Raw genomic sequence first — 72,089 nt, 5'->3', positions numbered from 1 at the left:
CCCAAGACCACTCCAATGACCAGACAAACGAGTATACTACGATTAAAAGTATAACTTTATTTAAATAGTTAAAAAGAAGAAAGGGAAAGGGGAAAAGGGCAATTAAAACTAATAGGAATCTTCTTGTCTCCAGGGGCAGGCTGGACCAGGGGATAGGGACAGAGGCTCCTTCCTGGCTTAATCCTACTATCCGTGGCGCCCTCCGCTTCCTCCTGGAGGCAAACAAGTAAAACACTGTAAGTGGGCTAGATATTTCGCACGGGACTTCACTTGCCGGCTTTTTCACCCGTCTCTCCTATGCCCTTAGGTTCTTCCAGTCGAGGCCCCTTGCTCTCCTCGGGACGACGTATGAGGGTAAAGGTAAGTATTACACTCTTTCTCCACAGGTTGTTTCTTCCTCCCAGGTATTGCTGTAAACACAGACAATTAGACACGTCACACAGACAGACTACTCACGGGGCTGGACTATCCCGTTCGCTCGAGGCGGTGCACTAGGACACAGGTAAGTGTTTCTCTCTTTCTTCACGGTTCGGTTTCCAGCTGGGGCATTGCTTTAAGCACAGACAAAACTGTTGTACCACACAGGTAAGTTACTCACGGGGCTGGACTAGTCCATTTGCTTCGAGGCGGTGCACTAGGGCAAAGGTAAGTGTTCCTCTCTCTCTCTCTTCACTGTTCGGTTTCCAGCTGGAGCGTTGCTGTAAGTACAGGTAGGTTAATGGATCACACAAATAGGTTACTCAACAGGTACGAACGTCTCGTATACTGCAGACAGTGGGCCCTTGTGGTAGTGTTCGTGTACCGTATACCTCCACCCGTCTGCTTATGCCTTCGGGGTGTCGTAGGGACTAAATAGGTCAAATGTGGCGGAGCCGAACGCTTCCCTGGCTCTCCCTCCTTGCTTGGACACTTGGGGCCACAATTTGGGGCGAACTCTCGTTGAGGCTCCGCACACACCAAAGGTTTCTGTGGAATAGATCCCAAAAAGAATGCCGTGACCTGAACTCCGTACGATACACTTAATTTGCTACTCACTTGCACGTAGCGCTGGACTTCACCACTGTCTGCTCCAAAAATAGACTGGTTAATACTAACACACTGGGGGGCTGATAGATCTAAGCTCTTCTTCACACGGGGCGCGAGCCACAACGTGTTGTTCCTTCCTCACGAGCCGTCCGAGGCGGGGGCGGTTCCTGTCACTACAGACACTGCACACACACAGCAAGCTTTGTGTAAACACCAAAAGATAAGTTCACTCACCCCACAGCACTCGGCACACTCTCACGTGAATTATAGGCGGGCCACCTAGCCTCGACCGGTCAGTGAGGCCCGTTGAGCTTTGCTTCCACCGCAGGAGAAACAGTATGGTAATGAATGATAGAAATCAGTCCAACCCCTGTGTGTTATTGGCTACCCGTTTGGCTCACCCACACTTCTTCTATCCGCAGGGCCAGGTGACCTACAGCAACAGCAGCTCCTACGTCGTCTTCCTGTTCGCACTTCCGATTGTTTCCCGGCTCTCCCACACTTCCTTTTCCCAGTGGGGCCAGGTACCTTTAACACACTCAGAATGCACAATGACAACCTTAAATCAATGCAACATACATGTACACAGGGGCGCCGTAAGGGGGGGAAAAGTTAGGACGATTCTAAGGGCCCATGAACTTTTGAGGGCCCCAGCCAAGGACTGTGCCGTAAACGCAACCCCCTTAAGCTGAGCCCTCTTAGCTCCGCCCCGTCTTTACTCTGCGTTTTAGCGCCGTCTTCAATCCACGGTCTCACAGTGCGCGTGAACTTCAGAAGAGAGCAAGGTGTGTGTATTTACTGCTATTTCCTATGATATCTGCATATGTGCACTTCCTTACTATAAATGCAGTTTACACAATGTGACGCTGAAGCAATACAATGCAGTTTTCTTTCCACTGTAAAGTCTTCGCTCTGTTCACCTCAGTTTAAAAAAACACAAGGTGATTTACGTTCCCTGTTTTATGTTATGATTCTAACGCGAAGTCAGCCCTTATAAGCTGTTTTAATTAACGTAGCCCGTATAAGCTAATTAACATAAACTAGAAATGCGATCGGTTACACGCTGTTTTGTTTTGTAACGCAATATGCCAAGGAAGTATTTTTATGCAGTCGTGAATCGAGTTGATTGTGATAAAACTGAAATGCAACTAAGGCTAAACTAGTCCAGTTATGTATATTAAAGCTTCTCACCTTGCAACAGGTTTAAGAAATCAATGGAAATCTGTCGTAATCTGTTATAGTTCTCATTCATTTTATTTTAGAGCCCCGTTGATTAATAAACAGTCTGAAGAATCATTTAATAACAGTATAGCTGTTTTCTCAAGTTCACAGTTTCAATGATCTGTCGTTATTTTTGCTTTACTGAAGCTGCTGGTGTGTGAAACTTGTTCTTTACCTTATAAATAATGCTTATAATTATAATACAAGCTTTTGTCAAGCATTGTTGACCCAGTCTTATTTGAGGCATAATGTAAATGTATAGAAAAGATGCATTGTTGTTGTTCGCCATTTTTAAATGTTACAATGTTATTGGTGTGTGTAACAGCTCAAGTATACAGTATGTCACTGAGACTGCTTGTGAAAATCAGACTAAAGTCTCAAATCTTATTGTGAGATAAAAAGCATCACAGTTGAATTTCAAGCATTAATTTCACTATGATTTCAATCACTGACATGACATTACTCATGTCAATATTAAAGATATCAAGTTTATATTTTCACAAAATGTTCTTTACATTATGTAGGATGAATTTATGTGGGAAACAGTAAATCACAAAGAAATACTTCAGCTGGGTTTTCACAGGCATGGTCACATTTATCTTTAAAGGGACGCTTCACCCATTTGCATTAAGCTTTGTATAGTTAGAACCCCAGTCATGTTTTTGAATGGTCACGCATCATTCCCTCTATTTCCCCTGAGACAGGAGAAATACAGATTTCAGTGTTGCACTTCCTTCTTTCAATGATGTAAAAATCATCATTTTGCATCATTGAAAGAAGGAAGTCCTATATCTTTGTAGAGGGGTTGAGACTACAAACACCCCTTTTTTCAGTCAAATAGGCACCAAATTCGAAATTAATGTTACATTTCGACTACAAATATGACACACTTTTAATAAAGGTTGGATTGTATGTTTGGTGCGAAATGGGTATAGTGGGGGCCTGACCCCCTGTTCTTTCATAGGGCCCAAAATTGCTAGCGGCGCCCCTGCATGTACACCAGCAGTCACTCACTCGTTGTCGAATCCCACAACCTGGTTGTATTTCCGGTGGTCACGTAGCTCACCCACGCTTCCTTTCACAGTGGGGCCTCGTACCTTTAACACACTCAGAGTACACAATGGTAGGCTTAGATCAATACAGCATACATATACATCAGCGGTTACTCACTCGTTGCTGAATCTCACAACCTGGTTGTACTTCCGGTTGTCACGTGGCTCACCCACGCTTCCTTTCACAGTGGGGCCTAGTACCTTTAACACACTCAGAGTACACAATGGCAGCCTTAGATCAATGCAGCATACACATACACCAGCGGTTACTCACTCGTTGTTTGTACTCCAACTCTGGGGTTCCACTGCACTCATTAGTTTCTGAATCATCGCATTACAAATACATCCGTGTCCAAACCTCTTCACCTAGTCACCTTTTGCCTCTTTTTCTCCCCCAAGGGTTCGGCGCAGATCCGTACGGCAGCTCACACAGCAACAAACGCAGCGTGTACAAAGTACACCAACAAGCACTTCCGGTGCAGTGCTCCTTTAATTCTCACCGCTCCGTCCTCTTCGCCTTGCTTGGCTGCCGCACTCTTTCCATGCGCTATAAGCGCCTCCGTGGATCAACGGCGCCCTCCGGCTCCTCCAAGGACGGAGCGTGTATTCAGATCCGCCCTAGGCAGTAAAGCAGCTCGTGCCCGAAAATGAACCCCCTCTGTGCGTTGCTACAGCCCTATTTATTTGGCCCGTCCTCATGTCCTCTTCCAATCATGGATCGCTCCCTTAATCCTGCGCACCTGTTTCCAATAAAACCCCGATTGTGTTGCTAGGGAGATCAGGAAGTACAAATGATTAAAAATCGGGTCCGGGCGGAAACCATGTCCAAGCGGAACTCTTCTCTGCCACTTTTGGTTCCCGCCCTACCATAGTCACCTGGTGACACATATCTAAAAGAGCAAGGGATCTGCTTCAGGTGCTGCTCATCATCATCACACTTCGCTCGTGATTGCAAAGTCATTCTAAAGTGTGATGAATGCAACAGTGACAGTCACAACTCAGCTCTGCATCCTGGTCCACCCTCATGGACACAAAATCCCAAAGTCATTCATTACAGCATGGCGGGGAGGATGCAGGAGAAATTCCAACAACACAAGAAGTGAGCTCCCTTTGCACTGAAGTTTGTAACGGCCCTCCCACAAAATGTTGTTCCAAAATCTGTCTCGTCAATGTGTTTCCTGAAGGTCATCCTGAGAACGCGGTAAAGATGTATGCTATGCTCGACAATCAGAGCAACAGATCTCTGGCCAGATCAAGATTTTTCGACATATTCAACATCAATAGCATAGCATCGCCTTACAGCTTAAAGACATGTGCAGGGTTGATTGAGTGTTCAGGAAGAAAAGCAAATGGCTATCGGATTGAAGCAGCAAACGGTGGAATTAGTTTTGCTCTTCCAACACTAATTGAATGTGATGAAATACCCAACAACTGCGACGAAATTCCGACACCCTAAGCCGCTCTCCATCAACCTCACCTCAAGCATATTGCATCTGAAATCCCAGCTCTGGATCCTGAAGCCCACATCCTCCTACTGCTCGGACGAGACATGCTCAGAGTTCACAAAGTGAGGAAACAAATTAATGGCCAAACAACACACCATTTGGTCAAAAACTGGACCTAGGATGGGTTTTGGTTGGGGAAGTATGCTTAGGAGATGTGCACAAGCCCAGTGTTTCCAGTTTCAAGACAAACATCCTAGAAAATGGAAGACCCTCACTGTTTATTCCTTGTACAAGTCACGTACACATTAAAGAAAAGATCACCAGCAACTTAACAGCTCTGCATACAGCTCATGACTTTGAAACCCACTGGAACATGAACAAAGACAATCTTGGCCAGACTCTATTTATAAGATCAGAGAATGACAATAAGTCTGCACTCTCCATCGAGGATGAAGTCTTTCTAAAGATTATGGAGAAAGAAGCTTTCCAGGATAATTCCAACAGTTGGGTGGCACCTCTCCCCTTTAGGTCTCCACGGCCAGTTCTTTCAAACAACAGAGAACAAGCTTTCAGCCGCCTCTCTTCCTTGCGACGTACACTAGAGAGGAAGCCAGATATGAAAGAACAGTTTGCAACCTTCATGCAAAAACTATTCGACAATGACCATGCAGAACTTGCAGCTCCACTACCAAATGGAAAAGAATGCTGGTACTTACCACTATTCGGAGTCTATCATCCCAAAAAACCTGATCAGATCAGGGTAGTATTTGACTCCAGCGCACAGCATGAAGGCATCTCTCTCAATAATGTACTCCTCACCGGACCAGACCTTAATAACAGCCTCATTGGTGTCTTGATGCGCTTCAGGAAAGAGTGTGTAGCAGTGATGGCAGACATACAACAAATGTTTCACTGTTTTGTTGTGAGAGAAGATCATAGAGACTACCTACGCTTCCTATGGTACCGTGATAATGACCTTAACAAGGACATTGTTGAATACAGGATGAAAGTCCACGTGTTTGGCAACAGCCCTTCCCCGGCAGTAGCAATTTATTGCCTAAGACGAGCAGCAGAGAAGGGTGCGCCGCAACACGGTCCTGACACCAGACACTTTGTGGAACATGGATTCTATGTGGATGATGCATTAATTTCCTTGCCAACTGAACAGGAAGCGATAGACCTACTGAAGAGGACACAAGCATCCCTCTCTGAATCAAACCTGCGGCTGCACAAAATTGTATCCAACAGTCTTCATGTACTCAAAGCATTCCCAACTGAAGATCATGCAAAAGAAATCAAAGACCTCAATCTCAGTGGAACAACTATGCCTTCACAACGCAGCCTTGGTCTGAATTGGGAAACTGCGACTGACACATTTACTTTTAAAGTATCAGTCAACGACAAACCATTCACACGCCGTGGTGTCCTATCCATAATCAACAGTCTCTTCGATCCTCTCGGTCTTGTGGCTCCTGTCACTATACAGGGGAGGTTTTTACTCAGAGAGCTATCCATTGAAGAAATAGACTGGGATGAACCACTGCCACAAGAGAAACGCGGTGAGTGGGAAACATGGAGACATTCATTGAAAGACTTGCAAAACCTTCACATTCCTCGTCCTTACACACCCAACTCTCATTCAGAAGCAAATTCAACCCAGTCTCACCCCATGGCGTCAATATTTGACGACACTTGACCATGCGTCAATATGTTGACGCGGAGGGTATACCTTTCGCGTCATTTTTTACGAACTGGGGACTTCAATACTATATAGTTCGTTGCATTCTCTTTCCTATTTTCTTACCATTTTCGCGTCGGTTTAGGGTTAGATTTACATAATGACATCCCTACCCAAACCTAACTCTAACCCCAACGCCAGGTGACAACCGTTTAATTTCGCGTACCTAACTCTAACCCCAACGCCAGGTGACAACTGTTTAATTTCGCGTACACTGTTTAATTTTGCGTAATCTAACCCTAAACCGACGCGAAAATGGTAAGAAAATAGGAAAGAGAATGCAACGGACGTAATAGTATTGAAGTCCCCAGTTCGTCAAAAAATGACGCGAAAGGTATACCCTCTGCGTCAACATATTGACACATGGTCAAGTGTCGTCAAATATTGACGCAATGGGGTGAGACTGTGTTAGCAAATCACAAAGAAATCTGTGTTTTCTCTGATGCGTCGACGAAAGCCATCGGAGCCGTAGCCTATCTCAGGGCAGTAGATGGAGATGGACAGATCAGCATTGGCTTCGTCTTAGGGAAAGCAAAATTGACGCCAAAAAACCAGTCTACCATACCCTGATTAGAGCTTTGTGCAGCAGTCTTAGCAGTGGAGGTAGCAGAACTCATTGTTCAAGAGATTGACTTCAAACCGGATGCTATTACCTTCTACTGTGTACTCGGCTATATCTATAACGAAACTAAACGTTTCTACGTGTATGTCCACAACAGAGTACAGAGAATCAGACAATTTTCAGAACCAAAGCAGTGGCGATACATACCCACAGAGCACAATCCTGCTGACATTGCTTCCAGGTCCATCCATGCATCTCAACTCGTGAAATCTAACTGATTTACAGGTCCGGCATTCTTGCATAAGCCACATGAAGATGACTTCATTATGACAGACAATTTTGCGCTTGTGGACCCAGATTCAGATACAGAAATCAGGCCTATTGTGACAGCTTGTATCACAGGAATGAAGGATAAACAACTCACCTCGGACAGATTTCAGAGATTCTCCTCTTGGAAATCATTACAAAGAGCCATTGCATCGCTCATCCATGTAGCTTGCTCTTTTAGATCTTCCAATGAATCCAACACATGCAGCGGTTGGCACCTTTGTTCACAAGCACACACTGTAAGTGAGCTGTTAAAAGCCAAGAATGTGATTATCCACTCTGTGCAAAAGGAGTCGTTCAGCAAGGACATAGAAACACTCTCTAAGGGAGGAAACATAAGCAGCAAAGTTCCACTCTCAAAGCTGAATCCTTCCTTAGATGAAGATGGCCTACTCCGAGTCGGAGGCAGATTAAAACTTGCAGATGTAAGCTACCCTGAAAAAAACCCAGTCATCTTACCTGGCAAGCATCACGTTTCTGAGTTACTCATAAAGCACTACCATGAACGTGTGGAGCACCAAGGCCGCATATTCACAGAGGGGGCTATTCGTGCCGCTGGTTTATGGCTTATTGGAGGCAAGAGATGCATAAGCAGTATTCTTCATGCATGTGTAACCTGCCGTAAACTTTGTGGTAAACTAGAAATGCAGAAAATGTCAGACTTGCCACCAGAACGACTTAGTGTGTCACCACCCTTTACTTACACTGGCTTAGATGTCTTTGGCCCTTGGACAGTGGTAGCTCGCCGCACAAGAGGAGGTCAAGCTCTCAGTAAACGCTGGGCAGTACTTTTTACCTGCATGAGCACCCGTGCGGTTCACATTGAAGTCATTATGTCTATGGACTCTTTAAGTTGTATTAATGCACTTCGCAGGTTTTTCGCGATCCGTGGCCCTGCAAAACAACTGCAATCTGACTGTGGAACCAACTTCATTGGTGCTTGCAACGAGCTTGAATTCCACAAAGTAGTTCAAGAAACAAAAGTGCAAAGATACATCAATAACGAAGGATGCACATGGGCTTTCAACCCACCACACTCCTCTCATATGGGAGGCGCATGGGAGAGAATGATTGGTCTGGCTCATAGAATTCTTGACTCAATGCTGATGCGGGAAGGACACTCTAACCTCTCTGATGAAGTGCTTTGTACACTTATGGCGGAAGTGGCAGCCATTATCAACAGTAGACCTCTAGTACCTGTTTGTATGGATGCAGACTCACCCTTGATACTTACCCCAGCGATGCTCTTAACACAAAAAGCAGGTTCTCCGCCTCCGGCAGGAAACTTCTCCGAAAAGGACATCTACAAACGCCAATGGTGGCAAGTACAGAGCCTAGCCAACCAATTCTGGTGTCGCTGGAAACAGGAATATCTGCAAACACTGCAAGTTCGTCACAAATGGCAGGATCCATACCCAAACATCCAGGAAGGTGACATAGTACTACTAAAGGACAATCAAGTAGCTCGAAATGAATGGCCTATGGCACTTGTCACAAGTGTTTTCCCTGGTCAAGATGGAAAGGTTCGAAAGGTTGAACTTAAAGTGACTAAAGAAGGGTCCAGCAAAACTTTCTTGAGGCCTATATCTGAAGTCATTCTCCTGCTCAGAAAATAAGAAAACAGTTGGTTATAGATGACATCTTTATAGATGTCAGGCGGGGAGTGTTATGTTCATTGGAACAAGTGTTTTCGGTTTCTTAATTGGGACTTTAATTTTGAAAATTACCTGACTAAGCAAGGGAGCAGCCATTTTAGTTTCAGTTTGCTCAACTCTCTCAGACAGTAAGCTCCATGTGACTGCTGCTTCAGTTTTCTTTAATGTTTATGCCTTCGAAAGCATTGTCAGTAAGTAATTTTTGTAAAATGTGTAAATTGAGGATATTTTCTTTATTTTCTATGCTATATTGGTAATAATTAAGTGTTGTTTTATACACCAATTGCTTAACTGGTAACTCTGCTCTGTTAGCCTGTATATTGTGTATATATTTTACATTCTGTTTACTAAAAGCACTTTATTTGTGTATTGTTTTTGATAGTTTCACTCTCCTTTGAAGCATATTGGAGTAAACATCAGGAGTTTTTTGAAAACTACACCCTGACTCCAGTCTTTATTTGAAGGGAGTTTGGCTTGCTGCTAAATTGTGTTCACGTATATGGAAACACACAAGGAGAGCAGTACAAAGCTCAAAGCGCGCGCACAGTCAGACGCGCGCGGCATCTCGTTTAAGACGGGCACACGTACCCCTCTAATGAGCCTCAAAAAGCTGAATATCGTGGCATTCTGTTCATAAGTCCACTTCAGTTTGACTAAGCAAAGGTCCCGCCCCGAGCTGACGGCCGGGAAGCTTGCTTAAGTTACACACGGCTGCATGAAGTGCTGTCATTACGAGCTAGCCCAGCATCTGCTGTGGGTTGAACACACTTTACGACGACAATCAGCCTTCAACGCGTGGAACGCCGTTTGTCTCATATCAATCACCTTGTACTGCGAATACGGTACATTAAGGGGATGATTTAGCACTGCAGCACTCTCGACCGTGTTATTGTGATAATGCGGTCGGGCAAACTACGGTGGTTTCATTATTTACCAAACCAGACTGAGATCTCGCCCCCTGAACAAGCTGACGAGTCATCTCCTTTATAAACTCATTGCATCGCTTTATAAGCTATGTTCAATCAGAGTGATACGCATCTCATGCTTAAACTATCAAGATTCAAAATATTAACCCATTACGATGGGCGTGCGGAGATGGCATCCGTGGGACACGACCTACATTACGTGCCTTATGACACATTGACACAAGCTGCTAGGACCCCTTTCACGAGGCGTCCTTATGCAAAGTCTGATCATTTCTGTCTAGTGACATTGAAAGTCTAAACCCCCCGTGAATCGTGGGTGGAACACTTTTCTCCATACTACAGAGGCACGGCGGCTCTCTCCCCTACCTATATCTATGTAGCCGTGATAACAGCGAACCACGCTTTTACGACCGACCATTCATTTAATTCACAAGCCTGTAATCTCTCAGATGCGGACGGCGGTGGTAACAGCGAACCATGCTGTTACGGCTGGCCATTCACTTTATTCATAAGCCTGTCATTTCTCAGATGCGGACGGTGCCCGAGGCACAGCGCTCTGGAACTGTCCAAGGTCCTGTATGACAGATACGTCTGACGTACATCAGACGATCAGCTGTTCATCTGCGTCACAGATCACTCACTAGAGCACCTGTCAATACAGGTTATTTATAGATCGTTGACGTTATCACCTCCCGTTACAATTATGCTCACTTGTCTTAGAGCATGGGCATGGTCTTAGAGGTTTCTCATTTGACAATTGTGACACGGCCGGCTGGTCAGTCCCCGCCGTCCACGTTGTCAGTTTACAGCTTCGACATCCCTGCTTCGCGCACTACTGAGGTTTGTTGCATTAAAGGTGCGCCCATTAGCTCACCTGTATGCACGATATGGTTTTTAATTATATGCGTTCACCGTGCACTTAGAGAAGCTCACATGTACACGCTATACAATATATACAATAAGATGGTATACAATAAGATGCGCTTGGAAAAGCTCACCTGTATACACAGCTGTGTTATGCTTTGTGACACATACATTGTTGTTCATCTGTGTACGTTCACGGTGCGTTGGGTGCCCACCGTTACATTCATCAATCATATCTGTACACATTCACGGCGCGTTCTGTGCACTGATTTATCTATACGCATACACGGTGCACTGAAGAGTTCACCCGTGTGCGCACAATTTATTATCAGAACACATGACGGCGCGCCCGAGAATCTTGCCGGCCTGTGCATTATAACACTCTGATTCATCTATATGCATTCACGATGTATTCAAGTGTTCACCTGTGCCCGTGCAATTTATAGTCAATACACATTTACGGCACGCTTGGAAAGCTCACCGATCTGTGCACTATAATACTACCTATATGCATCCCGATGCGCTCGAAGGTGCACCTGGGTTCACACTATTGTGGTATCTGTATAATCCCACGCTACGAACCGTGCTGCCGAATATTATAGTCAGATTGGCCGTTCGTGAGCTTCGCAGATCACTCACTACACGTATGTCTGTTGCTAACAGTGGTTATTTAGATGGATCGTTGAAACCATCGCACTGGCTCACGCCCCTCTATGAGCTATGTCCTATATAGAGCCCACTCTGTGCGAGTTTGGCTTCTTCATGAACTTGGTCTACAGGGGTATCTATATTTGATATCTGCTACGCGGCCGGCTGGTCTTCGCCGTCTACGTTGTCAGATTGTACAGCTTAGACGTCCCTGCCCTACGAGCGCAGGTTCTCTCGGCTCAATCATGCACGCTCATGCGTTTTATGTGTACACCACGGTGCGCTCAGCGAGCTCACCAACGTGACTCTGAATTTACTTATCTCGCACAGCCGCGGCGCGCTCGGTACCTCGCCGTCTTGTGCTATGTTATGTGCCCCCGGGGCGTTTAAAACCCCACCGTGTGCGCGTCAATTTATATGGTGCTTACACATTTGCTTTAAAGCTGTGAATATGCCGGGTATAGGGCCACACGCAGTGTCTCTCCGGTAAGGCACTTCAGTACGTTGTGTATGCATGGCGTGATGGGATTATGTTCCCCCATAGCGGCAGCTAACTGACGCAATGCGAAGTGAACCCTATTGAAAGGGAACGCTTAGGTTACTCACGTAACCCCGGTTCCCTGAAATAACGGGAACGAAGCATTGGGTCTCTTGCCGTGCTTCAAACGTCTACGCAGCGAGTGTTATTCGGCTGCTGTTGGACTTTAAGGCATCCATTGCATGTTCATAATTTAGAGGAAAGGCACAAGATACAAATATCTAAGTTAAAATATTTATTGATCAGATATGAAAAAGTTTTACAGCGCGCTGGGTCGTCTCAAGTGGCAAACAACCAGCTCAGGAAGTAACATGCATATTTATAAAATATGTGACGTCGATCTTCTTCTTAGAATCTCCACCCACAAAGGCTGCTTTTCCTCGTGAATCTGACTCCCTCACCACACCCAGTTTCAGCCTGTAGGCGAAGATGGACACACACAGACAAAGAAAAAACAAACTGTTCTCCGCTCATCCCTGAGGGCCATGCAGTCCGTCACTTTCTCCCCAGTACTCCTCCACTTCACATATGATTGACTTCACATAGCATATTATAATGCTTTCTTAAAAACAAATCATTAATAAAACATTCATTTATTCATAAAAAACATAAGCTGTAAGATGAAAGTGATTATTATGTAAAACATATTTCAATATCATAACATCATTTCATTATTCGTAAAATTGGTTATATGAATAAGGCACACATTAACTTCTTTAGATAGATAAACACATATTAAATCTTTTACTGCAATACTACTTCTAAGCAAACACTTTAAAGGAACACGCCCACATTTTGGGAATTTAGCTTATTCACCGTATCCCCCAGAGTTAGATAAGTCCATACATACCTTTCTCATCTCCGTGCGTGCTGTAACTCTGTCTGACGCAGCCCCCGCTAGCTTAGCTTAGCACAAAGACTGGAAGTGAATGGCTCCAGCTAGCATACTGCTCCCAATTGTCACGGTTAGTCCGTGTCATGTTTTGTGTCTGTTCTGATTCTTATCACCTGGACACTTACTCATTGATTGCCTGTCTTGTTTCACCTGTTGTCTATTAGTGTGTGTGTGTATATATACCCTTGTCTCTGCCATACTCTCTGCCGGTTCATTGTCTCTGATTCCTTGTGTGTACCTGTTCTCAGTTTTAGTGTTCCTGTGTTTACTTACCTGACATGTTTATTTCTCGTGTTTTGTTTCTTGTCTACTTTTATTAAATGTTATTTATTCAACCAGAACTTTGCACTTGCGTCCTCACTCCTGATTCCAGTTTCCCGGTCCTGACAGAATGAACCGGCCATTCAAGGACGCAGCAAGTTCACGGAGTGCTTCCCCTAATATTTTTTTGAGGGGGAGTAGTGGACATCGGGTCCTGCAAGCTGCCAAACCCCGATGCCCCTTGGAGCTGACTGTGAGGGAACGCTCGGAACTCCAGGACGGGCTCAAGCTAGCGGTCGCCACGCCCGATTCATTCCCCGGGGTGGTCGCCGCGACACACAAGCGTGTTCCTGTGAGTTCCGAATCGATTCATGTGGTTCCCCTGCTGGTCGCGTCGTCTGGTCTGGTTCCTGGGAGGTCCTCTGCCGTGCTCGATTCGGGGCTCGGAACGGACGCCACGCCCGATTATTTCCCCGGGGTGGTCGCCACCTTGTGTAAGCCCGTTTCCCCGAGATGGTGTGAGTCGACTTCCAGGGGGATCGGATCTCCGTCGTTTCCCAGGAGGGTCGAGTCGTCTGCCTCGGTTCCCGAGATGGCCGCTCCAGTCTTTCCGGCTCCCTGCCCTGCCGGCTTCACTCCGGCTCCCTGCCCTGCCGGCTTCACTCCGGCTCCCTGCCCTGCCGGCTTCACTCCGGCTCCCTGCCCTGCCGGCTTCACTCCGGCTCCCTGCCCTGCCGGCTTCACTCCGGCTCCCTGCCCTGCCGGCTTCACTCCGGCTCCCTGCCCTGCCGGCTTCACTCCGGCTCCCTGCCCTGCCGGCTTCACTCCGGCTCCCTGCCCTGCCGGCTTCACTCCGGCTCCCTGCCCTGCCGGCTTCCGCCGGCTAAGCCGTGGTCTCCAAGCCCTCCTTCCCTCCCCCCAGACTCATCCTCCTGGACTTTTGTTTATGGTTATGTTTGGGTGGTAGTGTCTGGAAGCCACTCCTTGAGGGGGGGTACTGTCACGGTTAGTCCGTGTCATGTTTTGTGTCTGTTCTGATTCTTATCACCTGGACACTTACTCATTGATTGCCTGTCTTGTTTCACCTGTTGTCTATTAGTGTGTGTGTGTATATATACCCTTGTCTCTGCCATACTCTCTGCCGGTTCATTGTCTCTGATTCCTTGTGTGTACCTGTTCTCAGTTTTAGTGTTCCTGTGTTTACTTACCTGACATGTTTATTTCTCGTGTTTTGTTTCTTGTCTATTTTTATAAAAATGTTATTTATTCAACCAGAACTTTGCACTTGCGTCCTCACTCCTGATTCCAGTTTCCCGGTCCTGACACCAATAAGTGACAAAATAACACAAACATTTTCCTATTTATGTGTTGTGATTTGTATAGTCAAACCGTGTACACATAACAAGGTCATGTGAGACACAGCCATCTTTTAACAGTATACATACTGGAACTATATTCTCAGAAGGCGAAGCACTGCTACTTGGGCGGAGTAATTTGCTCGCAGCACCTGAGAAGACCATATGTGTCTCTATGACCTTGTTATTTGTATACGGTGTGACTATACAAATCACAACACATAAATAGGAAAATTTTGGCGTTATTTTGTCACTTATTGGGAGCAGTATGCTAGTTGGAGCCATTCACTTCCAGTCTTTGTGCTAAGCTAAGGTAGCGGGGGCTGTGTCAGACAGAGTTACAGCACACACAGAGATGAGAACGGTATGTAAGGACTTATCTAACTCTGGGGGATACGGTGAATAAGCTAAATTCCCAAAATGTGGGCGTGTTCCTTTAATCATTATTAAAAACCATCAGTTAGGGAAGAAAACACACACACACAAAGAACAAGCACAGGAGATTCTGTTCTTCAAGGTTGAGCTGCCATGCCCCCATTAGGTTATTCTGTATGCAACCTTCATTTCATTGGTTAATACACATTTATCAAAGACAACATCTTATATTTATTACATCAATTATTCAATGATTAATACTGATTAAGTAAGAAATACATTGCATTTTTTATCCTGTGAATATTAAAGCATTGGTTAATAACATGGTTGCCTGTTTGCTTTTCCCCCTCAGGCCTCTTTTATCTTGATAATTTCCAGGCGTAAATTCCTAGCTAATCCTCCTTGCAGCTTTTTACACACACACAAAAGCTGGTAACTTTCCACTCTCAAACACAAACACCTCATTTTTACATAATAGCTCAGTGCCTATATGAAACACACAATGTTTATAGAATAAAATTATTAATTAAAGAAATATAAAATGGAACAAAATCAATTTCCACAGTCCTTATTTGGACATCTTTGTAACTTTAACACTTTTGGCAATCAGCATGAAATGTAGGCAGTGAATATATAAAACATAATTATTCAACAACACAACAATACTCCATTGTTCAAGAATTGGTTAAATGCATTCATTAGTTAAACATACTAATTTTCACTTTCTCTAAATATAACATAGTTATAAAGCAAACAACTTGTTTATTGAAACCATCTGTTCTGCGTGTTTTCCCTTCAGGGCTTTGTTTCTACCCCCAACTGAAACCACAGCCTCTCAACTTTACACACAGACAGCTTTCTTGTACTCAGCACAGGAACCATTGTTGTAACAATACACATGAATTAAGATTATAAACAGCACGATTAGTAAAACAAAATCAAATCCCACACTGCGCGCTTCAGTCGAATAATAATGAGCTCCTGACGATTGAACCGCGCTTATATAAGGACGTGTGCATCCCGCGCGCGGGTTCAAACGTCATTGGTCTGTACTTTGTACAGACGTTAACCAATAGGCTTCAGTCACGGAGTAAACAGGAGTTTCCCCCCCATAGCGTCAGCTAACTGACGCAATGCTTCGTTCCCGTTATTTCAGGGAACCAGGGTTACGTGAGTAACCTAAGCGTTATCTGTACTGTATTTTTTTTACTGTAACTGACAGATTCCGGTAAAAAAACAACAACACGTGAGTGGGAGGGAATGGGAGGGAATAGGAGTCATTCTTCTGGGATCGGGACGGGAATTGGATGTTTTTCCATGGGATTGGGACGGGACAGGATTTTTTTGTGGGAGCGGGACGTGAGAGGGATCGGGAAGGGAATTGGATGTTTTTCCGTGGGATTGGGACGGGACAGGATTTTTTTGTGGGAGTGGGACGGGAGAGGTTTGAAAATCCACTCACGTGTCACCCTCTATTCTGCACTGACTATGGTACATTTGTCAGAATTGTAATATGCAAGAGCAGGAGCTGTAACTAACTGACACTTTTACTATGCTTAAAGCCTGCTCATGAACCGGTCCAAAGACAATTGCATTCTTCTTAAGCAGAACTGAAACAGGCTGGATCTCTGAGGAAAGCCCTGGCACAATCTTGCCTGGATAATTAATAATGACATGAAATAATTAAATTCCTATGATGCGTTCATTCGCTCACACTCAGTCAGCGCAGGCAGGTTTAAAAAAGGGGTTTAAGTGCATTGTTGCGGTCAGTTAATAATGCGAAGCCTCGTGTGACATTTGTCAACAACAACAAAAAAATGCCACAAATATGACAAAGCATCTAAAAGCAAAATACCTTAAAGGGAAGAAATCTTGTAATAGTGTTCAGTGCAAAAAGTTGTCATGTCTATTTTATTTAATATTAATAATGATGACTATCAAAAGACCCCATAAAATCACTTTAATAAACTTTAATACATACCAGTGATTCTTGGGAATTTGGATAAAAATTTTGATAAAAAAAGTTTGTTAAATTACAAAATCTGAAGGTATATCATTATAGACCAAGGTTTTGGCTCTTCAGCAATTTACCGGTGCAACCTCGTCTGTTTGTATTTTTTTTTTCATAAAATAGATGTCAGGATCCTGTCTTGTCATAGTTTCCAGCTCCTTGTGACAGGGTTCTGGCAATACCATGTTTTATGTTAAGGCACTTGGCTTTGTTTATCTGGCCATGTGCCTTGCCTGTCTTGTCTATAACCCTGCCCCCTTGACTCCTTGTTAATCACCTCATTATTGTTTGATTCATGTCACCTGTAACCTCTTGATTTGCTCCCCTATTTAATGCCCTTTTGTTTGCTGTCCTGTGCTCGTTCGTTTTGTACTTATCCTGTGTGTTGATTCTTATTAAGTCTAGTCTAGTCTAGTCTAGTCTAGTCTAGTCTAGTCTAGTCTTCAGTCAAGTAAGTGTAGTTCCTTGTGAAGTTTATTGTTAAGTCTAGTTTGTTTGGTGTTTTGTTTCCCTAGTGTGTTTTGCCCCCTCGTGGGTTTTGTTTTCTCATTTCTGTTATAATAAAGTTTCTGTTGTACTGTCTGCGCCTGCGTTCGTGTCCTGTTCAGGACAATAGGTGTTTTTGTAGTTATTACTCATACAACATTTACTTTAAGCCTAAATAAAAAAAGTAATGATTTTTTATTTAATAAACATATTTTTGTATTAATAGAGACTATTACTTTAAAAGTCCGTCTGACGGTGGTGACAGTGGCCTCATTACAACATACAATTCCAAAATGTATACCACTCAAGTCAATGGCTTCTTGCTTAAACTTTATGTAAATATTTGGTCCAAAAAATAACAATCCTGAGGACTGTGATGAACAAATATCAAATGATAACTTCCTAAAATACATAAAACCTGACAGAAAAGACAGAAAACCTGACGGTGGTGACATCTGACGGTGGTGACAAAAACCTAATATAGATTAAAAAAGAAAAAATAGATTAGTTGTTCAAGTTAGCCATCTTGTTTCCCATCTGTTGCTAGCTTCAGACCTCTTCTTAAAAATGATACATTTATTTCATAATCTAATATTTTTTTACAAAGATGACAGTGTTGACATGTTATGGTTGTCACAGTAGCAGTGTCCAAAAATATGAACAAGTTTAAGAGAAAATAGAAAACATACAGGAGCTTGAGTGATCTTGAAGCATTCAGTAGAGCTGAAGGTTTGAAAATGAGGTCCTCAGGAATGCAGTTGACCCTGTAGTTGTCTGATTTTATTGCTTTTTATAAATATCTGACGGTGGTGACGAATATGTGGGACACATTTTGAGCAATCATAAAATAATAGTAAATATTGTTCAAAACTCACTGTTTGTAGTTTTTAATACATATTACAATGTACTCTTTCGTGTGGTAAATATATTATTTAATTCAATTTTACTTTTGTTTTTTTTAAACATGCTGCACAGAGTTTTGTACGTGTATATGTTAGAGCTTTCTCTGAATTTTCAGCGCAATTGACGAAATAGGATCGCGCAACTTTCACACGCTTTCAAAACGAAACTACGGAGAACACCTGCAGTAGTTTTATCAATAAAAGGCTACAAATAGCGCTGTTCATGTGTGTTCACGCCAGAAGTAAAAAATAAAAGATGTAAAACTTGTGTTTAGTACCTCAGATTAGATAAATGGGCGGAGAGAAGGCGGTTGCGTGTGGCTGTTCGAACACATTCAACCACATGTGCATTTACACTACAAAAGCAATCCGATCGAAAGGGGTTTCGACTACCTCTGAAAGTGGTCGAAAGTGGACGCGTTCAAAACGTTTTTTAAAAAGCTTATGATAACTAGGGCTCTCTAGATCAGTGGTTCTCAAACTGGGGTCCGGGGCACCCAGGGGGGCTGCGAGATGGTGCCAGGGGGCCCCAGTTTTATGAAATTTTTATAAAATACATTAATTTATCATGACTTCTGTGAAATTTAACCTACAAAAAATAAGGCAGCACTACTTTGTATAATTTAATGTTTTGTTTAATTAAAATGTGAAGTTTTAGAACTGTTTTTTTTGTCATACATTTTTTTTTGGGGGGGGGGGGGGCATGAAGGAATGCACCGTACACAAAGGGGGCCGCACGCTGAAAAAGTTTGAGAACCGCTGCTCTAGATGATAAATAGCAAATTTCAAGCCAATTGGACAAACGCTCTAGGAGAAGCTAGAAAAAGTAGGTTTATAATATGATTAAAAATGACAAACATGACGTATGTTTGCCTATGACATATGTGACCCTGGACCACAAAACCAGTCATAGTTGCACAGGTATATTTGTAAAAAAAAGCAAAAAAACATTGCATAGGTCAAAATTATTGATTTTTCTTTTATGCCAAAAGTCTATAGTATATTAAGTAAAGATCATGTTCCATGAAGATATTTTATACATTTCCTACCATAAATATATATTTGGTATATAAATATACCAAAATCGCAATCAAAATTCTCACGGTACTTCGACATCATCCACCTGTCAGTTCTTGCAGCGCCGCATGAAGTCAAACACATCTATTGACCTATTTTCCATCCAAAGGCTGCAGTCTTCTGAGGTCACATGCAGGCTGCATACGTCATCATAACAATCATAATTACAACAAATTATAATTACATCAATTTACGATTAACTAAGAATAATAGTCATTACATTATAATAACGTCTTGAGCAGTGCTTTAAGTGGCCCAAAAGAGGTGCCGGTACTCTGTTTTTTTTTTTTTTTTGCTGACTCGACTCCTATATTGAAGGGGTTTTATATTCAGCAGTCAACAGACGACCTTGTAAAAAATAATAAATCATTTTATAAATTTGTGGATTTGCTTGAGCTAGAAATAGCTACTGAACATAAATAAAATGTGCAAAAGGATTTTGAAAAAATACCATTAGAAAGAGCTACTGTAGAAAGAGCTTTTGAACATAAATAAAATGTGCAAAAGGTAGATATGTGAGTACAATTTTCAGCATGGTTAAATGCTAAAACTAGTTGTTCAGATAGAAAGAGCTTGAAAAAAAACTTTAAAATGACACCAAGACCATGTCTATGGGGTAAGAATAACAAAATACTGGCCATTTGAAACTCTAAAGTCATTTATTTTGTCCCATTGTTTTCCATTTTGCGGGTGGTAAAACTACTGTGCACGTCGTTCAAATTCATTGAAATTTCGTTTACTTGTAGGCTAGCAATTAAACTAAATGTATATTACAATTTCAAGAATGTTTTCTGCACATCGCCTGAGGAAATGCGAAGTTGCTTCGAGGGGAACCAAACTGACAGCCGCGACAGCGGAGATTATCACGTACCTACAAGGCTTGCGTCTGACCTGCAGCTATCATTCTGGCTTGGTGGGATGTCAGCGAGTCCTCTGATTCTGACGGTGTTCTTTTACTACTCAGAGTCTTAAACAAGGAGGGCATATTACGTGTTCATTGTATTTTCATTTTAACCGAGCAGCTATGGTTGCGCGTTTCACACACAAACACACACCTCTCCAGAGCACGTTGACACTGACTGACGGACGCATGCGCTTTTAACTTGTAAACGCAAGGGTGTATGGGTAATGTAGTCTCTGCTCGCGGTGGGACGAATTAGGAAGCGTACATTAAGGGCGCTCTGAAAAGCGGCAGCACAGCCAAATGATTAAATTAAACCTTTTAAACAGATGTGCAAATGAGCGTTCCGGTACGCTAAAAGCACGTTCTGGGCGCACGGAGAGGTGGTGGTACGCTCAAGAGCTATTTTTAGAAGTGGCGGTACTGAGTACCGGGGCGTTCCGGCCCACTTAAAGCACTGGTCTTGAGGACATATCCAGCCTACAAATGCGACCTGAAAGTACCCTAGAAATGTTTATAGTCTTTGATTTTACATGGGCATTTTACCTTGCATTCAGCCCAGATAAAATGTTGGACAACGTTTTTTGTAACAGAAACAGTGATTATAACCCTGTTCTGATGATGCAAGAGTTTCAACTGCAGTAGCTGAGAAGGGCATTCTTAGTGTTCTCTTTGAAATGTTTGATGAAATTGTTACAAATACGACTAAATATGCTCGATGTTACAGTCACTGCCCTTGCTGTCCAAAATGAAAGGAACATTCCTACTTGGACCTATTCCCTCCAAACGAGAGAAAACTTATCTCAAACCCCGTTGCACACGAGTGCACAACCTTTCTAGGAAACATGTCGTTTAACTCGGAAACTGTCCATTAGTGCTGCACAATTAATCGCATCGCAATCGCGATGTCAGCCTGTGCGATTATATGACAGCAAAATGTTGCAATTATATTAATTAAATAGATGTGTGGACTTGTTAACACAAACCTTCTGATAACAGTTTGATGATTTTTCTTGCTGTTTAAAAAAAGAAAGAAAAACGAACAAAAAAGGCGTGCAAGTGTGTGGCGTGCGTTGTCACTTGTGTGTGCGCAGCACGGAAATACCAAAGCGAAGATGGATGCAGAGGAGATAGACAGTGATCTGGTAGCTGAAAAAAAACTCTACATCTGTTGTATGGCGGTATTGTAGCAATACGAAAACATTTCTAGTTTTACAAATACACATTTTAGCATTATCCCTAAACTGTGTGTGGATTTTTCTTAAAACCCATCAAGTTGACTCATGCTTCCATTTTTATAATCTTAATCGCACATCGCAATATTAGCATCAATAACCGCAATGGGAAAAATAACACAAATCGTGCAGCCCTACTGTCCATGCTGAAAAACAACAACTAAAACCAAGTTGGTTTTAGCTGGTCAGGCTGGTTTTAGCTGGTCAGGCTGGTCTTAGCTGGAGTAAGATGGCCAGACTGGTCTAAGCTGGTTTAACCAGAGGTGGTAAGTAACGCGGTACATGTACTTTGTTATGTGTACTTGAGTAAGATTTTGGAAAATATTTACTCTTAACTCTTTCCCCTCCATTGATGAGATATCTCGTCAATCAAGAGAAAACCCTTCCCCGCCAATGACGAGTTTTTCCGTCTTTCCGCAATACCACTATTATCCACTAGGTGGTGCCCTTCCACAACTTTTTAAACCTCGTGACACAGTAAGTATCTTCCTCTTTACAGGTTTCTCTAGGCTTACGAGTCGTGCTGGGTGAGTTTAGCTTTAGCTCGTGACACAGTGAGTATCTTCCTCTTCACAGGTTTTTCTGGACATTACAAAGTGAGTGTGTCGTCAACTAGACACTGGAGTAATACAGAACTGAGGCCATACATCACCATCACCATCTGACGTAGCAGGAAGCGGGGGTCCCTCCTGGCGCTAGGTTGTGGCCGACGCGACGGCGCCTCGATGAATGTAAGTTCCGAATGGCAGAGACCACAAGTCCTCTTCCCTTCCTCCTAGGGCAGGGCGAAGATCTAGACGAGAAAGCAGTCTTTAGAGAAAGCAGATTTCTAATCCTCCTTGAGGTGAGTACAAACGACAAGGACACGGCACAACACTACAAAGCTCAATTTTTGTTTCCGCCCTAAAAGTCACTCCGTGACATTATCTCTGCTTTTTGCTCAAAATGTGGTGTTTTTGCAGAAACCTACCCATATTCAAAAGCTGATTACAAAAGAACTACTGAAGGTATGGAACCTTTTTTTTTTTGAAAGAAGAGGGTCTTTTCTTTCATTTGGTATATTGTATGTTTATATATTTGAAGAAGAAAATTTTCTGGAAGACATTAAACTTTTGTGAAAATCATGAAAAACGCTGGCGCTGGCTGGCAACTTTTTTTAAAATGCTGGCGGTGAAAGAGTTAAGAGTACATTTAAAAAAGGGTGGGGCATTTGCGAATTAATGAGTCGTTTGAGATGATTCCATACAAAGTATTTTTAAATAAATGAATCTTTTGAGTCGATTATTTACTAAGCAAATGGGCCAGACATTTTGAATTGGTTCGCGAATCAGTTTGAATGAACTGTTCAGTTTGCTGCATTAACTAAATTTTCTGATGCAGTTTTACTTGTAGCCTATCTAGAAACATAAGGGGCAGGGGACATAAGCAGTGTTGGATGACGTGGATATGAATTTACTAATCTCTTAACTAAAAGCAAAACTTCACACATGTCCCCAGCCATTATATACTAAGGTGACCAGACGTCCCCGTTTTCCGGGGACAGTCCCTTTTTTTGGTGTTCTGTCCTCGACTGGAGCTGTCCCCGATAATGTCCCCGTTTTACAACACATCGAAAACAACCAGCAAATACACAAAAAAAACTCGATCAGCATGTAGTCTTTGTAGGACCAGACTGGAGCAATCATGTAATGATTCTTTTCACCAGCAGAGGGGGCCGTGAGCTACACTGATTCTTAGTTGCGTGCCACTGATTTAGCGAAGAAGAATTTACTACGAGACACATGAGAAACTAGCCGTTTCTCAATAACAAGTACGCCAAACTCGGACTTGTGTCCTTCGTATTTCGAACTTGCAAGTTCAGACTCGGAAAAACGAACTCCTGACGCGAAATGCATTCTGGGAAACTTCGCTGTCATAAGTCCACACAAGTCTCCTCTGATGCATCCTCGATAAAATGGGCGGATCAAGAACACATCCAGGGATTTTATGTGAACTTGGGCTCGATGCGAACTTTGAATTGGAACAGTACTTGGTGCGCGACTGATGACGTTTCACAAGTCCACAAGAACGCAAGTACAGACAAGAACGCATATTGAGAAACGGCTACTGTCATCAAGTTATCATCAATCAAGATATGAAAACAGTCAAAGTTATCGGGGGTTAGGGTATTAACTACTAATGTTTAATTAAAGTAATAAACCAATGAAGTGAACTGATCACAGCATGGTATTGAGAATTTTCAAGGCATCAAATAAATGTGCATAAGTTACTTTGCATTTAATTCTATTATTTTTCCCCTTTAAATTTGAGATTTTTTTGTTAATTACAATTGTTATACAACTGCAGTTCCAGTGTATTGATGGCCAAAAATAAAGGGTAAACCATAGATGCATGTGATGTATTTATTTTCATATACATTAGATATTTATTTATTTTATTTATACATGTATGACAATTTTTAACATTTCCATAACTACTCTATCACCACTTATGGTTATTATTATTAATATTTACATAACAGGGACAGCTGTAGAATGTAAAAACAGAAAAATGTATGACAGTAACGCTGCTTGGAAAAGCCAGAAAACATCATCAATCGCCCTCAATCATGTCCTGCAACATCCCGCTCCAAGTGTCCTGACCCACCCAGCTCCACCCTGCCTGGACTACCCCCCTTGAACTTTTTTGTTCATGCAGCAACTAAATTAAAATCTATTGTCATATTTTAAAACGATCACATTTAAGCCTGAAAGTACGTCAGAAATGATAGCCTAGTGGTTAGTGCTCGCAACAGTGCATTCAGTGACCTGTGTTCAATCCCTGTCAATTCTCATTTTTATATACTGTACTTTTTAAATATAACACAGATCTTTACTTTTAAAAGACAATATGTAGGTTACTAAGTAACCTATAAAATAAACATTTAGCAGATGAATGATTTTTATACATTTAACCTTAAATGTAACTTAAATTTAAAGTTGTGTTATTTGGGGGTACATTTAAAAATCTGCAACTTGAGTGGACAAAAAAGTAACAGGTGAAAATAAATAAATAAAATGATTTTAAATAAAAGATGTTGACTGGCAGTGAGGAGAGCAGTGGCATCTATCAGCAGCACAGCTTTACTCCTGCAAATGAACTGTTCTTGAAAGAAAAAAATGGGGTCACTTAGAGCATGGTGGGTGGACAGCATCTGCATTTCGGAATTTACAGTAGTACAAGGATTGATTGTGTAAAATATGTTACCCATATTCTTGACCAATCATTATTACATCCCTTACGAAAATTAACCATGGTTTTACTACAGTTAAAAACAAAAAACATGGTTACTGTAGTAAAACCATGGTAACCACAAAATAACCATGGTTTTGACAACTATGGTTTTCTAAGACCATAGTTAAAACATGGTTAGTGTAGTAAAAACACTTTTTTTTTTGCTGATAGTAATCAATCAGATGCGTCCTCCTCACCCGCCACGACCACCACGATTCCTCTGCCTCCTGTCATGAGCTCTGTGCCTTGCCCCAGGAGGAAGAAGGGAGCTTTGGCTCCCCAACCTGAACTCTCCCTGGGGTCTTCTCCTGTCATACCTCCCCAGCCCGCTGCAGCACCCTCTATCTCGGCTTCCCAATCCGCTGCAGCGCCCCCTGTCTCTGTCCCTATCTCAGCTCCGCTGCCAGCTGAAGCGCCCCCTGTCTTGGCTCCACTGCTGGATGCAGTGCCCCCGGTTACAGCTCCACAGCCGGCTGCAGCGCGCCCTGTCTCGTCTCCACTGTCTACTGCAGCACCCCGTCTTGGTTCCTCTTTCACCACCGCTGTTTGTCACAGCATCCTCTGCACCCTCATCACCCGGACCTTCTGGTCCTCAGCCTTCATGTTTACCCTGAACTCTTCCCTCTCCCTCCCTCCCCCTAATCATCCTATTATTGTTTCATTCATGTCACCTGTTCCCCCCTTGATTTGATCCCTTATTTAATGCCCTTGTGTTTGCTGTCCTATGCTGGTTCGTTTTGATGCTGTCCTGTTTTCAAGCTAGTAAGTCATAGTAAATGTTCATAGTGTGGAGTGTAGTAAATGAGGAAACAAGAAACGGAGATGCGTTGAGTCAGCTTTACTATCCACTTCAATACTACTATCACACAGTACAGCGAGTGATATCAAAACAACAACACACAACCGAAAACCGGAACTCGTCATTATCTACCACCCCTTCCTTAAAGGTACAGTCCCTTGGTGAATGTCTCTTCAGTCTTAATTGTAGGTCGCTACACAGGCCCCCCCAGAATTCACCCATAATGACCGAACAGGTACCCCAAATAGAACATATGACACTATGCATTAGAACAAAATAGAACTGTCCAGCACATAACAGTCCCTCAAACAAATTCAACGTACAGGGGGGCGGACTGGGCGGCCATACCGGCTGCGCTTAACAGCAGAGGGGCCAAGGGCAAAGGGCGGGGCAGGAACAGGGTTAGGGGCAGGGGTGGAGGCTGCCGCAGGTGGGCGCCCACGCCGGGGGGGCAGGGCCAGTTGAAACGGTTCGCCAATATCCACATGAGCAGGTTTGAGACGGTCAATAGCCACCCGCTCAGGCCTGCCCCCCATATCCACAACAAAGTTCTTAGACCCCCCCACCAGGACACGAAAAGGCCCATCGTATGGGGGCTGCAGCGGGGTCCGATGGCCATCATGGCGGATGAACACATACTTGGATGACGGTAAATCCTTGGGCACGTAGGACCGGGGAAGGCCATGGTGAGACGTCGGAATAGGGACAAAAGCGTCTGCAATGTTCCGAGACGCAACACGGTGTGAAGCCGCCGACCACGGGGCCGTGGCATCTGGAAGAAACTCCCCCGGAACTCGCAAAGGCTGGCCGTATACCAGCTCGGCCGATGAGGCTTGAAGATCTTCCTTGGGGGCGGAGCGAAGGCCCAGCATGACCCATGGGAGGCGGTCAGCCCAGTCACCGCTCGTAAGGCTGGCCCTGAGCGCGGCCTTCATGTCACGATGAAACCGCTCGCACAGTCCATTGCTCTGTGGGTTATAGGCTGTGGTACGGTGGACCTTTACCCCCAGGACCTCGGCGACTGCCGACCAAAGCTCCGATGTGAACTGCGGACCCCGGTCCGAGGAGAGGTCTGACGGTGTGCCGAAACGGGCCACCCAAGCCATAATGAATGCACGGGCCACTTCCGCTGATGTAGTGGAGGACAGGGGAACCACTTCTGGCCACCTGGTGGTCCTGTCCACCATGGTGAGGAGGTAGGTGTAACCACGGGAGGGGGGAAGTGGGCCCACCAGGTCAACATTCACATGATCAAAACGTCTCTCTGGTACTTTGAAGGGTGCCAAAGGAGCCTTGGTATGCCGAGTCACCTTCGCACGCTGGCACGCGACACAGGCCGCGGCCCAGGCCCTGACGTCCCTCCGCAGGCCCGGCCAGACAAACTTTGCCCCCACCAGCTTGGTAGAGGCCTTCACCCCCGGGTGGGAAAGGCCATGGATGGCATCAAAAACCTTATGCCTCCAGCCAGCAGGTACCATGGGGCGAGGTTGGCCAGTGGAGACGTCGCAGAGGAGTGTAGCGTTGGCCGTGTCAAACATCACATCTTCCATGAGCAGCGCTGTCGGGGCCGTCCTGTAGGCTTGCACCTCAGAGTCAGCGGTTTGATCCACAGCCATAGCCGCATAGTCGAGGCCCAAGTGGACGGAACAAGCACCTGCCCGGGAAAGGCAGTCAGCGACGAAATTGTCTTTACCAGCCACGTGTTGAATGTCAGTGGTAAACTCTGAGATGGCCGAGAGCTGACGCTGCTGTCGACCAGACCATGGCTCCGAAGACTTGGCCATAGCAAACGTCAGCGGCTTGTGGTCAACGAAAGCCGTGAACCGCCGGCCCTCCAACAGGAAACGGAAATGACGGGTGGCGAGGAAAAGACCCAGGAGCTCCCTGTCGAAGGTGCTGTACTTTCTCTCGTTGTCCCGGAGCTTCCTGCTGAAAAATGCCAGCGGCTGCCAGGCTCCACTCACCCACTGCTCACACACAGCCCCCACGGCGTAATCAGAGGCATCCGTAGTAAGAGCAACTGGGGCGGTCGGAGACGGGTGCGCCAGCAGAGCAGCGTTGGCCAGCGCAGCTTTAGCACCATCGAACGCATCAGTCATCTCTGAGGACCAATCCAACATGTCTGCCGGTCTCCTACCCCGCAAGGCGTGGTACAATGGACGCATGAGCTGTGCGGCACGGGGAAGGAAACGGTTGTAGAAATTTACCATGCCCAGGAACTCCTGCAGGGACTTCACTGTGCGTGGGCGTGGAAAACTGGCGACAGCCTCCACCTTGGCAGGGAGAGGAACTGCCCCTTGCGGGGTGACGTGGTGGCCAAGGAAAGTGATAGACGACCGGCCAAACTCGCACTTTGCCGGGTTGATAATGAGGCCATGCTCACTGAGCCGGCCGAACAGCTGCCGAAGATGCATCAGATGGTTGTCTGCGGATGCACTGGCCACGAGAATGTCATCCAAGTAAACAAATATAAATGGCATATCTCGCAGCACCGAGTCCATGAGCCGCTGAAATGTCTGTGCAGCCCCCTTGAGGCCGAAAGGCATCCGTAGGAATTCGAAAAGGCCAAAGGGTGTGATGACTGCTGTCTTGGGGACATCCTGCGGGTGGACAGGCACCTGGTGGTAACCGCGCACCAGGTCCACCTTTGAGAAAATGGTGGCGCCGGCTAGATGGGCGGAGAAGTCCTGTATGTGCGGCACTGGGTACCGGTCGGGTGTGGTGGCATCGTTCAGGCGACGGAAATCTCCACAGGGACGCCAACCGCCATCAGCCTTGGTCACCATGTGCAGGGGGGAAGCCCACGGGCTGTTGGAGCGGCGCACAATGCCGAGGCGCTCCATGGTGGCAAACTCCTCCCTGGCGATGGCAAGCTTGGCAGAGTCGAGGCGCCGGGCTCGTGCGTAGACTGGGGGGCCCACCGTGGTGATGTAGTGCTCCACGCCATGCTTAGCCACCGCCGATGAAAACGTGGGCGTGGTGATGTCAGGGAACTCGGCGAGCAGGCGATGATACATGTCCCCGTTGGCCAGTGTGTTCGACAGACAAAGCGCCCCTGTCCCTCCCAGTGTGCAGGGGTACGAAGCAAAAGAGAGGGCGTCGATCAGGCGGCAGTTTGTAACGTCCACCAACAGTCTATACGCACAGAGAAAATCCGCCCCCAGGAGCGGCGTGGACACAGCGGCCATGACAAAGTCCCAGCCGAAACGGCGCCCACCGAAACACATTTCCACATGTCTTGTGCCATAGGTACGAATGGGTGTGCCGTTGGCAGCGTCCATCGGGGGGCCATGCCCATCAGCTATGGTGTCCACAGGCATCGCCGGCAGGATGCTGCGCTGAGCCCCCGAATCGACCAGCAGCCGCCGGCCGGACAAGGTGTCAGTGATGAATAACAGCTTGCAGTCACGGCCAGCGCTCATAGCTGCTAATGAGCGCCGGCCTTGGCTTTTCCCTGGGCTACAAAACTGCAAGGCTGACGACACTGCTTAGCTTTGGCCCCAAACCTGGAATGGTAATAACACCACCCGTCCTCACGGTGTCGGCGGGCCGTCACCGCGGCTGCAGTCTCTGGGTCGTCCTCCGACGGTGGAACAGACGTGCGCTGGGCGGGCAGCAGTGCATGGACAAACTGCTGCCGGTTGGCGAGGTAAATCCTGTCTGCCTCCACAGCCAGCGCTCGGTAGTCTTTGGAGGAAGTGAGGGGGGAACTAGCCAGTGCAGTGCGCACGGGTGATGGAAGCTGCCGCAGGAAAATGTGGGCGAAAAGGAACGAGGGATCCGCCCCGCCCAGCACCGCCAGCATCCGCTCCATTAACTCAGATGGCTTGCTGTCGCCCAGGCCGTTCAGGGACAGCAGGCGGTCTGCCTTCTCTAGTTCGGAAAGTTCAAACAGGCTCAACAGGAATGCTTTCAGTGCGTCGTACTTGCCGTCAGCTGGCGGAGCCTCTAACAGCGCCATAGCTCTAGCCGTCGTCGAGGCATCTAAGGCTGCTACCACATGGAAATACTTGGTAACGTCTTGTGTTATTCCTCTCAGCTGGAACTGTGCCTCGATGTGCTGAAACCACGGCCGTGGATTGTGCTGCCAAAAGTCCGGTAACTTAATGGTGGCTGCGTAGATAGCGCCGACATTAGCCGCGCCGCTAGCAGCGGCCGGCGCCGCAGCGTTATCACCACCGTCGTTGTGTGACATAATTCAATAGTGTTCAACTAGCGTCGGGGTCACCAATGTGGAGTGTAGTAAATGAGGAAACAAGAAACGGAGATGCGTTGAGTCAGCTTTACTATCCACTTCAATACTACTATCACACAGTACAGCGAGTGATATCAAAACAACAACACACAACCGAAAACCGGAACTCGTCATTATCTACCACCCCTTCCTTAAAGGTACAGTCCCTTGGTGAATGTCTCTTCAGTCTTAATTGTAGGTCGCTACAATAGTCAAGTTTGTTGTGAAGTATAGTGTTTTTGTTTATGAAGTCTGTCCTTAGTTTACCTTGTTTTACCCCAAATGGTGATGAAATATGAAATCTACACTCTTTGATCTTTCAAACAATATATATTTTGTTATGATCGGATAAAAATTCCCATGCAAAACACTGAAGTAAATGTAGGCGTCCCACTGGCAGGACAGTGACATTTAGCAGAATATAAATGTTTTAAGGCACACTATTCATAGATGAATCAATTACTTTCTCTCGCTACATAAATTATTTTATAAACAGTGTTGAAATATGTATTCTAGAGGCTTAGACCTTTCCAATGATACATAGTTCTGTCGTGATAGATAAAAATGTACATGCAAAATATTAAAGTAAACTCAGGTGTCCCGCTCACGCGACGGCGCCACTTAACGGTTTAAGATAGTCAGGCTGGCTGGTCTTAGCTGGCCATGATAGGAGACCAGCTAAAACCAGCTATTTCCATCTTAAACCAGCTTAAACCAGGAAACCAGCTTAGGTTGGTTAAAGATGTTTTTTCGGCAGGGGAAGCAAAACATTTGCGCACTGGTTTGAACTTGAACTATTGCTTTCAATTAGGTGAATCGCTGATCAATGCCTTGCTAAAACAACACTAGAAACAGAATCACATACATTCTAATACAGTAGCCTACTGTAATTCAAATTTGAATGGTTTACAATACCATTTTAAATCATTAGCTGTTTACCATTAAAATTATTACAAAATTCCTATGTGTAGTGTGTTTTGGGCCACTTTCCAGTAAGATTTAACAGTAGTCTATTGGTTCCCATACACCAGATAACATTCCACCAATAAAAACCAACACTTGACCAGCAGAAAACGTCAGAGTACATTATACTTCCCTTTAAGCAATGTAATTTATTGCGTTTTCTAAATAAATTTCTAAAATAGAAATGTATTGGTTTCTATTTACTATGAACTTGGGAGCTGATTTAGACACACCTTTATCTCATCATGTTTTACAGCACTGATGGGAAAAGTGCTGAGGGTTATTTGGAAACTGAAATACTTGAGCAAGTCCCACAGATTCATGATCAAGCATGCAGGAATAGTTTCAGAATTGCACAATATGTTGTAATAATATGAGCTTAAGCTAATAATACTTTCATATTGATATTAATAGGTTTTAAAAAATTCATAACAGCAGTATAAGAAAACAAGTAATTGTTGTGTGCTGAGAACAAGAAGACCTAGAGAACTGAAATAGAATTTGAAATTGAAAGAGAATCCTATCCTTGTGCGTGAATAAACATTATAGCTCGAAAAATAGATTATTTATATTTATTCAAATTTACTTTCCACATCATTTCCAAGTCTTTCTCTTATGTAAATAAACAAGAAGCTCTTATTGGCTGATGAGAGATCATTTTAACAGCGTTTTCGGGCAGTGGGTGGAGACTAACTGGAAAATGAGTCACGGTGTACATTTGGATGACTGTCAGGTTTCCCGACCAATCAAGAGAACTGTTTAGAGGAGAGGGCGTCTGTGCTGTACGCATGCGCAGAATGCTTCGATTTGTACAAGGCAGGAACAGGACTGGGCTGCGCTGCGCTACCACTGCAGTTTTATCCGGATGAGTTCAGCTGGCGTGCTACAGACCGGAAGTCACGGGCACAGGACGAATAGCTACATGCGACGATGGTGTTGTATTTAAACTATTAATATTGACAGTAACTCATGTGATGTTGTGACACTGTAAAGGTAAGTGAACGTTATAACTCGATTTAACTAATATTTTATTGTTGCTTTCAGCCGGATGTCGTTTAGCGTGTTGCTTTTGTTTTCCTTCTATGTGCAGTTCATGTAACTTACATTACACGCTGGTTATGCAGTTACGTCACTACAGTTATTGTGCTTTATATGTCCATATATATATCTTTTTGGTAGATGTGAAGTTTTAGTTTTAGCAAGTATTTAACCGTAATCATTTCAATACATTTTTGCAATTCTTGTTAAACAGTTGAGTAAGTTAGTGTTTAAACAGTGATAAAAGTGTTGGCCGACGCTGATATCAGTTGATATTTATTCTATTTGAATCAATCTACAGTACTCAGCCTATTTACATTCATGTATTTAGACATATGATTTTATGCAAATCAACGTATAAAAGGCAACATTTACACAGACCACTAGTCCTGAAATAAACATGATGTGAAACCAGGGTTAAATCTTTGTGGTGTAATGTCAGTGTTAATGTCATGTAATGTACAGTCAAATAGGTTTTCGACTCTTTAGTCATTAAAAAAAAAACCAGACACAACTATAATGGGACAAAATAATGACTTATTTAATAAAGTCATCAATCTAGACATACAGGAAAATGCTATTTTTGTTAATAAACAATACATTGTAAATAGCAATATTTAATCTTAATAATTATTGATAAGTAGAGTATTTCTAAAGTTTGTGGCAGGTAGCATAAAATAAATGTAAAACTAACTATGCATGTATTTATTTAATTTTTGCAAGTGAAACAGTAGCAGTAACAAACAGTTAAGATTATAGTTGATATTTTTTCACAGGTATTCTGACATGTTTAAACACATGATTCATTTTGATTTAGAAGTCTGTAGTCTGATTCCTGTCATAATTAGTTTGTATGAGCTTTATGACCCAGAGAAAACTTATGAACATCACATATAAGTCTGTTTTTCTATCTCCTCAATATACTGTATTAGATCGTTTTCGCCACAACCAAATGAATCTGCTAATGTCTCTGCTATTGTCTGATATCCATGATGTGGTTTATCTCACATAATATGCACTATGTGTGGACATTAGCTTCTTATTAATGGATTCTCTGGCTAATCACTTTATAAACGCATACCAACCAATAATGTGTTTATAACATTTGTCATTAACAAACATTACGAATTATAAATGGAATGAACGTATGCAAACACATATGAAAATATGAATATGAAAAATATAAATATTTGAATGTATTTTGAACTTATTATAAAAAAGTATTGTATAATATAATATAAATAAAAGAAAGAAAAATGTATAAAGTCGGAACACCAAAGCTCCAAAAGTATCAAATATCTTTTTTAAGGATAGACTTTTACAAGTTTTTGATACTTTTGGAGCTTTGGTGTGCTGACTTTATATTTCTTATATTTTTTTTCCATTGCGCAACCACTTTAAGTCGATGTGCGTGCTTTTGTTTTGTTTTTATAATATAAGTTGTAAATGTAAATATGGTAATTGTAAAATTATTTTATATAATTTTATAATTGAATAAAATTTTATAATTTATAAAAATATATTAAATAACATGAGCACATATAAACTACCTCAAAATCTTTATTGAAAATGTCTAGATATAATAATGATAATAATAACGGGGATCAACGCAAATAATATTTTATACTGGCCCAGTCGGGCCATTGGGTCAGGTTTTCATTTGCCCTGCCAAAATTTTCACTGGCCACAATAAAACTGTGTCACATATTTAAAAATAATAATTCAAAAATCAAATATAATTGTATACATATACAACAGACATGTTTCAACCATAGACTGGAAAAAAAAGATGGACGACGCCTGTTCGCTCCCTTCCATTGGTGAAAAGTGAAGCCGCCAGTGTCCCGATATGGCGGTGACATCTTGGGTCTTGAGTCTGCGCAGTAGCGATTTCGGGACCAGTCATGCGCAGTAGTGAGCAGGAAGTGAAGCCGCGAAATCAAAACCCCGCCCTCACTCTCGCAGAATGCGCATGTCACACGATATCACAGCTGTCAATAATGACGTGACACCACCGTTTTTATATCATTAAATAACTAACTAAACACAAACTTATTTTAAAAATAAACATTTGAATTTACATCAGTGTGATAAAAACTACAATAAATGACAGAAACCAGGTTTGGAAAAAAGATAATTGAAGTGTAATAAATTTTTTTAGTTGGTCTCAAGTCCCATTGAATAACATGGGGAGGTGGGGTTTATGACCTATACTGGGACCAGTCACTGGGGGGGGCGATCGAGACGTTTTGGCTTTACTTTTCAGGGCTTGTGCGGCACGCTTGGTTTCAACGAAAAAAGGCTCCCAACAGCAAACTGCTAAATATTGCATAATTTCTTTTGTCGTGTTTTACCTAAATAAATGTCTGCTTCTAAGATGTTAAATAATATAGGCTACATTGATAAAATATATATTTTTGTGACTGAGGGTGAAGCACTGGCCCGATCGGGCAAGTGACAATACTTTTTACTGGCCCGAACGTCTATTACGCTTGCCCTGGGGCCTGGGCCACTGGGCAGTCCTTTATGTTGGGCCCTGAATAATAATAATAATTTGCATGCAGGCATTTAGCAGACACTTTTATTCAAAGTTACTTTCAGTTTTTAGGACAGTAGGGAGGGAGCGCATTGGACTTTTTATATGTAGACAGAGTATTAAACATGTTTATGTCAATTATTTATGTTTAGGATATGTTTTTAAGTGTATTTGAAAATTGTGAGGGATACACACAAGATGATCGGTTCACCACTAAGGAAGAGTCAAGGTGAATAAACAGAAGAGTGCCCACAAGGCACCGTTCATGTACTGACCACATGGTTTTGGATGGGGTGTAGATGTGCAAAAGGGATTGTGGGTATGTCTGTACCTAGTAGGGATGTCAATTTATGCAATTCCTCATATTCGATGATCATTTAAATTAACGATCAAACAATCGAATAATCGTTAACGGTGATAGTGCAATAAGCCTCTATTGTGGCATATAGCCAATGACATGAAATTGAGCGTGCGTAAATGGCAATTAAAACGCCAGCTTCCTCAAGCGAATGAAATAGTTTTTGTCTAAATAACATAATGGGGGTATTGTAAAATGAGTCAATGTTGTTGGTGTTTTGATAAAAGCATCAACTTAAACTTATCTCATAACGAAATAAAATGACTAATAGCACGGTCTGTAATTCCACCTCACACGCACTCTGACGCAGAGTCCGTGTGTCCATGTAAGAAAAAAATATTTTATCCTAAGTGTTTTTGCTGGTGTTAGAATCTTCTGATATTCCCTTACTTTATAAATTATTTTCCTAGCTCTATGTGTTTTGGTTTCGATTTCTTTATTTTTCCACTGTACTTCCATCTGCTCATTCAATAATAAAACAACATGGATTCTTAAATAAAACTTTATTTTTCTGTCACTTCCATAAACACATTGAAAGAACAAAATTTCAACATTTATTTTGCTTATTTAAGGTGCGTACAAGTGCTTTTCACATTGAAAAATACAAAAAATACAAATTAATTTAACATTAAACTTCTTCATTCCCAATCTAAAGCATTCATCGTGTGATTTTTCAACACTTTCGCTTAAAAGTAATTAAAACAATCGAACAGGTTATGTGCAACTTCGCAACATTAGTTTTCTTTGTTTCTCCGTTTTAGCACATTTTAACGTATATACTGCGTTAAACCTCCAACAGGTGCAACATCTTTTTTACTTCATTTACAAATTCCAATACATTATGTGATCTTTTCATCACTTTTGTTTAAAGACTAATTAAAACCATCGAACAGGTTGAGTGCAACTTTGCAACAGTTTTTTGTTTGTCAGTTTATGCTGTTTAATGCATATGCATTAAACGTCCAACATCTGTTTTAAATTCGCTTCTTTTTCAAATCCCAAAGCGTTTATGTTAGAACTCTGCAAAACACTTTGAATGTATCTTAAATCATTTAAAAACAATTAAACTCATGTGCAATGTTTAAAACATAAATTTTGCCTTTCGTTCAATTCTATATTTTAGCGCACCTTAACTGTGCAACATTTTTCGCTACTTCGCTTAAAAGATTACTTGGGGGGAAAAAAGGAACTTGAAAGTTAACAACCTTATACAGTGTGAGTACAGCATACCTTAAGAGGCACATCACTGGTTTTTGTTTAAAAAGATCAACATATTAACATTCTCCGGGGTTAGTCTCGTGCGAAGTCTGTTGACGGTCAGGCCAGCTGCCGAAAACACGCGTTCTGATGGAACAGATGTTCCAGGTATGCTTAAATACCCTTTTGCCAGCCGAGACAATCTGGGAAATCTGGAGGCATTGGCTTTCCACCAATCTAGAGCACTTGTGTCAAGTGAAGGAGGCTGTTCTCTAAGAAAGTTGTTCACTTCGTTTTCAGAGTCGTTGATGCACTTCTCGTTATAATGATCCCCAAGCAGCATACGAAGGGCACTTTTCCCGTTGTCACATCTAGCATCGACCTCCGGCGCATTTTCAGTAACCGTATTTGCATTTTCTGACCCGATCGGATCCACTGCGGATGCCAATTCGCGCAGCTTTGCGTTGGCAGTCAGTCTCTTCTCGGATGACATTAAAAAGACCAGGTTCTTGTGTCTGGCATCCAGCATCGTTGCGATCATGGCTGGTTTTGATGGTAGTTCATCGGAGTGAACCTGAGGAAATCAAAGTGAACGATTACGCCTATGTCATGTAGTAATAATTTTTAGATTGATGATTTTCAAATGGCTTTTACCTGCATTCTTTGCGTCAATGAGTTACGCACTTTTTCTTTGAACTCCGAAACCCGAGCGCTGTCCTCTTCATTTCTCATAAGATGCGACTGTAAGAGGCCGAAAGTGATAGGGTAGATGTTTGAAATAGACACTTCAGATTCTGTAGACATTACAGTCGTGGCACACTTTAATGCTGCCAACACAGGTGCCACGTCTTCCATCAGCTGCCAGTATTCGTCTTTAAGCTCAAGGATTCTGGGGTCCGCTAACTTGGTGACAGTGCGCTCTGACAGTACCGCAGTCACTGCCCACCTTTGTTCCACAAGCCGGGCAAACATATCACTGACTGAGTTCCACCTCGTCTTGCAGGATTGAATCAAGCGATGCGGTGGAAGTTTCATTTGTACCTGTTTGTCACGAAGTGCTTTAGTAGCTACAGTACTATGATTGAAGTGCTGAACAAGTCTTCCAGCTGCCGCGATGACCCGGTTTAAATAGATGTTGAAGCCATCATTTATGGCGAGTTGTAATGTGTGGGCAAAGCAGGCCACAGATCCCCAGCTGACGCGAGTTCGGTCGTTTGCGGCCACTATATTTTTGGCGTTATCATGAACACAGGCTATAACTTTAGCTGTAATTCCCCAAGATGCCACGGCCTCGTTTAGCCTTTCAGCAAGTTTTTCGGAGGTGTGTCTGTCAGAGAAGCTCTCTGTAAGCAGGACTGCTGACTTCATTTGCCATTCGCAGTCAATGTAATGGCATGTGATGGTTATATAGCTTTCTCTGGTTAGAGCGGTCCAGCAGTCAGTTGTGAGGGCGATCTTTTCAACAGAACTCAGTGCCATTTTTAGCTCCTCTTTTTTCTGTTCGTACTGATCTTTTAGCCGATTGGTTACGGTGCCTCTTGAAGGTATGCTGTAATCTGGCTGAATAAAGTTAATTAATTCTCGAAAACCATCACCTTCGACGACGCTGATAGGTAACATGTCCTTTGCAATCATTTTACATAGTCGTTGTGTTATTCCTTCTGCCTTTTGAGCTCCAGTTATTTTCCCGGGTAAAAAGGAGGTTATTTTTGGCTGTGTTGACTCCTGTCCTGTCACGGAAACCCCTGGATGTGCATTCTTTAAATGATATATCATAGTGCTCGTTGCTGTACTGTATTTTAACGTACAATCGCAGTGTTTACAATTGACATTATCACCGTTTAACCTGAAATGGTCCCAAACATAACTCCTCCGCGTTCGCTTCATTTTCCTCGTGTCTGCGTGTGTTAATGCGCATGCGCAGTACACACGTGCGCGCATTACCTTGCTTTTTCGATCGTCGTCAAGTTCTATCGAATAAATTATTATCGACAATTAATCGAAGATCGATTAATTGTTAACATCCCTAGTACCTAGTATTTGAACCAATTTGTATAAACAAGCAGCAATGACTTGAACGTGATGCAGGCAGCGATTGTAGCCAATATAGGGAAATTAAGAGGGGCGTGACATGAGCTTCTTTGGGTTTCTGGAAAATCAGTTGAGCATTTTTAATCACTTGTAATGGTTTGCTTGCCCATGCAGGAAGATTGGATATTAGAGCTCTGCAGTAATCTAATCTAGAAGTGACCAGGGCCTGGCATTTTGTGGTTTTCCTGAAATTGTATAATGCATAATGTTTAAGATGTCCTCACTAATGTAGTGAAACCAGCATGTGTATGTTCATAATATATATGTATTATATATTTTCTCAGATATCATCCTAGATGTCATCATGGACGCTTCACTTCATTTACATGTCCTCTTGATTTATTTGTACTGTGCAGTAGGTCAGTTGTATAAAGACTTACTTCAGTTCACTTAATAATTAGCTGATGTTTTCGCTGTGATGTTCAGTTTGTCTTTTTGTCTACACAGGTTTCTCCACCAGCTGTGTTAAAATCTTTCCCGACACTACATCAAGGATTTTTGTTGAAGTGGGAACAAACTTCACAGCGACATGTTACCTGCAGGAAGGTTCCCCTTACACCGCTGATGATATTAAATGGAATTTAGACAGCATCAGTCTTCCAGCGCACAAAATAAATACTACAGCTGTCAGCGTCACGTTTACAGTCAGGAGGAACATTGACAAGTTGATCTGCTCGGCCGCTAAGCAGTCGGGGTCATACCTACCACCATGTAGTTATGGTATCTTTTTAAAGGGAGGATGTGAGTGTTTTTATTTGTCTGTCTTATCCTCTAGTGTTGAATAAAAGAGGTGCTCACCTAAAAATGAAAATTAGCCCATAATGTATTCACTCTCGTGCCTTACTAGCTGTATATGACTATATATGAAAATCTAAAATGTGCATTTATCCATCATAAAAGTTGTCCATATGACCCTGGTGGGTTTGAAAAACTCTTCTGAAACGAAAGATGATAGAAATTGGTGATAGAAATTGATTCATTTTTTAAGTGTATTTAGCGATAGTTGACGCATATGTGATTTAAACAAACTATAAAAGCTTTAGTAGCACACAACAACAATATAAAATCCCATTGGTTCTTGCGCTATTTTATTTTTATCTTGTAAATTCGATTTATGTTGGTAGTTTTTATGTTAATTTAAGTTTCATTTTTAATAATTTTGCTATGAGCTTTTGTCAGTTTATAAGCTTGTTATTTTTTTCTGATATTGCTGATTTAAGTTAAAAGTAATTTTTATTTTAGTTTAAGTTTTGTTTTTATTTTTGTTTAGGTTAATCATTTATTTGGACTTAATTCAGTTTTTTTTTTGCTAAGGGAACATTTTTATTTACTTAGTTTTTCAACTAAAATGTAGGCCTATATTCCATTTGATTTCAAATAACAGACATATTTCAGTTTTAGCTAACAATAGTAACTTTGGAAACAATGAGATTGTACGTTGTTTAGGCACTACTTTTAAATCTAGAGCTGTTATGGTTTTTTTACATATGCATCATAATGATAACTAAATGTGCTGAAAATACAAATAATTTTCTTTATATGGGGTCATTTTTATATTTGGGTGAACTACTGTATATCTTTTACCAGGCTTTTATTTCTCCACCTCTTAGGTATTGACGATGTCTAATTTTGCTCTTATAGTACAATACATTTGGCTGTAAAGAAAAGAACATATGGATGTTCATTAATGTAATATGTAATATATCAGATTTTTCTTTATTAAAGCAATTTCATATATGATATTAAAAATGGTCTTATAATGTGACTGTTGTTGTTGTAAATTGTGAAATGAAATTTTGTTTTTGAGTCATTCAATTGAATTGAGCCCATCCGTGTCAGGAAATGACGACTGACTGATAGGAACGTGGTTGAGATGTGTTTTTTTTGCAATGGTCTGTTACGACACTTACAAAACGGTCAAAGAAGCTTCATTATGCATTCAGTGTTTTATATGTTTTTTTCTTTCAGATCCACCCTTGAAGCCAACGAACCTGACATGCGTTGCCATTCAAGAACAGAAAGATATTTCCCCAGAGTTGCAGTGTTTTTGGGATCCGGGGATGCGAGATCCAATCATCGAGACTGTTTACACCCTTTACGTTAATGTAACGTACGTGTTTTATGAATCTGTGTCCGTACCGTCCTTTATATCGGTCACTTTACATTAGCTGTTTGTGTACACTTTAATTTTGTACACCTTTTCTATTTTCCATTAAAGCATTTTCAGTGGCTTGAAATAAAGAACTAAACAGTTTTTTTTACTTCCTTTGTCTTTTTTTAGAGAAACATACCAGTCTGTCTGTAAAGAGCGCCTTGCAAGAAGCTGCACAGTCTATCTGAGCACTTTTCCAGTTTACATGGAATTAAAAGTGTGGCTTACTGTGAGTAATGCACTGGGCTCAGTGCAGTCAGATGTGATCCAGAACGAATCCTTGCATTTTGGTATGATTTCAGCAGTTACATTATATGAATAGCTTTTGCAACTTCAGCTTTTTGTCTTGAATGTCTGTTTTTGCAATAAATATTTTATTATTTGATTTTTGTGTTTGTTAGCGAAACCAAATCCCCCGCTGGACATTCAAGTTCTTGCTGATCATTTCTCTTCGTCTCTGTTGGTGGCATGGAAAAGTCCCATTGATTCAAAAATTAGGCATCTTTATTATGTCATCAGATACTCTCAAGCTGACTCCAATGTTTGGAAAGAGGTATGGTTTATACAACCTGGTTTACCTATACAATTTTGTTTTTAAATATATAAATACTGCATATCAAAAAACAATTTGTAATGGAAAGAGCAATATGGTAAACAAGGTTAAGTTAATACATTGTCACACACATTTTTGTGTTGCAAAAAACACTGTCAGCTTTAATTTTCAAACTCACTCCATCTTTGTGTTGTTGAAAACCTTCTGCAGAAAAATGAAGTTAGCAAATGTACTTATGTAAATGTGGAATTGATCACAGTATTAAGGGACGAATCATATATTTGATTAGCTCTGTCCTTGTACACACTATAGCTAAATGTGGTTGTCACTTCACCTTTTAATGTTTGATTCTATCCTGTACTTGCACACAGGTCAATCATTTATGGGAGTGACAACCAGTATTAATTTATTGACAAATAATTTTTGTCATAGTTTTTGTTAACAAAGTGTTTTCACTGACGAAAGTGAAATGATAAATAAATTAAAATAAATCCATGATGACGACAAATCTGATGAAAGTCTATTGACATTTTTGTCAAATAATTAAAACGAGACCAAAGTGTCAATGAGTGAGAAATTGAATCTCTGTGTGGTTGGGAGGTTAGACGCGTCATACAACTTAAAGACTTCATGTGGTGCTACGTGGGAAAAGTACTGCAAAAAAGCATGTTGTCTTGTGGTACTCTGATGTCAAACACTGCTATGTAGAGCCAACGTATCATAAAAATAACGCAGATGCAGAGGTAACAATACTCGATGAGACATCAGCTTGTTGCGTATGTCATAAACTGTACAGAAAAGTTAAAGTCTGGTCTGAGAGAACAGATGAAGAGCAGACATATGGATACATATTACATTTGATTTTATCAAGGTACCCTTTGTTAAACTTGTGGTGCTACAATCAAAATAAACGTGAAGCATGATTGCAGTAGTCATCCCGCGACTAATTTTAAAGGCAAGCACAAATGTTTTATATAAGCTGATGCTACTTTATCAGCTTCCATGAACTGGTACATAATTTGATATACTGTACAAGCAAAAAAAAATGTAGTGATTGCCAGAGTAAGATAATGCCGTCAACATTGCATTTTATTATTTTTGTTATGTGTTGTGTGGTTTTTTATATGAACATAAAAAAATGTGTTTGTCTCGAGGACTCCTCGTCCTTCTCCTCCCACTGTGGTCTGAGACGGAGTCAAGAAGGAACAAGTCCGAGACGAGTCTTTGATGATGCTTTACATCAAACAACAAAATACTGGCTCCTTCCCACTTAAATAACACCAACAACTTAATCGTTTATTGAGCTGAGGCCAAAACCGGTTAAGCCCTACAATAGTATGTAAGCCCAAAAAAGATGTGGACCTGGCAAGCCTGCTATGGTTACCTCTGTGTCAATCATCTCATTTTCCCTGTATCGAAGTCTCTGAGTAGTCACATGAACTTGACATAGATGCAGAGTGGGCTCTGCTAAGGGAAAATATGGGCTGGTAGTATTAACCCCACGGATAATACACACATTGGAACCCCACATAGGGGACGCAATGTAGATTCCTAGTCCCGACACAGGTTTACAGAGAATACATCTGGTGAGAGGCTGACAGCCGATGCTTTGCAACATCTGCCCCCAAAGTGGTGAAGGAATACCAAACTCTAATTATTTATGGCATTAAAGTAGCTCCATAATGGCACAACTGTGTAGCACCAGAGTGGTGCTGCAAGCCGACACATGAGCTGGTGCCCAGTGCTTTACTGGTTTGAGGAGAGAACACAAGAGGAAATCGTCTCAATACAAACACTGTAGAATTTAGTAAATGTGTTAGTTGTCGCCCAGCCAGCAGCTCTGCAGATGTCTGCCAGCGATCAACCACAAGCTAATGCCCAAGATGAAGCAACACTTCTCGTAGAGTGAGCTTTAAGGTAAACGGACATAGGGTGCCCTGCATTTGATAAGCAAGGGCAATAGTGTCCACTGTCCAGTGTGACATCCTCTGCTTGGTGACAGCTTTCCCTTTTTGCTGACCACCCTAAAAGACAAAGCCCTGACCTGAGTTTTGAGCTATCGCAAGGAGTATGAGTTCCGTGAACCAGTTCCTGGTGGGCCAGTAAGGAGCAACCAGTAAAATGCTCTCCTCGTCCTCCCTGACTTTGCACAGCATCTGTGCGAGAAGGCTCACTGGGGAAACGCATATTTGTGCAGACCCCGCGACCAGCTATGTGTCAGCGAATCCACACGAAGTGTTCACTTGGTTAGTGGTGAATTAAACCGCCGACAATCAGCTGGATTGACTGGGGGTGGAGTCGCCATTTGCATGGGCGCGCTGCTCGTGCTACATTGAGCGACCCTGGGATGTGAACAGCACGAAGGTACCTCAGGTTCTTCTGACTCCAAAGGAGGAGGTGACGGCCGAGATGCGACAGCTGACGAGAGTGCAAACCACCTTGGCAGTTGATATATGCATCAGTCACAGTGTTGTTTGTGCAAACTCATTTTCCCCTTGAAGATCGTTGCTGAGACGAGTGCTAGATATACAGCAAAAGGAACAACATATTTTTTTAAATATAGTAAATATAAGATATTTGACTTTAAAATGTAGGAAAGTGAAAGTCTCCCCAGATAAAAAAACTTCAGTAAAGTACAGATACGGAAAAAGCTACTCCAGTAGAGGAACATATTACATTGGCTTCGTTACTGTCCTCCACTGCATTTTCAGAAGTGAATCTTGTTCCAAATAGACATGTAAATGCACATTTAGGGGATTCCCTCCCACATTTATATGCGGTTGTTCGTCTCGAAACTGAAACTCGAAAGTGTGTACAGGGCCTATTTGACACATCTGTGATGCCACTTTGTGAATCACACCAAGTTTTGTGGTCTAGCTCAAAGAAAAGTTACAGTACTCACAAACGTAGTTGATTTTGCATAATGGCCAGGGCCAGATGGAGGCAGGAAAAATCTGGAATAATGTGAAATGTTTTAAAAAGATTTAAGAGAATGGGAGCTGTAAAAATATTATTATTATTATTATAATAATTCCTAAAATATATTTACTTTTTAATGTTTACAGTACACATCTAATTAATCTCTCAGTACAACAAACCTCTGAAATAAACTGAACCAACTTAAATCAACAGATGACTTGCATGTTAAAACTATAGAATTGTATTTTGTATATAAAGTTACATAAAATGTAATCCTTTCTGTGCAATCCAGGTTAATCGACCGAGACAAGTGAAGTTAACAAGTAAACTCCTCCACTATATGTTTTATATCAGATAACTCAAATATCAAGTGGTTTGTGCTCTGTCATTATAAACCTACAACGCACATAGTGTTGGGACCATTATATGTGGGTGGGACAAAAAACACCCATTTTTTTATGACCAGTGATATTGGACCCACTCAATTTTTCTAAAATTAAGAGCATATGTCTCTTCACTTTTCAGAACGCCATCAGTCAAATACATTCTACTAGAGGAACCCCCCCAAAAATTTAAACTCGCAATAGCCGCTTTTGCACTATTGGGCCTGTGCGAGCCAGGGCTTCAAACGGGCCTCACGGAGCCAATAGCTTCAGACCTCCAGCTGTGTAGCCAAAATCAAGACGCGTTTGCATTGTCAAGCCATTAGCGCCGCAGCGCTTCAGAAAACCCCGCACTTAATGCGCCTACCTGGATGTAACGTCACACAACTACGCCTGTTTTATCGTGAGGAAGTCACTTCAATCTGACAGGAGACGGGAGTGAGATCGCATCATCATACAACAAACATAAAGAACATAACTGAGGCGGCTGTTTGCACGATGAAAGCCATCCGCGGTGTTACACTTGAAGTTTATGTTGGCTTCACACGAGCGATCTCACGACGAGACAATATCAGATCAATAAGCAATAGTAAACTTTATGAAGTAGGATAATTACAAATAAAGCGTTCATCTACCTAATGTGCCATTATACTATATACACAATATTTTAAAGAATATAACGAGTCCTAGTTTTACATTTATGTAAAATAATTTTATTTTAAAATACAGGTATGCACATGTGTCTAAATTTGTAACGTTAAGTTTGTAATTATAGTTCTATGGCGATGTAAACATACTTACACATTATAAGAGGTGTGATATCTTTAATCATGAAAACGTTAATAGCTGAGCATCACATGAAACACAAGGTAACTGTCTAATAGCTATTTCAATAATGTGTCAATCAATAAATACTTTTGTCTATAATGAACTGCCTCGAATAGCTGAATAGGACTGAAAATCACTTTACTTGCATCTCAAAAATCAAAACGTTTGAGAAATCATTATAAAATGTACTCGTTAAGAATCAACTCTGAATATACACAAGTATTTAAAAAGCTATGTTACAGTGGTTAAGTTAATGATGGTTATATTTACCATTTTGTTGCATCTTACCATTTCTGTGTTTCAGATGTGATCCTTATTAAGCAATCATTTTCAATAAACTGACAAGCAGCCAGTAGTAATAATAGCGCGGTACTTTATTAACATATGAAGTTTATATCAGTGCACAAACAGGTGTATTTAAAGACATCTCCTCCGGACGGATTTTAAGATCCATGGCTCCTGTCGTCTCCTCATCATCATCTTCGTTTCATCTCCTGCTCTTGCATTTGTTGCTGTGTCATCTCTCATATACTAAATAAAAACTCCTGGATGACAAACTGAAATCTTTACGTTGGCATTTTTCTGTAAAACGGACACAAAATAAAGCAGCACATGTGATGTTCTGTATAAAGGGTTTGTAAATACACATACAGTATCCCGACATATAAATTTTGCTACATTCAACAGTCAAATTAATCTCCAAAATGCCAGAAAGCATGGCTATGACTAATATAATAAAACCATGGTTACTTTTTCTAAGGGCTGACTAAAAAATTCAACAGAGATGACAACATAACACAAAAAACACCCATGTAAGACACTTATGCAATCGTTATTTGTATTCCCATTTTAAGTTCTTTGTATGCAAACGTTATGTAGCATGTTAACTCACCAACTGTAGATACCATCGTGACTCGAGTGATCGCTTCTTTAATACACGGACGATGAAATGATGATCCAACACACATCCTTAATTTCTCATCACTGTTGCACTTTAAACACTTTGTTCTGTGCCCGAAACTTTATAAACTTCTCCCGAACCAGTAGCGGTGTACGCCGGATCCTTAGCATGGCGAATTCGGCGGCGTAACGTGTCTTTGTTTTTTACATATGCAGATAATTTTCTTCAGTCCGAAGTACAAACATAGCAGGCATCTTCCGTTAAACAGTAAATTACTAGTGATCCCGATTATTTTTTACGTTTTAAATCTGCAGACAGATGGATGCGCATCTTGCCAGAGACTCCGATAAACTCTGCCTTTGACCTTTACCACTCCCCTAGCCCCGAGAAGCCCGCTCTGGCCCAAGGAATTCGGCGGGCCAGAAAAGCCGGGCCTTAAGCCCCAACGAAGCACCAGTGAAGCACGATCATGCCCCGGAAGTGACAATGCAAATGCCACAGGCCTCGGCAGGCACTGGCACGCCCGCTTGAAGCCCGATAGTGCAAACACGACTAATGGAGTTTACATTTTTAGGTCTTCCTCTAGTGGAATGTATTTGACTGACTGCGTTTCTGCTAGTGTAAGGCATGCTCCATTTTCTTAAAAAAAATACAGATAATTTACTCACCCCCATGTCATCCAAAATGTTGACGTCTTTCTTTGTTCAGTTTAAAAAATTTATCTTTTTTTTTTTTGAGGAAAACATTCCAGGATTTTTCTTAATTGAATGGACTTTATTGGACACCAACACTGCCGTCCAAAGCCAAAGCGCAGTAACTACACACTTGGTCGAAATTGAGTTAAGGCTTAAAATGAGCTTTATGACATCTGTTCTGTCTTGTGACAAAGTCTCCTGGTTCAATTTTGTCCCGTTTCAGAGAAATGAGGGTGTCAAAATTGCAGTAACTACAAAATCCATGCTAATACCAAGGCAAACCGCAGTAAGTGATGTTACTGCGTTCTGGCTTTGTTTCCCCGGCTTTGATACCGCAGATACTGCGGTTTCCCCCGATCGTAACACACAGAAACAACAAACCATGGCACAATCCCGCGGCCAAATGATGGTTGAACTCGCGTTAAAACGCAAATAAACAAATACTGGTAAGGAAGATAGCTAAATAATAACTCATGCTAAGGCAAATTACAGCTTTATAAGTAGTTAACATTGACTAGCCAGCTGCTAGCAAGTTTTGACCTACCTGTGCTCGTCCATTGAAGGCAATATCCTCTGACAATAATGATATAATCCGATTCAAGCGCATTGGTGTTTGTTGATTCGAACATCTCTCCACCTTTTAGGCAGCTAATCAAATTGTATTGACAGGGGCATGGACGCGGGAAGTGGGGGTGCTGCAGGGGCTGATTTAAAACTGCGATGACAATAAAATGATGGCTTATAAATATCTCTGATTGTTTGTTTCTGTTCCAAGACATTTTGTATGTCATGCTTGGGGTGTGTGATGAAGAGAGGGATAGTTTTAGTCATTTTAAAATTATTTAATTTAATTCAGTGTTTATTAGCCAATCAGATTTGTTTTGACGACGTGATTGCGATTCAGCCCTGCGAAGAGACTGGTTGCACGGCAACATAACTGGTTAAGCGCAACCGAGAGGCAGAAAGAAGATATGTCCATTGTGTTGTAGGCTAGTAGCTGTGTCTGTAAGTCAAAATGCCAAGGAGTTGTTGCGTGGGAAAATAGTACCAACAAGTCAGTGCTGGGTGCCTGATGTTAACATATAGATGCGACTATTACGTTACTAGTCTAACATTATAATTCATACATGTATCACAGTAACACTGCAAAAATAAAGACAGAAAAACAGATTCAACTAAAATCAAGTTTTATTTATATACATACAATAAAGAACGCTTCAATAATTAAGGTTGTTGCAGTAGCGGATCAGCTCACCAAGCGGGCTTTCTGCCTCCTGGATGCGCGCTGTGAACCCTGTAGTAAACCTGCAACCCGTCTATACGTATAAGCATAACAGACAAGCATGCACACTCACAGCCACAATGAAGAATGCATTTAGGCTATCTGTATCTATCAGCTTCGCAATGTCTCAGAAGAGAATTTTGGATTTTTTCAATCACACAGCCCAAAAGTCCCGAGGACTAGCGTTATTTCTTCAACTGACTCATCCTGCATATCAGAGAAAGGTCATCTTTTCAAAAACTATTTAAAAATATAGCCAAATTGTTTCGCGGTGTTTAACGCACATGTAAATGTTACAGAACATTAAAAGTAACATTTAAAGTAAAAAAGATTGAATTAAATGATTAAAACGACATGAAAGGAACTAAAGTGTAAAGCCTCTATGTACAACAAGGAACATGCGCATTTAAGAGTGGTGGGCATTTCAAACATTTATATAAATTATTCCCATGCATCGATTTTAATGTTAAACATCTATAAATTCAAATGAATCTATATGGAATATATTCCGACAATTTAGGATATGATGTTCGAATTTTAAAGTCGAAAAATATCTTATTTTTACACCGCCGTAAAGGAGGCATGGCAAACTGAAACTAAAACTTAACACACAAATATAATTAAATGAAACCCGTGAATTAAAAGGTCCACTAATCCCCTTAACTCGAGTGATGTCAATAAAGTTTCCATGTTAGAATTTAGAAATAGTAAAAACTTAAGCAAAGGAAAACAAAAAAGGCTACTGGCACGAGTGAGAATATATACATAAACTGTTTCCATGCCTTCGACTTTCCGGCAAACTTGCTCAAAGTTAATTCTCCTGTTTTTCTTTTTTTCTTTACATCTTTAAACTCCATGTTGCACTTAAGCTACGCTGCAACAGCAGACCCGGTGCGTGATGGGTGCCAGAGGAGACTCCGCACATGACTCGCGTTGCATTTATTAACTTTTACAAAGCATTTTGTAATTTGTGTAACTTTTTGGACACCTTTTTTACTTGGCCTAATCTATATATAATATTTCTGATTATATGGCATAGCTTTCTCCCCACCCAATGAGGCTAATAAAGTAACAATGAAAAATATGCTTAATCAATGGCCCGGCTAGAGGAAAGTAGCAGAAAATAACGACCCTGGCAGAGAATTCAAACTCTACTAGTTGCAATAGGCTATATAGTTTGTATGCGCCGTCAGCTCATCTTAACTTTATGGATGGGAGGTGCGAGTGAGTTTTTAAAAGAAGACATTTATAGGTAGAGTGGTCTGCAGAATAAAAAGCTTGTGAACAACTTTAAAATGTTATAACTCCATACCAACCCCCCCCCCCCCCCCCCGGCTGCATCCGCACCCCAGCACCCCCTACCGAAAATATCTTCCCGCGCCTCTGGACAGGGGTTACTCCTTCAAAAGTTTGATAAGAGTCTGGTAAAGTTTTATTGTTAGGCAAAGATAGCGGAGCCCAGTCAACCTGACGAGCGCAGCCGGGCCAGCAGAAAGCACACTATGTGAAAAAGTACACTTCCATAATAAGTGCTCTTTCTCCACGAACTAATTTTGTAGGCTACTTACTATTAAAAAATTTAGTTTAGTACTCCTTAAGCTAATCTTAAAAATATCTAAGTTTACATAACTGTGCTACTTTGAGATGAAAATTAACTAAAATGTACATACTGTTAGTTACCACTTATAGTACATTTAAAACAATAATGTCTTTGGGACAAACATGTTCTTCTATTTTTAAATTATGTTAAATTTTAACTACTGTTTTGAAGGAAACCTCGTCTAATGTAATTTTTTAATAAATAAAAATTAATAAAGTGAGCTAAATACTCTCTTTGTGGTAAAAGGAGCATTTTTAGCATTCACAAACATAAATAAAACTATTACAGTTATTAAAAACAATCAAAATGTATTAAGAAGCATGAGAAAAAGTTGAATGAACACATTTAGTTTGTAGATACTGCACTTTGCTTTTGCAATAGTGTTTTAGTTGTGTAAGGTCTTTCAAAGGCAGAGTGCAGTATCTGCATTTTGGGAGTCAAAGGTCACATCGGTGGTCATGGTTTTTATCTATAAAAAATTTCTTCCTACCAAGGCATTACATGAATGCATTACCACTTATCTACCTACAACATGTTTGGCTGGCTAGTGTAAAAACTTTAAAGCCATTTTTCTCAGTTTCAGTGTTTGCGTAGATACTGCACTTAGGCTTTGGAGGGCAGAACAGTGTACAGATTAAATGCTGTTTAAAATTGCAGTTTTAACGCAGCTTCAAAGGGCTCCAAATAATCCAAAACAAGGCATAAGGTCTTATCTGGAAAAACAATTGTCATTTCGGCAAGAAAAAAAATGCACTTTTTAAACCGCAACTTCTCATCTTGCACTAGCCGTGTAACGCACCAGCGTGACTTTACGTATTACGGAAGCATGTCGAAAGGTCACGCGTTACATATGTGAAACACACACTAGCAGACCATTTAAAACAATAAATGGACACAAAGAAATTGATTAGTATCATTCCACATCAACGTTGGAACAGTCCTCTTTCTCCACACTTGTAAATATTGGGCCGGAGTTTTGCATAGGTCATGCGTGACATTTCGACATGCTTACGCAATACGTAAGGCCGCACTGGCACGTCACATGGCTAGTGCATGTCTAAAGTACACTAGAGTTCAGATCGCTACTGTCTTTTACGTCAATAAAAGGCAACGGAATATAAAAATGGCATCTACTCCCATAAGTTTTTTTGGGGGGGCTGGGGTTTGCTACCGACAACAAAGCACATGTCAATAAAAGCCACATTTTCTTTTTTTTCTGTGGATGTGGATTACCTGCTGACCTGTATGTCCAAATATATGAAAAGTAGTAGTCATGTAAGCCTTACTCCAGAATCAAGAAGTTCTTGACAATACAATAGTTAGAGGACTCACCTGTATAAGAAGCTTTATTCATGAGTTTGATGATGTTTTCAGGTGCCTGAGGACTCCACAAGGCCATCCACAAGTTCCTTCAGACTGCAGGATCTGCAGCCCTACACCGAGTATGTGGTTCAGATGAGATGCAAACTTTGGGATAAAACATTTCAAAGCTACTGGAGTGACTGGAGCACCAATGCCACAAATCGCACTGCAGAATCCAGTATGAACCACAATATTCATCACATTCAGTAGGGATGCACCTTTTATATCTGCCAATAATTGGAAGGGCAGATAAAAACAATCTTTCCTTAAATCGGACTTCAGCCGGTGATCAGGACAGATTATTTTCTGTCACTCAGAAGGGGTAGAAAAACCCATTTAAACTACTACTGTGTGATTATTTGAAAAAGGGGTCACAATGACAACAGTGTTGCAGTTTGTGTACCCTCTTGAACTGAACTGAAATTTTGTATCGGTACATCCCAAATATTCAACAATATTCAATTACTTTTAAACATCATTGCCTAACCAGCTGATTTTGTTACTGTCAAGCTTTGCTTCAAGGGTATTATTAAATCTGCAATAAATGAATCACTCTCACTCATCATCTCTGTATATCCTCAGTGCCTGATGGCGAACCAGATCTGTGGCGTATCATCCAGCCCACTGCTCATAGCAGAAATGTTACATTAATATGGAAGGTACATTTCTATTTTGTATCTGACAAGTGATAAAATGTAAGTGTTTGGATGGTGCGAATGTTTACAGGTTAACGATTGTGTTGTATTACAGGCCCCTGATAAAGCTAATGGAAAAATCCTGAGATACAATATAATGATAATAAATATCAGTCAGACTGAAAGAAAAGTTATCAAACTGGACGACCACGATCGGATGAGACCATTTCTAATGTATTCATTGGAGCTGCTTCCAGAAAAGGCGGCCTTTATTCAAATGACTGCGGCCAATTCAGCCGGAGTATCGCCAACAGCAAATCTCTCCATTCCCGCGTCTAATAAAGGTATTGTATAGAAGGTGCACAAAAATATCAGATATATTATAAATTACTGATATGATTTTTGAGGATTAAAGCTCAAAACAACTATTTTAGTACAAGAATTTGCACAAATGTGACCCTGGACCACATAACCAGTCATAAGTAGCAAACAATGACTTGTATGGGTCAAAATTATGGACTTTTCTGTCATTCCAAAACTCATTACGATATTATTTAAAGATCGTGTTCCATAAAGATTTTTACCTTAAATATATCAAAAACTTTGGATTCAGTTGCTAAGGACTTTATTTTGTACAAATTTAAAAGTGATTTTCTCAAAGTTTTGATTTTTATCAGATTTTCAAATAGTTGTATATCGGCCAAATGTTGTCATATTCTAACAAACCATACATCAATGAAAGATTATTAATTCATTTTTTTAACGGATGATGTATAAATCTCAATAAAATTAAGGATCCTCGTGACTTGTTTTATACAAATATAAAAATCACACAAATTGTTTGGGTTAATAATGCACGGTGTGATGTGGTTGTGTTGTTGTAGAGCCTGATGAAGGCGTGAAGCATGTGAGCTGCTCTCAGCGTAATGGACAGCTGTGGGTTGAATGGATGCCATCTAATGACAAACAACCCTTTCAATATCTGCTGGAGTGGCAGAAGATCCCTCCAGATGTCAATCAGACAGGCAGACACTGGCAGAGAGTGAATGCAAATGTCAGCAACACCACACTGAACGGTACTAACGCTATATCTCTATAGTTTATTTCCTGACATTGTTAAGCAATGATCAGTTGTTCGTACTTTCAGACAATAGGGCTTTTCACACTTAGTTATTCTAAACCCCAGTGCCCGGTTGCATGAAAGTCCTTAAGCTAATGCCGCTTTTCCATTGCATAGTACCCCATGGTTTAGTTTAGTTTGGGTCGGGTCAGCTCACCTCACTTTGGCGTGGTTAGCTTTTCCATCGAGTTTAGTATCACTTCGCAGTGGGAGGGATTATAGGCGTGTCGTTATATTTGCGTTTCCTACTGCTGTGACATCATACAAGTGAGAGCGTTGGACATTCCCATACATTTATTATTTCTCAGTCCGCCACAAAATTAAAATTGGCCACCACAAATAGATGTTTGCACATCGCGCCTCATTGAAGTTGCATTTAAGCATATAATGCTGAGGTGCTCGTTGCGAATGTGCCGCCACAAACTGCAAGTTTGGAAAAAACTGTTATGGTGTCCCTGATTCGCAACCTGTGGATGTTTGTTTGTGAGTTTGGGAACTTATAGCAGAGCACAGATGACAAAATTTTTTTGAGACAGTGCAAGCTAGCCTAGCACAGGTAAAGCTAATCTACATTATAGCAATGACGTTGCAGTGACGATTCTCTCAGACCAATCAGTGACCTACAGTGTTTTTGCTTCACGTTTGGTATCAGCTCGGGTCGCTTGGAACCCCAACCGAGGTGGTACGAAAAAAGTATCGGGTACTACGTACTGCACCCAATAAAAAAGCTCCCAAAAGTAAGCTGACCCAAACTAAACTAAACCGTGGGGTACTATGCAATGGAAAAGCGCCATAAGAAATCCCTTAAATATAAGGTTAAGGGTACCCTTAATAAAAAATGGGTTGCAAGAAAAACCCTTAAGGGAACCATAAGGCTGTTAATAAGTATTTACCCTTAAATGCTAAAGTATTACCTGCTATGTGTTGCAACAAAGTCCTTAAGTCCCATTTTCCCTTAAAAACTTATAACAGGTCCCTATATGTCACACGCGATGCCTGATTTTATGGTTATTTAAGAAAATGAAGTACCAATTCCCATTTCTTACGATCAAAATAATCCCTACAGAAAAGTTATGCGCATTTATTAGTAGAATAGCGGTTTGATCGTCTGTCAATTTAAAGTGCAATTTAAAGTTTAATAGGTTTCGTACATGCGGCACTTTACAGTCTGTTATTTGCGATGTTTCATTGTACACAAATCCGCCGTGTGTTGAGCTGCGTGCGTTGATTTGTATACGCTGTGAGATTTTGGAACTATAGCAACCGCTTCTCCGCTGCCGTGTTTTGGCAGAGACTACTAGGGATGGGACAGTATGAAAATTTCATATCATGATTATAGTGACCAAAGTTAGCGCGGTTATCAGTATTATCATGGTTTTGTTAAATAAGATGGAAATGTTCAAAAAGAACTGAAACACACACTGAAAACTATTTTTTAAAAAGTTTTAAGGTACAAACTTTAAAGGTACAGTTAACTGTTTGTAAAACTTTAACTGGTACAAAATTGTTCCTTAAGATCATTAGGTTATAATATTGTACCCCATAAGGTACAACACTTCAATGTGTTGTTTACCCATAAAGGTACAAAAAGGTACCTTTTAGGGTACCATCACAGCGACAGAAAAAGGAACAACTTTGTACCTTTTTTTTCTGACTGTGTGTGAAAAACCATATTGTTTCTGCAGCAGGCAAGCAATACTTGTTCATTTCAGTATTAAGGTAAAAAGGAATAGTTCACCAATAGTTCAATATTTCTGAAATGAAGCAATGGGTTTTTGTAATGTTTGGTCAACTCTCTCATAACTGCGTACTGCTATAGTTTATTAAGCTAAAAAGATAAATGTTTTTTTTTTTTCATAAACTGATCGCTTCAATGCAGAAAACAATAACTGTTAATAACTGTATGGATTAATTTTTGATGGATGGATTTGCCTTTTGGAGCTTTATAATGGCATTGGATAGTAGGGATGGGCATAATTAATCGACGATCGATAATTGATTGTTAAGAATTTCGTCGATAACGTTAATTTGTTATCAATTAATCGAATGCATTTTTTTTTGTCTAACTCCTGTTTCACAAATACTCCGTATGCAGTGCGTTTGCGTACGTGTGCGGCGAATCCGTCAAGCACCCGTTGCAGTTTTGCAATGCTTTATTTATCTCCACATATATCATAAATAAAAATAAGCAGAGTAACTTTGCAAGTCTACCCTTCCACATTATATATTTCCTACTATGTATGTATATGATTTCCAAATAATAAACGAGAGTATTCAACGACAAAAAAGCGTCTCATATGGAAATAAATCCTCACAATATTATTATTTCTCAAAACTTTATGACAAAAATAAGCAACTGTATTCCTACAGTTATTCAAAGATGCACACATTATTCCGCATATATTTCAATATTATACAAAAGTATTCATATAATGGCACGTCTCATATGGCAAATAAATATCCTCACATTAACATAACAGCATAATGAAATGAATAAACAGACAATGAAACAGGATTGAAATATAAATTGTATTATTATTACCGGAAAAAAGCAATATTGCTAAAATAACCTCTGAGGTAAATGCGTCAAAAACGCTGTTACCCGCACAATAAGTCTAAATGAGCAATAAAAGTGAAACAAACATTATTAGGCCATGTCTCAAAACTTTATATGACAAAAAATATTTTAAAGAAATGTATACTTACAGTTATTCAAAGATGCACACATTATTCCATATTACTCCCGTTTATGAGCACGTTTGTCTCTGGCCTCGCTCTGTTATGTAATAGATTGACAGGTGCGCATCTCCGTCTTTCAAACATATATAATTTTGTAATTACTACCTTAGGAACATTAGCCATGATTTTATCATTGTGAAAATGTTTTTTTTTTTTTTTGCAGATTAAAAACGATTTGTATTTCCGCAATTTTACTACAAATACCATGGTTATGGTATATTGTGGAGTTGGAGACCATAGTAAATTTGTGTCTACTGTTGTTTTACAACAAATAAAAACTAAAAGATATGTTAGTATAATTAAACAATGGTGAATGGAGCTCACAAAACGCACGCTGTTTCACACATACTCTGTATGCGGAATAAGCCAAGTTAGCGCTGAGGTACCTGTGCATCCCAGTCAGTCTCCTCGGAGCGGGTATTTTCGGCGGCGGCTGGACTGACGGTCACCATGGGTTGCGGTCGCGTCTGACCCCAAAACATGCTTTTATTTCTCAAAAAAAAAATCAGTAGACTGGTGCAGAAGTTTTATGCGAGTTACTAAAGTTAGTTATTTTTCACGAGGCTTTAATGCCTAATTTGTTATAGCCTAATGTTAGGAAGGCTAATATCTTGCACTTTCTTCTGGCTTGAATAATTTTGAGTTACATTTTGACAAAACCTTTCAGATCTAAGTATTATGTTTTTTGTTTAATTTAATGTTAAACATGAATCTGTTTTTTTTATTTTGGAACTAATGAGGTCTCTGTTTAAGAACGCTGGCTCGCAGCTGCAGGTTCCGCTGCTTTAGAGCACCGCACATGCACGCACATATATGTTTGAAACATAGTTTAACTGTCTGCCACAAGTTGATCTTGTAATAAAGGAATCATCGAGGAAAATCACACTGTATATTTGTATTCATTGCATTTTTTAAGTATAAAAGTTAAATAACAAATTTTATTATAAAAATATTAATGATTAATCGATAGTCGATCGTTAATTCTCCCGACGATCGACAAAGAAAATTTAATCGAATGCCCATCCCTATTGGATAGTGTCTCATTTTTAATTCTTCAAAGAGTCATGATATTATTTAATAGAACTCATACGGTCATTAGCTGAAAGAAGAAAGTCATATATACCTAGGATGGCTTGAGGATGAATAAAACATGGGGTGAACTATCCCTTTAACAAGTTATAAGGTCACATTGACACATTAGCACTTCAACTGAGTGCCTCTACTTACATGTGTAAAGACAGCAAAAGATTAAATTAATGAAAATATTGTTGAAAAATGTGGTCATTATTAAAGCAAACACTCAGCAATCTGGCATAGACACTTTTCTATAAAGGGTCACAGTAGAAAAACTAAACTTATGTCTGTGCAGTTACATTGTAAACCAGATCCTTTGATTTTAAACTGACAATCAATGTTGCTGCCATTAAAGTTAACCGAATGCATTTCTCCTTTATCAAGGTAATTTTGAGCCGTTCAAGCGATACAACATATCTGTGTATACAATATATGACAACCACAGCTATGCAGGACGACCAGTGACCATAGCAGCCTACACTAAACAAGGACGTATGTATCTTAATTATGTCATGAGGTTAGGATTCCCTTGTCGTCTTGTCTATAGGACATTGATTTTAGCAAAGCTGTTCTCTGTTTTTTCCATGTAGCTCCACTAGAGGGCCCGAGTGCTAAAGTTGATAAATCTAAGAAAACCAGTGCTGAGGTAACATGGAATGACATACCCCTGGACAAGCGACAAGGATTCATCACCAACTACACCATCTACTATAAGACAGGAAACATCGAGCAGTGTATGTTTAACACCTCATCCACTTTAATGATTTTAGTGTAGGATTGAAGGTTTCAGAAGCACAAACATCTGTCTGATGTGTACTGTGTGTGTGTTTGAACAGCTGTGACGGTGAACTCTGACGTTCGCTCGCATGTGTTGACCGATCTTATCAGTGAAAGCGAGTATGTGGTTCACGTCATGGCATCAACCATAGCAGGCTCCAAAAACGGAACCAATTTTAATTTCAAAACAATGAAGTACGGTACGTGTTTTATCTTATATTTGTTTTTTAATTGTTGGGTGATGATGCAAGATTGTTATTGTGACAAACTAATTAATTTAAGCATAATTGATTGAAACCCATGACCAGGGGCGTCGGACTGGGGGTAAAACCAGAACTGATTACCAGGGCCCCAATGGAAGAAAGGGCCCTTGAAAAGTCTGGAATATATTTTATTTTACCTGGATATTTTCATTTCCTAATTAAATTTCATAATGAATGTCAGATGAAATGTAGTGTATTGGCTGATTAACTGTTTGACTGACTACATTTTGTATAAGTAAAAACTAAAATCTAAAGTCTCATGGTCCCACCCCTTGCTAATGCGCCAAATGGTTTAGTGCATCTGCACGAGCCTTTTGTTTACGTTTTTGAGCGTCTGGTGGAGCGCAAATGTCTGCGGTTCAATTCTCTTTCTTAAAGAAAGCTAAATCAGGCCACCAAAAAAGACATGAAAGACAGGAGAAAGAAAAAAACAAAATGAGGGGAAACGATTTTGTGACTGTCACTGAATACTTTTCAAAGAAAGGTGAGCACAAACTAGAACACATAATCTATAGTGCTAAACTGTTTAAATATCCCCGCGATTATTAATGCTAAAATGAAATAATGAAAAAGCAGAACATACACTTTCAGATGATAATTTGGTTATAGACTACATGCAATTTGAGGTGAAAGGCTAAATAAATAAACTGTATACTAATGCTGTTTGCATACAAAACTCCGTTATAATAGCCTAATTTGAAACATGTTTATTTTTAAATGAAAAGTATATAATATCTAAAATTAGCAATAATAGGCTAATCAGTGTCATAGCTAGCTTGGTAGTAGCCTACATATCATGTCAACATTATATTATAAACGCCAGTGGGCATTTACTGGGGAATAAACTTTAGTATAACCTACTTTTGAGGAAGCTATAGCATGTAAGCAATAGCATTTGTTTCGTTTTGCCTTTTTTCTCTAGATTAAAATGACTTGTGACAGTGAAGTTTTGTTTGTCTTTTATTATGTATGTTAATGTACAAAACTAGAATGGCATATTTAAAATTTTATTTATGCCTTAAAGTAAAAAGCATAATAAAAATAAATGTTCTATGTAATGTAAAAATGTAATGTCTTGTTCATTCAGCAAAATAAAATATGACTGAATCAAGTCTGGTTTGGTTATCATACAGTTTGTTCATGTAGTGATTAGAAAACTAAAATGGAAAAATGGGGGCCCATCAGGACTGCCTATGCATAGGGCCAGGGACCTTGTGCTACGCCCCTGTCCATGACTTGTATTTATTTCTTATTTGTGTGTTTTGGTATGTGAAGCTGATGGACAAGTGGAGGTGATTGTGGTGCTGGTGTGTCTCGGCTTTCTGTTCCTCAGCATCTTCATCATAATGTTCTGTCTGCGGAAGAGAGAAACGTGAGTCTGTGCTTTCATCACTTTATAAATGAATTCAACATTCACTAAAACTTTTAAGTTACTGGGGCCGTACCCTTTATAAACGGTCCAAATATGTACCATTTAGGTACATATATGTATCTTTGAACTGCCAATATGTACTTTTAAAGTACTAATATGCAATTTTTGGGTACAAAGGTGTACCTTTTTGAAAGGGTACTGTCCCAGTGACAACTTTGTACCTTTATTTCTGAGAGTATACTCGTATACTATCTTTAATGCATCATAAAAAAGTCTATATATTTGGCAGATGTAAAGCATACATATGTATTTTTTTGTGTCCATTTTTATTTTATTTTATTATTATTGTAACAGCTCAGGTATGTTCAAGGAGCAACATGTTTGTGTAATTTCTAAAGATTTTAGTTCTGTTTTGAATAAGGGGTTGGAAGTGAATGCTTTTTAGTTTTTTATCCGTTTCATCGATTAACCGAAAAATAATCGACAGATTAATCGATTATTAAAATAATCGTTACTTGCAGCCCTAATCTGCTGCAGCCATGGTAAGGCAGCAAAGTCTTTGGTTATTATGCTAGAATGAGAGTATAGTTCCTAGCCATATCGGCCTAGAAAATCTCAACTTTTAATTTTCTGTCGGTCTTAGTAGACAATGTAACTACAGAAGACTCAAGTTTTAAATAGGAAAAATATCGAAACTCTTTGGTTACTTTTGAGTGCAATGCTAATAGTCCAATCGGATTCAATGGATTATGCTAAGCTATGCTAAAAGTGTTACCAACAGACCCGAAGATCGGCTTAATGACTCCCAAAATGGTAAAAATAGATGTTTAACTCTAGAGGAACTTCTAGAATTTTCAAAAAAAAAGTGGAGTGTCCCTTTCACATCAATGTGATTAAACTCATTGAGGTTATTGAGGCAGATAATGGTGTGTAATCATGTTTTGTTTCATCTGTTTCAGGATAAAGCAGCTGTTTTGGCCGCAGGTGCCAGACCCCTCAGTCAGCTCTATTGCCCACTGGTCACCTGATTTTCCGAAAAAGGTCAACTTGATTCCCATCCCAGTTTATTTACAGACCGTTATATATTTGATCTACCACACAAAGCATAACACTTTTAAACCTCTCAACAGGCCGCCATGCCCAAAGAAGATGTTAGCGTGGTGGAAGTGGACGTGTTTGACGGGAAGTCTTTGTGTGAGGAAGACAAGATCGTGCTGCCGCTGAAGAAAGACAAATATCTCTCTGAGGAGCACAGCAGCGGCATCGGGGGCTCGTCCTGCATGTCCTCCCCTCGGCACAGCGTATCCGACAGCGATGAGGGCGACTCTGGCCAGACCACGGCCAGCACGGTGCAGTACTCGTCTGTGGTGGCGAGCGAATACAAGGGCCAAACCCCTAACCATCAGCCTCATGTGTTTGCTCGCTCTGAGTCCACACAGCCGCTGCTGGATTGCGAGGAACATCCGGAGCATCTCAATGATTCCAGAAACTCTTACTTTAAAAGAAGCAAAGGAGTCGAGCTGGGCGGTCTCGTTCAGGAAGGGGAGGAGCCGAATGATAGCTCTCTTACTTTCTGTCCAATGGAGGAGATGTCCCCCATTGTAGAGGACACACCCACCTCCACTTCTTGTTACATGCCACAGCAGAGTGGCTATCGACCTCAGTAGAGAAAACATGAATACCGATGTGCTTGTCTCAGATTCGATGGTGCCTCAAGCTATTAGCAAGTTTTCCATTTTAGGTCACTTTGGCATTTTGAAGAGCTGTGATGATCTTTCATATCTGCTTGCACCCAGTGTAAGCTTGCATTGAATAAGAGATCTTTTTTGTTTATTTACTTCTAATCAAAATTTATACTTGGTTGTTGCATTACTAACCTTGTTTAAAATGATTTTGCTATTCAAAGCTGCTTCTTATATCGATAGACTGAAGATAAAGATGCTTTATTTTCTTTTTACTGACAGATGATTGGTCAGTCTTGATGATATTTTGAGGTGGTGTGTGACCTCGACTGCTTCAGTGTGATCACAGAATGTTTACATTTCAAACATAATAAACTAAAAGTCAAGGCACGTTACCGCCACATTACCCGTGTCCAATAGCTGAATGTATTTATATGCTTTGTGTTATCTTACCTGTGAATGGTGCAGTAACATATACACAATTATTCAAAGACTGTTCAACAAATTACCAATGAATTGTGAAGAGTTGCCACATTAAGTTAAAGACACACTTTCTGTAATATATTCTGTCTTATTACTTGATGTTAAATGTCAATATGGTGGGAGAAAACTATATTTTTTAGTTGCCTAAAATCTCTAAGTATTAGTTTTATATTATCAATAATATTCTGAGTTAATGTTTTTTATATACAAAAAAAATTCATTTACCTGCATTTCAATATGTTTCATTGCTTCCACCACGATTAAACTGACACTACACTGAAATGCAGTATTTTCATTGCATGCCATTTTACATGTATATTCTCATTGATGTGTACTTCATACTATGTTAAATAAACACGTATGGATAAAAAACATTTGTGTAACCTCATTGATTCTTGCTGTCACTTATGTGCTGTAGAGCAGAGGTTCTCAAAGTAGGGTCCGGGGACTCCTTGTGATCCTCAATGTTTAGCCACGGGGTCCATGAAATAATTTGTTATAAATTAGATAACTCTGTGGTGTTATTAAGGAGATATTAGTCTTGCTACTGTTGACTTTATAAAAGCTTTTAAGAGCATTTAAAAAGTTTAATAGTTGAGTCCAAATGTAATGCAAAAAACAACCCTCTTAAAAACAACACTTTGAGGTAAGAATATGTTTAGTAACTATTCAAAATTTAAGAGGGGGTCCTTTGAGGGGGGTCCTGGCTGCAAAAAGTTTGAAAAACCCTGCTGTAGAGCTAAATGGGCTCACCGAGCAACTTACAGTATTTTTCTCTAGAAAATCAGTGTCTGTTACTAATGGAAAATTAAGGTTACTTTTAATTTGCATTAATATTTGATCAGTATTATGAGTAAATAAATGTTATTACAGTAGATTTTCACAATATGTTCCATATAGGACAATAACACCACCCAAGGTCTGTAAGACAATCCATCTTATTTGCTCATTCAGGATAAATGCATTTGGCTTCCCTTAGTTTTATTGGCTCTTTCATAAAATCTGCACTAATAATAAACATATGACACTCCAATTATATCAACAATACCAAATCAAAATAAAATAATTTTTTCCTACAATGGAAGTCAGTGATGCCCCAAATATGCTTTGTTACAAACATTCTTCAAAATGTCTTCCTTTGCGGAGATGGTTGCCGCACTTAAGCTCAAAAAGATTCGCTTTCCAGGATCGATGCTTCTAAAAAAATTTGATAATCTGGGGTCCCTTCCTTAGGTGTATTTTTAAGAGTTGATTTTGCTTGAGCATTCATATAAAGGTATTACTTCACTGATGTATTTTTTTGCTCCATGTTTTGTTAATAAAGGTTTGTTAATTTTGTTTATAAAGGTTTGTAACAACTTGAGGGTTACTTTAGATAAGAGCTTGCGTGTAAATATAAATTAAACATTGCATCTTTACAATCATAGAGACATTCTTTATTGATTAATCATGCAGCTGTTTTCTTTTACTGTTGTAGTATATAACAATTGGCTATGCATACTTAAGAAATAAAATCACATGAAACATATTTCTTTGCATGAAAAAATATTTTAACATTATGCGATTTGCAACATATGAGAAAAAAATCGTTAAACTCCACATCCTGCAATATATGGATTCAAATCACGGTTCTTGCATTTGTTTATCCAACCGTACCTAAACAAAAACAGAGTGTATTATGCAGAGATGGGATTTACTTAACAATTATTTGAATGTGTTTTATATAGCCGCAAGTAAACAGAAATGCTCGAACAAAATTTAACTCACCATGCAGAAATGCCTTGCTGCCTCGCTATGATCTTGGCACAATTAACAGATAAAGAAATGTCATCGCTCAGCAGGTCTATCAGAGGAAGAACAACAATGATGAATACATTACGTACGGTAAATGCTGTTATGACCAGAATGAGATAGCAATCTAGTAATAACAGTTAATAACCAAGGATTACTAATAATTATATGATGTTTTTTTATGGCACCTTTTAAGAAGCCAAGGTCACTTCACAAAATTAATACAATCAATAGACAAACAAAATATAACAGACAGTCAGAAAGGGAACATTCAAAAGAACAGAGGTTGCCAACAAGTAACTAAAATATTTAACATTAGAGGTCAAGCAATCAGATGATAAACATCACTTAGTCTATATTACAGTTTTTCTCGATTGCAAAAACACTATAACAAGGCTTTTGAAAACCATAACACCATTTTTCAAGAAGCACAATCATTTTGCTGAACTATAAACACTACTCCCCTGCTTTAACATGTGAGTCAGATTTCGTAAACTTTTACTTCATAACTCTACACACAGATCCCTACATTTCTCAGTGCTTACACCATCTGGTCATATGGAAAGCACAAGCATTCAATACTCAATTCAATACTCACTCAAGTCAGCACAGCTTAGGCTCAATTAGCAAACAATTACCAAAGTGGAAACACTAAAAGTCAAAATTGAACACCCATCAATCAGATCCTTCAATAGATAGATAGAAGGGCACGAATCAGTTCACTGAACTTTGGAACAATGGATTTACAGAGAAATGAAGGAATAGGTCGAGGAGAAGGAGGGGGAAGAGGAAGAAGAGGAGGGAAAGAGGGAGAACATGGTGAAAGAGGAGGAGCGAGACGAAGGGAAAGGTGACAAGCAGTCTCAGATGAAATTCGAGCCACTCTAGCTGACCATGTCCTTGTCCATAGAATGACTATGAGGGGGGCTGAGCAACGAGTAAAGCGTAATTTGAGTCGCTTCACCGTCACCTCATCTTCAGAGCCTTCAGGGAGGAAAACAGATAGATGTACTTCCAGTAAGACTGCTCTGTACAGTAACTTTAGTGTGCATACACTGTTGGACTATGCTACTGGAATAAAGAAATGCATCAAATTGCCTTCCGTACAGATCAACATATCAGAAGATGAATGCCAGGGGTGGATCATGCAAGAGGATGTTACCTTCGCTGTTTGGCAATGGCCAATATAGCCTGTGATGTGGAGGAGATTCTCTGGCCTGACCCAGAATAAAGACGGGATGTTGAGGAGGAATCATTTTTAAAAAAAAAATACAGTTGTGCTGTGTAGCACATGAATGAATATAAATGTGCTAATGCATACATTGATTGTGTCTTTGTTGGTCATATGAAAAGGTTTTTGAGGAAGAGAACTACAAGCAACTTACCAGTTTTGGATATATTGTTTTGAATGTATTGCACCAGTGTGTAATACTATGTTGTGGGTGTGTGTGTGTGTGTGTGTGTTTGTGTGTGTGTGTGTGTGTGTGTCTTTGAAAGCTTTTGTGTGAAAAATACTAGAAAATAATAAATCATAACTTAAGAGTGCACTTTACTTTGGATTGTGCACTAATGGTGAACTACACTGAAGTCTGCTTTAACTGTTGAACTAAGGGGTTATCATTTCAACATTAATGCATAGCATATTAGGGTGTTTTCACACCTAGTGTCGTTTGAGCCCTCCAAACGCTCTCGGAGCAGTTCAGGGTATATATGTGAACAAACCAAGTGATCTCAGACCCCCCTAAAAGGACCCAAAAGAAATTGAACCACAAAAGAACCCAAAAGCAAACCTTACTCAGACCACCACGTTCTTTTGTGCTTCGATTTCTTTTTGACATGTGAAAGCAATGAGGTCACGGTCTGGTTCGCGTGTCATTTGGACATTGTATCAAAATAAACTGTTGCACAGAAAGCTGGGGTCTGAGTTCTTATGAAGTTGTGATGTGAACAAGAAAGGGTCTAAAATCATTTCAGTTCTGAAGAGGACCAAAAAAAGAACTGGGTCTTCTTTTGAGTCTACTATATTGTGAACACCAAAAGGACTGAGGTCACATTCGGCTAGTTCCTTTTCTGGTTTACTTTAAGTGAACTGGGTTTGGTTCTTTTAAAATGAACTATAGTGAAAACGCCCTTATTTGATGTTCCACTTTTACTGTTGTCAAGGGACTTCTTACCTGAACAGTTGATATTACAGCCATTGCTGGTACGCCCAGGGGTTCGACCATCATAGCACCAATAACGACTGTTGATCTGGAAAATCCCATAGTCTGTTGATCCATCAGTGTTGTGGTTGATGGCTTGTGTGTTGTAACTAGACTCCGAATTTGTTAAGCAAACCCCTTAAAGAATGGAAGAATATAACAAAGACAAAACATTCTAGGTGAAATTGTGTTTGAGACAGATATTCATAAACATGCTTTAAATGTTAAGATTTTTCTTCTTCTAAAAAGAGCTGAAAAAAACCTTCTTAAACCTCCTTGTCTAAACTAAATGTAAGTTTAAAATTAAAAAATGTCAGTATAAAATGACAAAATGTTCATTTATTGAATGATTTACAGTTCTGTGAACCCAGATGAAAAAGTAGTACACTTCCATAATGTAATTAAAGTGATCTATTTTCTCGCACTAATCTTGAATTTAATATACTAAAAATTATTCTTTAGTACTTATTAAAATAATCTTAAGAACATCTAAGTGTACTTATTTGTGTTATTTTGAGACACCATGAATATAAACTAAAATGTGCTTTTAACATACTATCTCTGTATTAAAATATGTATTTAGTTAACACTTGTATTAAACTTGAACCCATCTTACATACATTTTTACATCTCCAAATTAATTTTTCACACATTTTAGTTCATATTCATGGTGTCTCAAATAGCACAGATAAGTACACTTAGATGTTTTTAAAAGTATCTTAAGAAGTACTAAAGAAGAATTTTTAGTATATTAAATACAAAATTAGTGCATGAAATTAGAGCACTTTAAGTACATTATTGAAGTGTACTACTTTTTCACCTGGGAAAGCTCAACTACTCAGCTAAGACTGAAGTAATAATATATAAACTACTCACAATCAGCCAGACTGACACCTGTATCGACATCCATGCCATAGGCTTTCAGAGCCCTTGCTAGCTCACATCTCTCAAATATCTTGGCATTTGCAGCCAGAATGAGCAGAAGAAACACAATAACCTTCATGATGTTTCTGTGATAGCTGTCAGAGTATGTTCTGTCCCTGAGTGCAAAGTTTATATTAAAGGAAATAGGGAAATTACCATTTCACCATAAATAACTTCCTCAAAATGCAGTATCTATATGACTGCTTTCTTTTTGGGCTGAACCAACTTTAAAAAACAGTTGTTTTACAGTAATAATTGGAAGCTGTGGCTCTCAGAAAACTTCACACTGTAAAAAAATATCAGAAAAAACTCCTCATAACAATTCTTATCCAAATAACTTATTTACTGATATTTAACTGTTAATAAATCTGCATTATACCTTATAAAATACAGTTGACTACAACAATACAAGCAGTACAATGGACAGTCACATGATGAATCTTTCCATAGATTATTGGTAAAACTTGTCTAGAGATGGTGCACAGTGTCATTTACACAAATACAAAACCAGGGCCGGGTCTACGGGGGGGCTATTTTCCTTCTGCCCCCCCAAAAATGTCCAGCCAACCTTAAAATAACGGAGTGTCTTTAAACAAAAATGTCTTCTTTAGCCAAGCGCTAGTGTTTACAGCTCCCGCCCACCCTCATCTAATTAGCTTATTCAAACCATAGTGGTCTTTTCAGCAGTATTTAAGTCACATGAAAAGCACTACTGTTCTCTATGACGGTAACTAAAAAAAAAAAAAACACATCTATAAAATATATATCAGAAACAATGCAATTTAGTATTACATAAACGTAATAACCCAACACATATTAATTTAAAACTTAAAACAGTAAAACATGCCCAAAATATCCCCTTATCCTTTCTTGGACTCACCTCATTATTTATTCATTCAAATACAACAGCCAATGGCAAGTCTCCAGCAGCATTTAATGTGTTTGTTTTAGACGTAGTTCTGTTTATTAAAATTAGAATATGCAGTTTGGTTGTGGCATACTATATAGTAGATATAAATGATATAAGATGGTTATACAGTAAATATACAGTATTGTAACAGCTGAGCATCGCGTGCAGTTTTAAATTCAAATTTTAGCGGTTTTTTCATCGTCATTCATCAGCTCATTCAGCTCGCGTTTGAGGAAAACTTCACATGCAAAAATCTAACGTTACAGACATTTAAGTTCAGGAGGAGCTTTCATTCCGCAAGGTCATCGTAAGGTAAAACGTTGTATTTTATAATGTTGCGTTGTATTATCTAATTTGCTGTGTTATGAACAAAGCAGTGTGATTTATCTTTGGTCTCGTCGCAAATCACACTTAGCCTACAGTATTTTAGGGCTTGTGCTTTTGTCTGGTGCTGTTATAGGCAAACAGGATAACCTTTGACGAAATTGTCATGCATGTCAAATTGCATGATGTTTCAAAATATATTATTTAAAGCGTTGTGCTTTGTTGTGATATTTGAGGTTGCTGCAGCAGCATGTATGATAGGGTCAGGAATTAATGACAATACAGCTTATCACATATATCACATTGAAAATACATTATTTTAAATGAAGAAAATGTTTGAAAAGTGGAAATAAAGTTCCTAACAAGTGTTTATTTAGAATAAAGGCATATGTTGGGTAGGTATAAGAATGGCTTTAATTTATCTATAAGTGAAATAATAGATTAAATGCAGTGTAAACATTAATAAAATATAGCTATATGTACAGCTTTGTATTCATATCACCTGCTTGCCTGATTTCATTAACTGTGACTAAATGTGTCAAACTAGTGTAATCATTATAACATTATAAATCATTAATCTAATTGCATCTACTTTTAAAATTTGAATGTGCAAAATGACATATAAATGGCCTTTTATTATAAGACATATGCAAAATAATACTGGATTGAAACATCCATAATTTTAGTGTATGAATCTTAGTCGAGAAATGGCTGCCCACCCAAAAATCCTGACTGCCCCCCCAGTCCAGCAAGCCTAGTACCGGGCCTAAACACCTAGTTTTTTGAGCCTAGTTAAATTAGGACATTTAAATAGTTTTTACAAACACACCTTACAAAAAACAATATTGATGTGCATCTTGAGACGAAACAATGGCACTGATATATGTTAAGATATGTCAGTGCAAGATGTTTCAAAACATGGCAGCTCAAACATGCATTTTAGTCTGGGACTGGGAAACCGCCCCTAAAAGTATGAACATTTACAGTAATTAGCATTTTTTCTTTTAGGGCTCAGAATAATTACGAACCATTTTTACAGTAATTATTGTGATAAGTTAACTTTCCAGTAAAATATCATAAAGATGAATGGATATTGAGCAGTTTCATCATATGACAAACACAAACAAAACCTTATCTGATCATTAACATCAACAAAGTCAAACACCTGAACGACGTGAAACTGGTTTATTACCCATGTTAAGGTGGAACAGATGGAACCAATATATGGAGCATGAGTTTTCCCCCGCCAACCATTTTTCTTCAATCAGTGATGTGGGGAAGGATGCAGAACCTAAACCTATTTTTTTGCACTTTTAGTGGTAGAGGCAGAGGATGGTGAGGCAATGCCAGTAAAAAACACGGGCTCTGAGGTCTTTTTGGCTGTGATTTTCACACGTCCAAGCGGGCCCCACACCTGCCTCCAGTACAATGCATTATTTGCAAACATGAGAAGTATAAGGTTCACTTTACCTGCTATCGAGATTATACCCGGTACACACTAATTGAGAGAACAGAAACTAACATATATGCAAATGGATACAAGCACTTCTGCAAAACAGTCATTGAGGAGAGGTTGTTAAAACAACGTGAAGTACTTCGACTATCAAAGCTGAATTTGCTTTTTAAAAAAACTGTGGAAGAAACAGAGGGAGTGAAAATTGCAGCTTATAAGGCACACTCACTAAAGCAAGACTCCACAAGTCTCATCCCTTCTTGGAATTCCTGAAGGCATCCACAACAATCTTGTTTATGTGGACAATCTGTCAGCTGACTAGATTGTGCATGAAGTTGCTGTCTCATCTGCTTCCTCCTCATCTGAAGAAAGTGAAGGAGAATGACAAGTCAAGGAGATATTGAAAAAGATAATGCCACCAACAGGGATGATTCTCGGGTGTTTTATCATGCAGCAATGATTCTTAAAGAAATAATTCAAAAGGCATCAATTATATCACCAAAGCTTTCATGGCCTTCCACAACAGGTGACATCACACTGGAAAATGCCCTAAGTGTAGTGCCTCACCAACTTTTTAACTTCATTGCATGGACATCAGGAATGTCATCACAACCATCAGATGAACGTGTTGATGTCACTTCAGAGGACAGCAGAAAGATAGTGTCCACTTCTCAAGACATTATTACCCTGGCAACCAGAGGATAGTGGCTCATGCCAAAACAGTGCTCACTTGCAATCGGCAGATCGGAATATGACTGTCTCTGCACAGCATATAGGGTTGTTAAAGGCGCAAAAGAGGTTGTTTCCGCCGACTGAGAATTCAAAGACTGTTACTGAGTTTTTTAAATGAGCGCATGCGTAAGAACAGCCTCCCTCCTTCACAGCTCATTTCTAGGGAACGCCTTCCAAAACTCGTGCACGAGTATTTGAACACGAGTGTTTGTTTACCACTGGCATATGCTGTGTCGCGTGACTCGCGTCAGTGGATTCATTATGTGAAATGATGATAATAAACACATAAGACGTAAAGTTAGATCATTCGACGCTACTCCCATTTCAACTAGCATGTAGCAGACTGGTCACTGCCTTACAACTACAGTACAAGAACAACGTCAATATACTTGAATAACAGTACAACAATAATTATTCCACAAAGAAGGAATAATCACTGTTACCTGTCGAGAAGAATTTTTGCGAACTGCGCGTCTGTATTGACACCTCTCTGTTCCTTCATTGCTCTCCATTGTTGAAATGTTTCTCCAATAACGACTCTGGTTACATTAAGTTACGTTCTTCTGACAATTTTCTCCTCTTCTTTTACGTCCTCCTTCGGGTTTCTTCTCTTCCATGGTGCAAATTCGAGGAGGAAAGCAGGATTGACAATGAAAACAAACCGAAACTTAAGACGGAGTTTCATGCGCTATGCGCATGGGTCACTCGTGTAAAGTTACTGGAGCGTGCACGTCTCTCACAAGGAATGTAATGGCAGTGATTGACAAGCCAGAGGGCCAATCGCTCATGCGATGATTACGTCAACGAATGGCTGATGTTTTTAAGGCCCTACCTTATTCACAAATGACATATATTAAATTTATTACTTTCAGTGCACCTAATAAATAGTCTTTTATCATTTAGTAAAGACAGTTTCAAGTAATATTGCAAAAATGTATTAAACAAACATCCTCTTTTCCACCTTTAAATGGCCTGGGTCACTGCTCATGATACTGCCCTTGCTCACCTACAAATGGAGAGAGGAGAAATATACATCCCTGAAAACATTAGTGCTGTAATGCCTGTGACTCTTGTCTGGGATAATAATGACTTTGGAGAGGAGACGCTTTCAGGTAAAGGGACAACACATAACACCAATGGTATAATAAATCAGAGGGCCATAAACAGTTATACAGCATCCTTACCAGCCACATTACCCAGACAGAGAACATGAGAGCGGTCTGTTCATCCTCCTCCACTGAATCTTTCAACCTACACAAGAGGAAAGCGGTCTTGTCCACAGAATTTTATATTGAAGATAGATCACCAGCAGGATATGCCCAAACTACTGGTAGAATAATTGATCCTGCATTCTTTTCTTTTTACTGAAAGTACCTGAGGCTCAGGGCAAAGTCCTTCCTGGATGGACAGGGTTTAATATCATGTTGAAGGAAGACACAGACCAACCATCAACATATGTTGGCTACCTACCAGTGATTGACGCCAGCCAGACTGACCTCAACACTGTCCAAACCATCCTGAGCCGCTCCATTGCCATTGCTGACAGCCTGAAACAAAAATAAGTTGTTTTAGTTATGGATCAAGCCATATATGCCAAGGCCCAAGAGATCTGTTGGCAAACAAATTCTTACTCTGAGAGAATTGTAGTGAGGATGGGAGAGTTCCACACAGCAATGGCATATCTGTCATGCATAGGAAAGTTGTATGGTGATGCTGGCTTTCATGATATCTTGATTGAGGCCGACCTGGTGGCCGCAGGCTCAATCGATGGAGTGATCTCCGGCTATCACTACAACAGTAGCATACGGACTCACAAACTTCTGATGGAAGCACTCCAGAAACTGCGCTGGTGGGCATACTTGGACACACTCACACAAGGACAAAATACAGCTGCTTTAAAAGTGGCAACAGAAATGCAGGAATGTTTTCCCTCTGAAGAGTTCATGCTAACATCAGACACATTTCAGCAGTAACTGCAAGGTTATGAGAAATTTGTGATGAAAAACAACTGTAACTACACATTTGCATTTTGGAGCACATACCTTGACATGATGGAAGATTTGCTTATTTTTATCAGGGCAACAAGAGAGGGGAACTGGGCTCTCCATTTGTCCACTGTGCAAAGTATGCTGCCCTGGTTTTTTGACTGTGACAATGTAAATTATGCCAGGTATTTGATGCCATATTGGCCTGTAATGACCAACCTGGAAGACACACACCCTTCAGCACACCAGCAGCTTCTTTCAGGTGACTTTGTGGCACAAAGACATCAAAGTCATGGTTTTGCCGGCACTGCATGTGATCAAGTCATTGAGCAAACAGCCAACCGTGACTCCAAGACAAAGGGAGGCATCAGTGGGTTCTCTCTGAACAAGGGTGCAGTTCACCGCTGGACCCTAACACAACATGAGGGGGCAGCATTAACTTTTGAATGCAAAACAAATGGCAGGAAAGTGCCCGTTAGGTAGGGCTGTGACGGTGGCAGTTTTTTACCACCGCGTTGGTAATGCACAAATTCACCGCGGTAATGCGGTGGTTATAGATTTATTGTGTGTATGGGGGGAAATGCGCATATGCGCACGTGCACATTGATGCATATAGGTCTTAGACATGAATCATACATATATTTTGAAATTTAAAAATGTAAACGATGATCAGATTTATAGTTCTTAACAAACGTGCGTGTTTATAGGTGCCAAATTCTTTCTCCGCCGGTGGGTGCTCATCACAGCATCAAGCAATGCTTAGGTTACTTAGCAACGAAAGACGCTCTGAAGCGCCCAAGCACTTTGAAGAGGAGGAAAGCGGCGCGGTCACGTGAACCAACTGTGCGTATGTGCTTGGCAATTTCAGTGGCTGCTTGAGCCGTGCCCCGGAGCACACAGGGGATCGGCACATATCTGCGTGTTTATTGTAGCACTTCCACTCATGAAACAACAAGTGAG

The 72,089-nt window shown here is 40.5% G+C and overlaps 3 protein-coding genes across 3 annotated transcripts; 1 reads left to right on the top strand and 2 right to left on the bottom strand.

Moving 5' to 3' along the window:
• The first annotated feature begins 31,602 nt into the window (after positions 1 to 31,602).
• il6st (interleukin 6 cytokine family signal transduce) lies at positions 31,603 to 61,173 on the top strand. The gene is made up of 16 exons (XM_065240531.2): positions 31,603 to 31,762; positions 38,274 to 38,348; positions 38,437 to 38,730; positions 39,958 to 40,099; positions 40,271 to 40,431; positions 40,543 to 40,694; positions 50,677 to 50,842; positions 51,247 to 51,323; positions 51,415 to 51,643; positions 52,184 to 52,375; positions 56,617 to 56,724; positions 56,823 to 56,966; positions 57,069 to 57,209; positions 58,548 to 58,644; positions 59,604 to 59,685; positions 59,775 to 61,173. The coding sequence occupies exons 2-16, from the start codon at positions 38,294 to 38,296 to the stop codon at positions 60,309 to 60,311; spliced, it is 2,577 nt and encodes an 858-aa protein (XP_065096603.1). The 5' UTR covers positions 31,603 to 31,762; positions 38,274 to 38,293; the 3' UTR covers positions 60,312 to 61,173.
• Positions 33,597 to 38,225, bottom strand: LOC135718480 (E3 SUMO-protein ligase ZBED1-like). Its single transcript, XM_065240749.2, has 2 exons — positions 36,553 to 38,225; positions 33,597 to 36,472 (listed from the first exon to the last, which is right to left on the bottom strand). Exons 1-2 carry the CDS (start codon positions 37,837 to 37,839, stop codon positions 35,945 to 35,947), a joined length of 1,815 nt encoding a protein of 604 aa, XP_065096821.2. The 5' UTR covers positions 37,840 to 38,225; the 3' UTR covers positions 33,597 to 35,944.
• A 1,050-nt stretch (positions 61,174 to 62,223) lies between the features above and the next one.
• LOC135718235 (lysozyme C-like) lies at positions 62,224 to 65,858 on the bottom strand. The gene is made up of 4 exons (XM_065240532.2): positions 65,678 to 65,858; positions 64,775 to 64,939; positions 62,577 to 62,652; positions 62,224 to 62,465 (listed from the first exon to the last, which is right to left on the bottom strand). Exons 1-4 carry the CDS (start codon positions 65,802 to 65,804, stop codon positions 62,399 to 62,401), a joined length of 435 nt encoding a protein of 144 aa, XP_065096604.1. The 5' UTR covers positions 65,805 to 65,858; the 3' UTR covers positions 62,224 to 62,398.
• Positions 65,859 to 72,089: the final 6,231 nt, after the last annotated feature.

The sequence above is a fragment of the Paramisgurnus dabryanus genome, chromosome 10 (genome assembly GCF_030506205.2).
Source record: "Paramisgurnus dabryanus chromosome 10, PD_genome_1.1, whole genome shotgun sequence".
NCBI lineage: Eukaryota > Metazoa > Chordata > Actinopteri > Cypriniformes > Cobitidae > Paramisgurnus > Paramisgurnus dabryanus.
This window is presented reverse-complemented; position numbering and strand designations above follow the sequence as displayed.

Bases quoted from the DNA above. Each gene is read 5' to 3' on its own strand.
- LOC135718480 (XM_065240749.2), bottom strand. From the start codon at position 37,839: ATGCGCGCACGTGTGTACTGCGCATGCGCATTAACACACGCAGACACG. The intron at 36,473-36,552 runs GTAAAAGCCATT...TGATTTCCTCAG, and splicing joins CATTGACGCAAAGAATGCAG to GTTCACTCCGATGAACTACC.
- il6st (XM_065240531.2), top strand. From the start codon at position 38,294: ATGGACGCTTCACTTCATTTACATGTCCTCTTGATTTATTTGTACTGT. The intron at 40,432-40,542 runs GTATGATTTCAG...TGTGTTTGTTAG, and splicing joins GAACGAATCCTTGCATTTTG to CGAAACCAAATCCCCCGCTG. The intron at 56,725-56,822 runs GTATGTATCTTA...TTTTCCATGTAG, and splicing joins AGCCTACACTAAACAAGGAC to CTCCACTAGAGGGCCCGAGT.
- LOC135718235 (XM_065240532.2), bottom strand. From the start codon at position 65,804: ATGAAGGTTATTGTGTTTCTTCTGCTCATTCTGGCTGCAAATGCCAAG. The intron at 64,940-65,677 runs GTGAGTAGTTTA...CCATTCTTTAAG, and splicing joins AGGTGTCAGTCTGGCTGATT to GGGTTTGCTTAACAAATTCG. The intron at 62,653-64,774 runs GTAAGAAGTCCC...TTCCTCTGATAG, and splicing joins CTGTAATATCAACTGTTCAG to ACCTGCTGAGCGATGACATT.